General features: G+C 30.1%; 7 protein-coding genes across 11 annotated transcripts; 3 read left to right on the forward strand and 4 right to left on the reverse strand.

Annotated features, from left to right (window-relative positions):
* Positions 1-1,838: 1,838 nt before the first annotated feature.
* LOC141537968 (E3 ubiquitin-protein ligase E3D) lies at positions 1,839-3,354 on the forward strand. 2 transcript variants are annotated; one of them, XM_074259194.1, is made up of 3 exons: positions 1,855-1,902; positions 1,980-2,057; positions 2,129-3,354. In XM_074259194.1, the coding sequence occupies exon 3, from the start codon at positions 2,196-2,198 to the stop codon at positions 3,270-3,272; it is 1,077 nt and encodes a 358-aa protein (XP_074115295.1). In that variant the 5' UTR covers positions 1,855-1,902; positions 1,980-2,057; positions 2,129-2,195; the 3' UTR covers positions 3,273-3,354. The 2 variants fall into 2 exon arrangements, with proteins under 2 accessions (XP_074115294.1, XP_074115295.1); XM_074259193.1 differs by having other exon boundaries at positions 1,839-2,057.
* A 4,235-nt stretch (positions 3,355-7,589) lies between these two features.
* Positions 7,590-9,958, forward strand: LOC141538070 (uncharacterized). 2 transcript variants are annotated; one of them, XM_074259357.1, is made up of 5 exons: positions 7,590-7,835; positions 7,906-8,049; positions 8,179-8,263; positions 9,170-9,295; positions 9,373-9,958. In XM_074259357.1, exons 2-5 carry the CDS (start codon positions 7,957-7,959, stop codon positions 9,408-9,410), a joined length of 342 nt encoding a protein of 113 aa, XP_074115458.1. In that variant the 5' UTR covers positions 7,590-7,835; positions 7,906-7,956; the 3' UTR covers positions 9,411-9,958. The 2 variants fall into 2 exon arrangements, with proteins under 2 accessions (XP_074115458.1, XP_074115457.1); XM_074259356.1 differs by having other exon boundaries at positions 7,594-7,835; positions 7,932-8,049.
* A 2,591-nt stretch (positions 9,959-12,549) lies between these two features.
* On the reverse strand, positions 12,550-13,162 carry LOC141538279 (annexin B9-like). The gene is made up of 3 exons (XM_074259659.1): positions 13,011-13,162; positions 12,867-12,946; positions 12,550-12,795 (listed from the first exon to the last, which is right to left on the reverse strand). Exons 1-3 carry the CDS (start codon positions 13,105-13,107, stop codon positions 12,550-12,552), a joined length of 423 nt encoding a protein of 140 aa, XP_074115760.1. The 5' UTR covers positions 13,108-13,162.
* A 4,568-nt stretch (positions 13,163-17,730) lies between these two features.
* On the reverse strand, positions 17,731-30,732 carry LOC141538040 (uncharacterized). 3 transcript variants are annotated; one of them, XR_012480995.1, is made up of 10 exons: positions 29,940-30,732; positions 27,725-27,824; positions 25,259-25,484; positions 22,804-24,229; positions 22,607-22,720; positions 20,255-21,510; positions 20,075-20,187; positions 19,600-19,807; positions 18,796-19,508; positions 17,731-18,719 (listed from the first exon to the last, which is right to left on the reverse strand). XR_012480995.1 is itself a non-coding variant. In XM_074259302.1 (9 exons), the coding sequence occupies exons 2-9, from the start codon at positions 27,810-27,812 to the stop codon at positions 18,932-18,934; spliced, it is 4,008 nt and encodes a 1,335-aa protein (XP_074115403.1). In that variant the 5' UTR covers positions 27,813-27,824; positions 29,940-30,732; the 3' UTR covers positions 17,731-18,931. The 3 variants fall into 3 exon arrangements, 2 of the variants coding, with proteins under 2 accessions (XP_074115403.1, XP_074115404.1); XM_074259302.1 differs by having other exon boundaries at positions 17,731-19,508; XM_074259303.1 differs by lacking the exon at positions 27,725-27,824 and having other exon boundaries at positions 17,731-19,508; positions 29,940-30,731.
* Positions 30,733-30,947: 215 nt separating this feature from the next.
* LOC141538280 (uncharacterized) lies at positions 30,948-34,368 on the reverse strand. The gene is made up of 3 exons (XM_074259660.1): positions 33,316-34,368; positions 33,068-33,154; positions 30,948-31,156 (listed from the first exon to the last, which is right to left on the reverse strand). Exons 1-3 carry the CDS (start codon positions 34,366-34,368, stop codon positions 31,061-31,063), a joined length of 1,236 nt encoding a protein of 411 aa, XP_074115761.1. The 3' UTR covers positions 30,948-31,060.
* Positions 34,369-39,197: 4,829 nt separating this feature from the next.
* On the reverse strand, positions 39,198-40,578 carry LOC141538126 (uncharacterized). Its single transcript, XM_074259467.1, has 2 exons — positions 39,790-40,578; positions 39,198-39,419 (listed from the first exon to the last, which is right to left on the reverse strand). Exon 1 carries the CDS (start codon positions 40,535-40,537, stop codon positions 39,791-39,793), a length of 747 nt encoding a protein of 248 aa, XP_074115568.1. The 5' UTR covers positions 40,538-40,578; the 3' UTR covers positions 39,198-39,419; position 39,790.
* A 26,753-nt stretch (positions 40,579-67,331) lies between these two features.
* LOC141538123 (uncharacterized) lies at positions 67,332-69,659 on the forward strand. The gene is made up of 3 exons (XM_074259456.1): positions 67,332-67,696; positions 67,770-68,274; positions 68,412-69,659. Exons 1-3 carry the CDS (start codon positions 67,586-67,588, stop codon positions 68,513-68,515), a joined length of 720 nt encoding a protein of 239 aa, XP_074115557.1. The 5' UTR covers positions 67,332-67,585; the 3' UTR covers positions 68,516-69,659.
* The last annotated feature ends 2,076 nt before the right edge of the window (positions 69,660-71,735 follow it).

Here is a 71,735-nt window from a genome sequence, read left to right on the forward strand (position 1 = left end):
ATCAGGGTATATTTAATTGGAATTTTGGCGTTATAAAATTTGAAAGAGTACAGTACTTCCACTCATGAAAACGATTTTGCTAGAAAAAAAAAAAAAAAGGATAACTTACAGTATGTTGTAGTAACAAATGGAGATACTTCTACCTACAAATTCATTGGTTCTGTTTACAAAATTAGTCAAGTTGTACCCGTGTGAAAAAAAAAATCGTCTTAAAATTGTCTTTTGTTTTAGATTTTAAACGTGACACAAACCAAGACTATTTTTAAACTTTTTTAAGACGCCAAAAAAAAAAATTCCGAGAGCAGATTTTTTAAATTTGGTTCTCAAATTTGTTATGAAAATTAATTCTTAGACGGTTTTATGACTTTTTAACCTCTACATTTTTGAGTACGCTCTTTTTAAATTGAATTTGAAATTGTTGAAAACTTATTATAGGACAATCTTAAAACTTTTTTAAGACGCTCCGTTTTAATGTTCCGGGGCTCTGTCACCGTTAGCTTATCTTAAAATAGTCACGAAAAATTTTTTTAAAACTATTTTAAGATTTTTTTAAGATGATTTTTAGATTATTTAAAGACCATTTTAAAACTCTTTATAACAATTTTCCGGAGCTGTCGCTGTGACATCGTCTCATTTTCATAACAGGTCCCACTTTTTGCGAGTTTCGACTATTGACTAACTTCACAATCTCATGTATTTTTATTGCAAGGATGTATTTCAGTTTATGCTTACAGAAATCACTTTAATCAACAAATCTAGATCAGCGCTTAGTTTTAGCTATGTAGAAAGATGGCACTACTGGTTGTTTCTAATAACTATTATAAATATTTCCCTGATAGCCAGCGCTTTCTCAGTAAGTGTTGACTTCCAGCAGTTACGGTTAATTTATACATCAAGTTGGCGGTAATTCTTCTCTCAACAACAGTTGTAAGCAAATTGACGGAAATCTACGGCCGCAACTTGAATACAAGTTAATAATCAAATTTGTAGTTAAATTTCCTTTCAACCTTACTACAATTTGAAGGAAATACTTGTAGAGCAAGTTTTGACGTCTATTTGCAGAGTAAGTTATAGGTAACTAATAGGTAATCGCTCGCTTTGCCAACTCTTTCCGTCAAGTTTGCTTCAAATTGCGGACGTAGATTGACAGTAAGTTATAGGTAAGGTGGCTATCAGGGTTATTTTCTTCATTTGTCGTCGGTAATGACGACGTTATCAAAAATAAGAGACCCCATACCCTGATAGCCACCTTACCTATAACCCTGATAGCCACCTTACCTATAACTTACTGTCAATCTACGTCCGCAATTTGAAGCAAACTTGACGGAAAAAGTTGGCAAAGCGAGCGATTACCTATTAGTTACCTATAACTTACTCTGCAAATAGACGTCAAAACTTGCTATACAAGTATTTCCTTCAAATTGTAGTAAAGTTGAAAGGAAATTTAACTACAAGTTTGATTGTTAACTTGTATTCAAGTTGCGGCCGTAGATTTCCGTCAATTTGCTTACAAGTGTTGTTGAAAGAAGAATTACCGCCCACTTGATGTATAAATTAACCGTAACTGCTGGAAGTCAACATTTACTGAGAAAGCGCTGGCTATCAGGGATGAGTCACAACCGCCAAAAAAGTTTTTTTTTCTAATTGCGCCTGAGATTACACACACATTTTTTTCATCCTAAATAAAAAAGTTTATACAGACAAATTTTAATGAATCGTCTTATTTTAAGTTAAAAACTCTAAGCTCATGATAAGTATATGATAAAAATTAAAATCTAAGTATTTCCCTCTCAAAACTATCAACACTGCGCATGCGTCGCTAACATATGTTTCTCATAAGAACCCGGCAAGAGAGTATGTTTAGTTATAAAGCCAAGCAAATTTTTCTTTACGATCATTGTGGTAGTTAATCATTGTTTTTTTTTTTGTTACGTTAATTTTAATCAATTTTTCTATTATATAGTATTCTGTGACTTCAGGTATCAACGATTAAAAGAATTAGAGTTGCTTAGACTTAATTAAAAGAATTAGAGAGAACACCACAAAATATTGACTACGTAAGTAAAAAGATTTTAGTTTACATCTAACCTCTTTCCATCAAAAGTAAATTTAGCTATCTTTGTCACAGGTGTCTATTATACCATAAATAATTTTTCGTACTATTTTTCATTTTTGAATTTACAAACTTTATAACAATGGAATCTCTAACAATCGAACTACGACCACAACTCCGATCAGGTTATGTTTATATTCAATTAAAACCTAACAGACAAATTCACAGTATTAATATAAGTCAAGGTGGTGATTCAATGACTACCAAAATTGATGAAAAAGAACTGAAACTAAATCTTCTGCCCATTGAAGTAAATTCGTCAGTTACATCGTTGCAATTTTTAGATCAGTGGGTTGTTTTTCGCATTCAATTAAGCCAATCTACTTTGTACGACTTAAGTGACCTTAAAAACAACAAAAAGACAGAAGTTATAGCGACAGGCATTGATCTTCCTCCAACTCAGAGGAATCTTGAGCTAACTTGCACTGGTTGTAAAAATTCTATAACTAAAAATGAAGTCTTATTTGAAAGAGTCTTGTCACTTCCAAGTGAAGAGTGTGAACCCAGTGAATGGTTTTGCTGCTCGCACAGTGACGTCGATTACAAAAACATACTATGTCCTCGCACTAATGATTGTTTTTATGGGTCACATTACTATGTTCTGAATACGCAAATATTGAAACCGGAATTAGTGACTAATGATAACGAAGTGACTTGCAATCGATGTCTGTCGGTACTCGGAGTTGTTAATAGTGATGGCTCGTTCAAAATTTGGAGTCACAGCTTGCAATTTGCGTCCTTAGAAAATTTGGTAGCCTCTGGTGGGCAGAGAAAATCGCCTTTGGTTGATTTCAAGTTAGCGCTTAAAGAATTTTTAAAAAAAGGAAATTTGTATGAAGAAATGCATTACTTTGCCTCTGAGCATGGAAAAAAAGTGTCGTTGCTTATCAAGATAATGGACAAAAATTTGTTATTGTTAACGCAATCTTCGGTTGAGAGTTCTCTGGAGGTGAAGCTGAATGAACAACGTGTGATAAAAGTACTGTATAAGGTCTTAGATAATGGCTCGGAACCTTCAAAAGATGCCTCGAATCTCAGCGCTTACCGGATAAGTTTGTCAAGTATTAATGCGGCTGTGGATCATCTTATAGCATCGTCGCTGAAACTTCCACTGATTTATCGTAATACGGAAACTTATTGTATTGGTTATATTTTATGAATAAATTTGTATTTGTACTATAATTTTTTATTAATAAAATTTCATGGTCCAATTCTAAGATAAATATCTTGGACTATGTTCAGTTATGTACTTTAATTTTTTATAAGTTAAGAGAAAATTGTACTTTATTCTTAAGTTTACTCATGTTTTCCATAATATTCGACAGACTTTCACAAAGACATCATAAAACTTTAAATTCGAAAATTTATGACAGTCAAACTCAAGTAGTTGCCATTGTAAAATAATCCATTTAATGACTGAGACTAACCTTTGACACAAACGGACAAAATTTTACAACCCATCTGTTTATCAGATGGTAACCAAACTATTTTCCAACTTAGCAAACCTTCCCACGCTTCATTTAAACAACCCTGCGTTAAATAAATAATACCCTTTCCAGGATCTTCTCATTTAACAACAATTCCCCAACCCCAATCATTTTCCACCAACCAAAAGCCAAAATACCCTTCCCAAAATTGCACTCCCTGACTGACGATAGTTTGACGGAAAATCGAATAAGACAGTGTCTAAAAAACCTTTGACCACGCTCGCCGAGCGCCTTTATTACTGACAAACCTCTGACCAAGCTCGCCGAGCGCCTTACACCTGACCTTTACCGACTTATGTACCGATTAAGTGAATGTAAAGATATCGTCAGTAATCAATAAAATAAACCATAAAACGAAATATTTGTGATCTTTTAATTACAATCACAAACTTCTTGTCACATTAATACCATATTAATTTGTAAGAAAACAGTTTATTTATTTAATTTGTGATCATGGACCAGCTGCTCCTTATGACTTTTTTTTGAGCTCATTTCATTTTTCAACTCGGTACTTAATAATCATTTAAATGATTTGTATTTACTGTGCATGTGTCAAAAATAGAAAGAAATTATTTATACTTGTTTTGCATCAATCGACAAATCTTATAAAAAAAAATTTTTTTTTAAGCTCTTGAAAATTCAAATAAAATTATGTTAAACTTGGGAACAATACAATTATTCAATTATTAATAAAAATACTTATTTTAAGTCTTCTAAAGAAATATCCTCCCTTAATTACTTTATTGTAGAAAAAATTATTATTGATTTATTTGAAATTAAATTTAAATATGTGGTAAATTGATTCGAATGAAATTTATTTTATGAAAACAATATATGAGTTCATAATCCTTTCTAAAAATAATACATTTTGAGCTCCAATTTTTCTATGAAAATAAGTTAATCCAATTTTTCTATGAAAATAAGTTAACTGAAATTCATTTTAATTCGAAAAATGCATATATTTTTGAAACAATTAAAAACTTCAATCCAAGTAAAAAGACATGCAGCTTTGTTTTTTAAATATTAATTTTAAATATATACCTAGCTACGAAACAAAAAATTTATAATTTAGCTTTAATATCTACTGAATTAGTAAGTACAGTACAATTTATTATAAGATAACATTTATACTAAATCGTAGAATAATATTCATAATTTTTTAAATAATTGTAATAAAATTTTATAAATTTTTACACATTTCTACATGTATGTAGCTTTAATGGATATTTTTTCTCAAAATTTGAAATAAGTTTTATGAAATTACTAAAATTAAGATTTAATTAGAAAAATACTTTTCTGATTTCAAAATCCTTAACGTAAGTACCTCCATTGTATTAATACATTGTATTTATTATGTGGGTAGTCCTAGGGTTAAGAAAAATAGATTGTCCTCATGTTATTGTTTGTAGTCATCTTTGTAATATCTACCCTATATAAGTACAATATATTCTTGGTACTAATGTCTCATGATACTTTTAATAATCATTACATTCTTTTGCAAATTAAAAAACTGCTACCGACTACCTGACATCTAATGAAAGTTGATTTGGGGGTCTAGTCCGGAAAAAAGGGAAATGTTGCTCATTATCGTTTTGGATAAAGCTGTCCGTCGTTTAGTTTTTAATTTCTTCAGGGAAAGGGAAAAAATGGTCAATTCTACAAAATTCTGAGTATTAGTTATTCCAAGTTTTGGTTTTCCAGTAATCGGTTGTGTTTCAAGCTTAAAATTCTTACCTTGATTTAAATTTCAAAGTTTATTTAAAAATGAAAATAAAATGAATTTTTCAAATAACGGTGCTGACAAAATTTTTAATGGAACAGACATGGAGAGGATTAAGTGTAAGGAGCACTTAATAAAAGGTGGTAAGTAAGATTAACTCTAATAAACTCATTTTTGAATGTGATGCTGAAATGAAATAAAATTTTGTCATCTATTGATTTTTTTTCCATTAGTTTTTTGAAAAAATTTCAAAATCATCAATCAGGAATTTATAATTTGCAGGTGTATTTTTTTCCTCTACTCCAGCCATGGGTTCCTACGACTCCACTGGAGGAATCACGACCTTCATGTATTTTTTCGGTAATATTGTCCAACGTTTGGAGTTGCTCTTATGCTATTCCAAAAATGTACGGTTATTGCCCGAAGGAGTACTTGGATTGGGAAGTCCGGGGGCAGAACATCATGTCGGAAATACGCCAGTACAAAGCTGACATAATCTGCCTCTAGGAAGTGGAGATTGAGCAGTACGATATCTTCTTCCTTCCCGATTTCCAAAGCATGGGGCATGAAGGAGTCTTTGCTCCGAAGTCAAGAGCTTCGATGATGTCGGAGCCAAAGAGGAGGCTCGTTGACGGATGTGTCAGTTTTTGGAAGAATGATAAGTGAGTACTAAATTTTTGTAATTCTTATTTAACATTTGAATTAAATCAACATTTTTACTATCTAATATATTTTATCATTTTAGATTTTCCTTAGTCCGATCGAAGCTTGTCGAATACAAAACTCTGGCAATGCAGGGTCGCGTTGACTCCTCCGATATGCTGAACCGTATCTGGAGTCGTAATAATATCGGGCTGTTAGCTGCATTAAAAACTACTACAGCCGCCTAGACTCATGGACTACCAGTTGATCAAAATGACTTCGAGCAGTTAATAGTAGTAGCAAATACTCACTTATACCGGGACCCGAAATTTCCTGATGTGAAAACTATCCAATCTATGATGCTGACCAGAGGGATCGTCGCCATGGTAGAGAGCGTGAGGAGTTCGCCTGAAAGAATTCTCAAGTTTTCAGATATCAAGGTTCTGCTCTGCGGTGATTTTAATTCATTGATGGATTCTGGTAAGTTTCTGAGCTTGGCCAATTATTATTGATAGTAATTGTTGTCTTCAATTATTAACATTAAAAATTTTTACAGGGGTATTCCAGTTTCTGTCGATGGGTCAACTGTCGCTGAGTCACTCGGAGTTCCACACCGTTAAGAAGGTTCACTTGAGCCGAGACAATATTTTTTTTTTTAATTATTTTCTTGAGCGAAAACAAATTTTTTTTTTTATCCAAGATATTTCACTTATTCCAACAAATTAATTTCCTTGCTGTGAGAAATACGTATATTAATCCTAGAAAATTTTCTTGTTTTGAGAAAATTTAGTCCTTGCTCCAAAAAATTAAATACCTTGAGAGTAAATTTTCATTAATATTTTTATTGATTACCATATCAAATGGAAAGATCAAATAATATGGAATCATTTTTTTTCATTCAATATGTATAATTGGGCGTTAAAATAATCTAAAGTGGGTATCAAATATCCAAGAGAAAAATTTTCTCAGCTGAAGTAGGTGGCGCTACTTCCCTAAAGTATATAAAAATTTTCATCGGCGATTATAGAAATTTATTGTATCAAGTGTTTATAACAATTTGAATTAAGAAAAAATCACTTCCACCAAGAATAGAATTTCAAGAAAGATTTTTACTTTGGCCAACACAACTTCGGTCTTCCTTCAGGCACCTGAAAATTTGCTTGAGCCAAGAATTTTGTTTCCCAGTCAAGTAATTTTTCTTTCTGTGCAAGGTTTTGATTATATTGACGCGATCGTGGCCATAATGAGCGGAGAATATTGTTACGAGAATATTAATTTAATGTGATATGTCTAAATATTTTTGTATAAATGTTGTTATTTATAATATTAAGTAAAACAACAAAAACTAATATTTTTTAAAAATATACATTGAAAATTTGAAATAACCAGATTTAATAAAATGCTTAAATTTGTTTTATTCTTTTAATATTTAAAAATTTGGTATTTTTTAATTATTAATAAAAATTAAAAAATAATTAATACTATCATACTTTGGACTGATAATTAAAAAAAAATTTTTTTTGTACACTTCGAAAATGATTTTTTGCAATCTTATTTATTATTATTTATAATATATATATTATTATTATTATTTATAATATATATATTATTATAACGTAAAACGTTATAACAAAAATATTAATAAATTGTTGGTACAAGTGGGTGAAAACTGTTATTTTTATCGTTGCGCGCGCACATAGTCCTACTACGTATATCATTACCTTCAATCAGCTGATGAAAGTAAAAACACAGTTGATTTTTTTATATTTTTAAAATTAATCACGTGGTTATTATAAGTTGTTAACGAACGCTATTTTTTGAATGATCAAGGTTACGAATTTTGAATTCATAATATGGTCAAAAGATCAATACAGTAAGTATTGATTTATTTATTAGCTAAAATTTTTTTCTAAAAATATATTAATAATTTTTTCAAAGTAAAGTTGGTAAAAATCTAATAATTTTTTAGCTGAACATAAAAAATTATTTTTAAAATGATATCAAACATTTTGATTTTTGGACTTTTGACAATTTGTGTTGTTAATACGTCAGCTTACAATAAAAGTTGTGCAAAACTTGGAGAAATTGTAAGTATCAGTTTTTTTTTAATCTTGTTATCAAAATATTAAAACTGAAAGTCTTAAAATGGTAGAAAATTTCCCCTAGCTGAAAAAATTTTTTTTCAATCAATTTTTAATATTAAAAATTTTTTCTAGTGTGAAGATGAAGCTCACTGTTGTAATAAATTCGATGGGTGTTTTTTATCACTAAAGGAGCATGTTTCTCGATGTCAAGGCGATGGTAATATTTTTTGCACTTTTAAAACTACTTATTCAAAAATTCGCGGGCGTTAAAACGATTTTTTGCAAGTTTACGAGGACTGTGTACCGTACGTTTGGACTGCCACGCTAACTGGTGGTTAAAATGTACGTCGGGCAAAAATATTGGACTTTAAGATGTGTTTATTTTTTGTTAAAATATATTAACAGATTCTCTGCATTCTTTTGATCTATAACGTTTTGTTAGATTATTCCTGTTTAAAAATATTGATTGTAAAGAATTCAAAATAATGAAATTCGAATTCTTTTCAATAATTTCAATTTTTTGTTTGTACATATATAGATATACAGTTTGCATGGAGTGACCGCTCCTCAATTCTTTTCAATCAGTATTTTTAACCAGGGATAAAACATGTGTGAATTCATCAAATCGGAATCGTCAATTTAACTAACTCAAAAAATTCCATTATTTTTTGCTGAGTATCAATGATGCTTTATGAAAAATTCACAAACATATTTATATGTTTAAAAATAGAATTTAATGCTTGAGGTTATTTGTATATACATGGCTACTTTACTCTGAGAGTAGGGCAAGAAATTAATTTATTGGAAATTTTTAACAATTTTATTACTGTGCTGAAAAAACCGAAATTTTTCTCACAGCGATCTTTTGGTTTTAATAAAAATTTGTTTGATTTGGAAAAACAATTTCACACATAGAATTAACATCCGAGCTCATGAATTTCGTCGGAAGTCTCACTTCTTTATTTGCCACCCGGTCTATTATGTATAGTGGCATTGCGTATGCGCAGAAAGTTCGTATAATTATCAAATCGACAACACCCGCGAACTTTTGAAAATTAAAAATGTCCATAATGGAAAAAATAATTTTTAAAACTATTTTGTAATATTTTTTTTTTTTTTTCAGGCTTACTTGATAGTAGTTGTAGACATCCGATAGAATGTTCGAAAATTTTGGGAGGAACTTGTAAAAATGGAATTTGTAACTGTAAATCAGATCATAGAAGATACAATAGGCATCGATGCAAACCCCGTGAGTAACTATGGCTACTAAGTCATTAATCATAAACAAAACTTAAATTATGACATTAACCCTTTGATTTATTTCAGGTCACCTGAAACCGTGGGCTGAATGGCACGACAAATGAAGATTTTTCGCTAAGAATATATTTATAAAAATGGAAATTATTTATCCTATAAAATTGAAAACTATAAATCTAATAATTAACTATCCACTTTCAACTATTAAATAGGGTAGTGGATCTCTCGATCCTCATTCGCTCTACAAATTGTAATATTTTTCATTGTTTATGAATATTTTTAAAAAAGTTTAAAATATCTAAAAATTCACACTTGACACGCTAATTTTATCGTAATAAAAAAAAAAAGAATTATCAGCAAAAACAATAATTTTATCATGGCACTGATTGTAAGAATACTTGATAGATATATCTACTACTATAGTAAATAGTGCATAATAAAAGAATATTTATTTATAGCTATGTATTGACCATAGATAATTAGAATTTATTTATGTATTGGAGATCAATAATAATTTTTACTTATTTTTCACAGTAAATATATAGTGTAATGGCAGTGTTCCCATGATTAAATATGACAACTGACAACTAAATACTTGTAAATAAAATATAAAATTTTTTTTTATTCTTGAATAAATACTATCACTATTTGATAAAATTGTCTAAATAATAATTTTTACTGCTAAATAAATCAAAGTTGAAAGTAAAAATATTTATAGTCATTAAAGGTATATTAAAAAAATTAGGAAAACGGTTGACCCTGAAGGCCATCCCTGCAACTTCCCGCTAATTTTATACCTGGGCGCTTAAAATTGCACTTATGACTTTTTGAGCTCTTCGAGCTCAAAAATACAATTTATGTGTTGTTTTGAGCTCTCCGAACTCATGGAGATAGTTTTTCTATGCGTTTGAGCTCTTTGAACTCAAAAGTCTGATAGAAGTTTAAAGACTATTTTTTGAATTTTTTCTAACCACAATAACTTTTAAATGAATGAACCGATTTTCACGCGACTGGCAGCATTCGACGAAGTTTTTCAAGCCTTACAAAGAATTTCAAATTTTGAATTGATCGCGCGAGGAATTTCGGAGTTATTCCGAAAAAACACTTTTTTTGGTTTTCTTCCGTTCCCCTTCTCTTTTAAGAATTCTCGAAATCCATCAGTCCGAATCGGTCCAAATTGTATTTAAAATCTAAGTTCGGCCAAGCACATTCAAATGGCGTCACACAAGATGAAATTGGTCGAACCGTTCAAAAGTTATAAGAGGTTCACACACACACACACACACACACACACACACACACACACACACACACACACCGATTTTCCGTTGAATGACCAAGGCTAGCTTACCCAATTCTAGCTCAAGTATGGGTTGCCATTCAACGGCCATGGCTAGGCTCCCTAGCCTTGGCCCAGGCTCAGGTAATCATTGGGTTGGCCAAGGCTGATTACTCAGTTTTGGCCCAAGCATGGGCCAATATCGGTGCGCCAAGCTTGGTTGTCCAGTACTGGGCCAGCGAAGGACCCATCATTCAACTCTGGTAGTTCCGATATGGGAAGGCATATTTCAAGAAATTTATAAAATTTTTTTCTATCGAAAGATAAATGTATTTATAATTCACCACCAAAATTTCAGATCGATTTACCACACTGTTTTTGAGTAATGAATTTTCGAAATTGCATCATTTACACAGTTAAAATCAAAACACTAATTCGAGCCTCAAAAGCCTACTTTTTTTTTTTTTATGTTGAGCCTACCGCTGAATGTAAAATACTATTGTGACTCTCAATACACTCAAAATAGGGTATGGAGGCCAAAATTAGTGTTTTAGAATAATATTTTCAACCTTCAAAACCTAGGATCGCTTTGAACACCTTTTTATGCGATACAGCAGCCTACTAAGAGCATAAGTAGGTTTATTTTATGATTTCATGGAATATAGAATTTCATCAGTTTACAGGTGAAAAAATTAATTAAGCCCAGTTTATATATGTCGGAAAGCTCAAAAACACACATAAATTGTATTTTTAAGCTCGAAGTGTCAATTTAACATTTATTCTGTCAAATAAACACAAAAAAATGTTAAATCGCGTGCCTAAAGGTAAAAGGGCTTATAACAATTTATGCGTCCTTTTAGCTTTGCAAAGGTAAAAGGGCGCATATTTTTTTTTTTTATTGCCAATCAAGTAGTAGACACATTCTACACTTAAAATTGAAAAAAAAAGATTTTAAAGGTAAAAGGGCGTATAATTTTTTTTCGGTCAGTTTACAAAGAAACATATTCGTAGTTTAAAAATGTGAAAAAAAAAAACTTTCAGTGGTAGTAGCGGCGTAAAACCTCAGCTGTACAATTTTTTAAAGTTACAAAAGAAAATATATCCAAAAAACAATTAAGTACGCGTGATTATTTTCTCGCTTTTTATTTTAAGAAATAGTTATAAAATTTAAAAACATCAACAATCATCATGAAATTATAATGTTTCAAGAAAAATGGGAAATTTTAAAATATTTAAATGTTATAACTTTAAAATATTACCATGTTTTAAAAAAAGCGGGAAAATTTAAAATATTTGAATGTTATCTATCATTGTGATTTTTTTATTACTTAATTTGTTTTTGATTGATTTATTTTCTATTTGTTTATATTAAACTTTGTAAATGAGACTATTATTTTAGCATAACTCGTCTTGTGAAACTATTATTTAATATTTGGTATCAAAACTACAATTTTTTTATGCGCCCTTTTATCTTTAAGTAGTACTTTTCTTAAAGCTAAAAGGGCATATGTCTTGAGATCCGCTCTTTCAGCTTTAGGCTACCAACTTTTTTTTTTCACAGATTTTTACGGTTCGGTAAATTTTAAAACGAATGGTAAAAAAAAATTTTTTTATACGCCCTTTCACCACAAATCCCTACTAACCCTTAGCTATAAGCCCGTTTACCTTTAAGCACGCAAAATATTTAATATGAAAATTTTGAATGCAAAGTTTTGACGCAATGATGCAAAACTTATTCTTACTTTGTACATTATAAAAATTTTCAATTAAATACGTTTCAGCAATTATAGATTTTCGAGCTTGAAAAAGTATCACAATTATGTTTTTGAGTTGGAAGAGCTTAAAACTTCCGAGTAGATAATTTCTCGAGCGTTTTGAACTTGTATATAGCGGATGGTCTGTTATGGTCAACCTTTTTACAGATTTTTCTCTGTAAATTCGTACAATTATTAACGCGTAAATTTTTTTTATTTACCAATTTGTAAATAAGCCTCTTTCAAGTAGGAGTCCCCTAAATTTTCGTTAATAATAACATCTTCAATATCCTTGCCAGAAATCTTTTTGTACTCGACAAAACTTTTCCGTAAATCGGATAAACTTACAGTGGCTAAAACGGCATTGAATGTCATCTCATCTTGGTGTTTATAAAGAATCTGAGCTATCTCAACAGCTGCTTTATTGTCTTGATTAAAGTTACTTTCTTTCCTGTTACTCTGTTCAATAACTTATTTTTAAAGTCAAGTTTTTATAATTAGTTATTTAAGAGTCAATAAAAATAACTTACAGCAGTTAACAATACAAGTAGACTTCGGAAGTAACCAGATGTATCTCCCTCTATGTCGGTAGCTAATGATTGTCCATATTCTATCCAAATAATGTCAATTTCATAAGTGAATATTGTAATTTCTATATATCAATAATTTCTTACCTTTTTTGTAGTAATCACAAACCATGCGGACGGCTTTGTTGCTCAATGGAACTAAAATCTCGATGAGATCGTCTTCCCACGTACCCGCGCCGTTCATGGCATTATATAATTCTTTGGCAAAATATTCCCATGAAGGTGTAAATAATGCAGATGAAAACTTCTGCAATCCGATGGAGCTTAAATTGTTTATTTCATATACCAAATTTTTATTATAGATATCTTCAAATTTAGCAGCTATTTCTAATCACTGGGCAAGACTTCGAGTACAAATAAGTTTTATAATTTTATCGCTAGCTTTCAGTTGTATTGCTTTATATAATGCTTTTGCATCTTCTTCAATATTTATCGATTGAGGCGGTTGTACTGCCAGTTGACACTAAAATTAATATTAAAAAATTGATTGAAACTACAAAAAAAAATTTTAATTTTGAGCAAAAAATACCTGTGAAAAATTTTCTAATATGATCATAAATATCCAAATTTTATGTCTAGCCTGATCAATTTTCTTTACGCTACTTTAATCAATTTATCATACAAAATAAAAATTCATTTACTAATCAATCGATAATAAAAGCTCTCTTACAGAGTTAACAAAATTGTTTTTAATTGCGAATTCTACACTTCAGACTTGACTTTCTTTTAACGAAACGAATTAATTAGTCTCCATTATAGATTTTTACCATTACTTTTGGTTTAAAAATTTTATAAGGCCATATCAAACCATATCAGGACATATAGATCTATTAAATTATCTGATATGAACATATCAGTAAATTTTTTCACAGACATGAAAATTTCAAAGCATAATCACACATTTACTTAAATTAATACTCAATACTCACAACGAAATTATTTGATTCGTATATAAAATGTTTCATATCTAAAGAAGAAGTCAATATTTTTTTGTCAGTTATGAATTATGTCAAGTGATGAACGAATTTTAATTATATTTACCCTGTACATAGTATTGTTGATGTATTGATTGATTGCAACCAACGATTGAATCTCCAATTGCAATTATTATGAGTAGTAATGGAATTAAGTAATTAAATTTAACAGCCATTTGACTTTCGATGCACTTTACTTGGTACAGTATATTTTTTCAGTGAATATTTTTGTCGTGTGTAGCATTCATTTAAATAGGATGATGGGGGGAAACTATACTAATAGAAAAGGAAAAATATGGTGATAAAGAAAAGTAGTGGAAAAATACGTGGCAAAAAAAAATAATTTTTTTTTTTTTTAAATAGCTTTATACTTATTACAGAACAATTAAATTTGAAAGGTTGAATTTGTGACAGGGAAAACTGAACTTCCCATGGTCGTTATCGACCACTTTATTGACGCCACGATAAATGAGGGTTTTCCCTTACCGTTCGATTTTGACAAGTAGTTCAGACTTGTCACCGGGCGTGCAAATCGAAAGTCCCCACTGCTGTCCCCAAAAAACGAAGCGGGGTTGACAATAGGAAAGTTCGAGAACTCGGAGTCAAGGGTTATAAAAGATCCGACAAAAGAAACATCAACGCTTTTTGAGCCAGGCCCTGGAACAAGTAACACTTTTTGAGCCAGCCCCTGGAACAAGTAACACCTTTTGAGCCAGGCTTTTGAGCCAGTGACGCTTTGAGACAGTGAGGCTTTTGGCAAAACAGTGAGTCAGTGTAGTGCTGTGTAGTAAATTCTGTCATCAAGATTTGGGACCATCAAGAAGGAAGTCAATGGACGATCCGGGATTGGGAACCCTTTACTTGGAGTCAGATAGTTCATTGAAGACGAGAGAGAGAGACCAACCAGCCGCTGATTTCGCCCGTTTCCACCGGGACTTCACTTAACGTTTGGAGAGTTGTAAAAGTTAAGTCAGGTATTATTATTACAATTATTTCAGGCCAAGCTTGAATTTGAAAATTGAGAGGCCGAATTAACTGTAATAAAATTTGTCAATTAATGATCGCTATTGTCTCAGATGTCACTTTTAATTTAGTAGATTCTTTTATAAGTAAATTATTCATAAATGTCAATTAATTAGTTGTTACAAGCCTTTTAGTTATGGGAAATTATTTAGTTAAAATTATTTGATTAAGTTGAAATAGTAGAAGCATTTGTGTAATTTAGATAGTCAAGGTCACTTTGGAATATATGCAGTTTGAATATTTAATGAGGCTTGTTAAATTTGTAGAATTTGAAATTTGAAATTTTGTAAAATTAATTCTAGGCCGTTGGGCTGAATTTAATTAATTTAGTAAATCTAGTAAATTAGTTTATTGAGAAAATAGTTAATGACTTTAATTGAATAATTTTGATTGATAAAATTTGGTAATGAATTAAATTAGTGAATTTGGTAATTGGTATTAAAGAAATGTTAAGCGTAAAATTCAAGGAATTTAGATAATTAGTAATTCGAAGAAAATTGAGTAATTAGAGAAAGTGGGTATTAAGTTAGCGTCCGGTGGACGATTTTTGTATGGAATTTAGTGAGTATTTAGAAACGTTGTATAGACGCCCGAGTCGGGGGTACAACGGATTAAGTTAGGAAACCGCTGCGTAGACGCCCGAGTCGGGGGCGCAGTCGGGAATAGGTTTTAACTGATATTCCGTCAGGTTGACGAGGTAAATTATGTTAATTGGTATTCCGTCAGGTTGACGAGGTAATTAGTTGGTATTTTATGGTATTCCGTCAGGTTGACGAGGAAATTAAGATATTGAGATATTCCGTCGGAGTGACGAGGTTGAATAAATTGGTTAATTAGTTATAGGAAAAATTGGCAAGGGCCATTTAGCGTAGGTGAGAGGTTCTCATATTTAAGTTAGTTTATAAGGAAATTTGTTAAGTTTGAAATTTAAATTGAATAAATCATTTATATTTTTCTAATAATTTCTCTCAGTTTTATTCGCAGCCTTTCTCGGACTTCTCACGACCCTGTCCTTTCCTTCTCATGCTCCTCCGGTTTCTGGGACACCGTGTCTAAAATCCCAGTGGCGCCCTTTCTAAAGAGGAAAGGGGTAGCTAACTGGACCTGGGCAAAACCCCACGGTTACAAATTTTTGAGTCTTGAACGAATTTTTTGATAAAATTCAAGCATTTATCTAGAAAAATTTTTAATTGAACGATAATTTAGAAGAATATTCACACATTTATCTAGAAAATCAGCATTTTTTTTAACGGTTAGAAGTATTTGAGTCAAAACTGAGCTTGAATTCTATAGAAAACAACTAAATTTATTATTGCAATCAATTGCAGCAAATAATAAAATCAAACGTTAAAATGTTTTGTGATTGTTTAGTGGTGTTTTTTTTTTTTTTTTTTTTTTTTTTTTTTAATGAGAAAAACTGCCTCTTTTTTTATTAATATTTATCAAATGCAGTAAAAAATTGAACTATAATTTTTTTATCGGACTTTGGAAATAATTTAATGACGTTTCGTGACCACAAAATTTATGGCAAGAATAAATGTCGTCTTAAGTTATCTGACGTCACGAAAACTACATCGTACTGTTCATATTACAATTTATTCAACTTTTTTTATTTATTTATTTAGTTTTAATGCCAAGGCGTTGAGCCAAATGACAAATTTTATATACATAGATAGTGTTCAAATAAGTACAATAAATTCTGAAGTATTAATAAAATATATAATGACAAAATGATAAAAAAAATTAGGAAAACGGTTGACCCTGAAGGCCATCCCTATAACTTCTTGCTAATTTCATACCTAGGCGCTTAGAATTTTATTTATGATGTTTTTGAGCTCTTTGAGTTAGCTCTTCGAGCTTAAAAGTCTGATAGAAGTTTAATAAACCAATATTGTTTAAATTTTCAAACTGCAATTACTTTTGAATGAATAAACCGAGCTCAAAAGCATAGCACAGTTATTTTTTTAAGTTCGAAGAACACAGAAATAAGAGAAGCATATTTTTCTTTGTTATTGAAGGGCATGAAAAACTTCATCGATTGCCGCCAATCACGTAAAAATCGATTGATTCATTCTAAAATTAGGATAGTTTGAAATTTCAAAAAATAGTGTTTTATTAAACTTTCATCAGACTTTTGATCTCGAAATCACATATAAATTATATTTTTGGGCTCGAAAAGCTCAAAAACATCATAAGTACAATTTTAAGCGTTTAGATATGGAATTAGCGGGAAGTTGCAGGGATGGCTTTTAGGGTCAACCGTTTTCCAGATTTTTTTTTTATAGAAATTTATAATTTTTTATTCTACTCTTTTGCGTTTTTAATCTGCAGTGTGCTGTATTGTGCTGCATCGTGCTGGGGCGTGCTAGGCTTCAAATCAATCGTCAATAAATTTATTTCTAATGATTGTTATAAAAGAATCGATTCGTTTTTTTTATTTCCCATCGCAAACCTTGAGCTTATATCGAAATATCGTCGCTGTTAGAAAACCGCCACTTCACGGCCTTATGACATAAATATTTATTTTTCGACTCGTGTCCCGATTTTTGAAAATTTTCAATTTTCTTAGCGAGAAGTTAAGAATTACCTTTCTTACCTACGATGCATTTTTTTTGTTTGTTCAAATTTTCTCGCGAATATAAATGATAGAGTTAGAGTACTAACACAACCATGTTTATACAGAAAATTTGGCTAAATTTATTTATCAATTAATTTCTTTTATAAAATTGCATCTTAATTAACTTTAAAATAAAAAATACAGTACAGAGGGGTATTTTGAAATTAGGAATTCTCAGTAAATTAAGTACTCATTGTTTTAACAATAATCATAAATAATTTATTTATATATATCGTAAATATTCTATAAATTAATAACAAGATATAAAATTGACTAGATTGCAGAGACAGTTTATCAGTAAATGTCATGTTACGCTAAATTATGATCAAATCAAAAATTTTTCATGGAATTATATTCCATTGATCGTTTCGTTATTTTTCCCGAGCACAATTAAGGAAAAAATTTTTCTTTATTGTATTATACCATTAACAATTATTTGACCCATGACACTAAAAGTCAAATTGACTTCAAGTGCCCATAAATCACCTATTACCAAAGCGTTTCATGTTGAAAAACTTTTAAAGCTTTAGTTGAAATGTCTTACATTTATTTGAATCTCTAAGATAATTATTTGAGAGATTTTTAATCTAAGTGAAAAAATAGAAAAAAGGTTTGTTTTAAAATCGCCTCTTTCTGTCTCAAAGTAGCCTTCTGTTCAATGCTCTGATTTCATTATGAAAAAAAGAAACTTTTAGTGTAAAATAAATTCAATTGAGTAATTACATTTTATCCTTATCTGCAATAAAAGGAAACGAATGTAGTGATGAAAAATAAGCTTTAAAAATATTTACAGCTATTGCACTTTTGGCTTACATGCGATCAAAAATTTTTTCTCATCGCAATGGTTACGAAAAAATTTATTTTAAATTATATTTTTTTCTGTCAAAAGTTTTGTAAATTTATCGTCGGCATATTGACTTTTATTTCATAAACATATAATAGGATGATTTATTTTAAATGACTACTTTTTTTTTCGCTGCTATTCTAATTATCGAAAAAGAAAATTCCATCAAGATTTCAGTTTATAATTTTTTGTACAAAATTAAATCTTACGTCCATACCGTTAAAATGCGTAGATGCTGTGTTAGAAATTTATAAGATGTTTACATGTTTACATACGAAGCGACAGTCTCGTAGAAATCGTCAGAATATTTGATGAGAACTCGATTTTCCAAAATCGGGCTGGAACCAATAATTTCCCAGTTTTTGAAAAATTAATTGGATACTTGATATTAAATTGTACTAGTTATTTTTTTACCCTCATTGCTGTTAGAAGAGTATGGTTCAGATGTTTGCCTGTCAGGAGTTGATATTTTCGTGCCAGCGAAAAAAAAAATCGTTTCAAATAAAACTCTCTAAGCATCTAAACTTTCTTCATTCGAGATTCAAAATTTTTAAACTATTAAATTCGTAATATTCGGCTCATCTTGTAGCGAATTACTGCTGGTTTGTTCTTTTACTTGTATAATACCATTAGCTAATCCCCCAAGTTGAACATTAATATACTTTGGAATGTTTTCACTATTATTAATATGATTATGGCTAAAAATTGGCAGTTGATTGTTGTTAATCTTAACATTATCATTAATTTTATTGTTGTTTGCTAACAAAGGTGAATGATTATCATCTTCATCAGTATCATTATCATCATTATCAATATTTTGAGCATTATTTGAATCTAAATTAATGTCGAGTAATTGAGCATTTAGAAAATTGGGCACAGTTAGTTGTTCGGATGTCGATGCTGACGACTGTTGGCGTTGTGATGGCCAACTCAGTGACATCGACAATTTCTTGGAAGATTTTGTCAGCGAGTCTACATCACCACTGTGGTCTATTTGGACACTTGACAAAGGACCATCGAGGCATGGGCACAGTACGCGGGGGTTCATTGCCAAAAAGTCTACTATTTCCGGGGCTGATGGTCTTTTTGGATAATCGAATGCCCAGCATGCTTTTATCAGTGCTTCTCTGCAACAATTACAAAGTTGATTATCAGATTTGACTCTATTGAATTGTAACTATGCTGAAAAGAAAATTGAATAGTAAAAAATTTTCTTACAATTGCGGTTTAACTCCTTTGGGTATGTGAAGTGTTTTCCCTTCCTTGACATAACTCAAAACTTGGTTGTTGCTTAATCCTTGGAACGGAAAACTTCCGAAAGTAATTATTTCGTAGAGCAACACGCCATAAGACCAGACATCAGACGCAGGTGAAAATACTCCTAAACTTAATGATTCTGGCGCCATCCAACGGACGGGTAACATACCTAGAATAATAATGTACAAATTATTTTGATTTCGTGAACTAACAAAAGTGAAACAATAAGGAGGATTATGAAAAAGTTTGAAAAATTCAGTAGTACGCGTCTTACAACGCTCATCAATTTTTTAAGGAAAAAATAAATTGTATAATTGTACAATAAATTTAAGGGTAATAAAAATTTTCAAAACGATTTAATTTTTTAGTTTTCTACGAAACAAACTATCAAAATTACCAAACAAGTTAAAAATGTATTATTTGAAGAACAACTTACCTTTACGACTGAATTTGTAATAATCGTTTTCATACATCGGTCTCGTCATTCCAAAATCACCGAGCTTAACAACTCTCTGAGCATTAACCAGACAATTACGTGATGCGACATCTCTGAAACAACGATAAAAATACAATCAATCACCAAGCACTAAATTCCAAACCAACAAAAACAACTTACCTATGAACATACTTTAACTGCGCTAAATAACTCAGAGCGCGAGCGACATCTAGCGCCATCGCAGTAAGTTTCTTATTAGATATTTCATCAGTGTCTTCATAGTGTGAATCATTGACCAGATGTCTTCTTGCGAGTAAGTAAGTCTTCAAATCACCATAAAGCATAAACTCCATTACTGTCAACACAGGCGTTGTTTTTATGCAAACCCCCAGTAGCTTGATGATGTTTTTATGTTCAAAACGTTTCATGACTTCAACTTCGCTCAAGAAGTCCAACTTCTGCTCTGTGGTGCTGCCTGACTTGAGAGTTTTGACGGCAACAGCCAACCAACCCTTTTCTGGAAAGAAGGTCTCTCCTCCGTAAACCGTCCCAAAAGCTCCCTCACCTATCTTACGATTGATGACAACTCTTTCACGTGGTATTTCCCATTTATCTAGGTCTAAAGTTGCTTGCCGCGGGTCTAGACCAAAGGACTCAAGAACTTTCTCCTGGAGTCGAACCTTTTCATCGTATTTTTTCTTGACGATCACAAAACCAGTGATCAAAACAGCGCCCAAGAGACTCAGCCCAATGACATTAGCAATGACAATTGCGACCTCGCAACTGACGTCCAACAGTTCTGCTAGGCCAGCTAAAATGCACCTGGCAGGTGGTTCGGATCCATCATTTGGAACTTGCGAACTCAGCCACACAATTGCAGATTCATTGAGAACCAATTGGCCGCCAATAACTTCGCCTTTCGTTTCTGAAATGTTTGGGAAAAATTTCCCGACAGTTTTGAATTCGTTGTCTATATGCTGGATAATCGTGATGATTGGTGCTCTAGATGGCCCACCGTAGAATTTTATCCGGCCTGAAACGCCTTCGAAATCAATCGACGCAATAATATCTGTCATCCGATTTACGGTTTGGTCAGAATGCAAATCGGCGATATAACTTTGGTTTTCTTTAAGCAAATTATCTATCGCGTAAGCGTAAGTCCACATAGCGTCGTAAGCATATCCGGCGTAGGGTGATGGTGATAGTTTTCGACTACGACATGATGATTCATATTTATCTCGCCATTCCCGCACTTTTATGCCCTCTTGCATGATAGTATCGTCATTCGCGAAGTATAAGTATGAAACGCTGAGATGCCCGTTTATTGCTTCATTCATTTCTGATGTCGAGCATGGGATGTCTTCACCGTTTTGGTTGTGTTTATCCGTGTCGTACCAATCTTCTTGGAGCCATAATGGTAAGAACCATACATAACCCTGGAAAAAAATTTTTTTATTAGACTAAACATTATATTTTTGGAGAATAAGATTTTTTAGAGAAAAATAAAGTAGTTATTTTCATTTCGAAGGTATTGAATTAAGATTGTAACGGTGTCAAATATTATAGAATTTTTTCAAAAAATTAAGTCATATAATTGATCACACACGGAAAAAAATTTTCAATAAAATTTCAATTTTCACATCATAATCCAGGACCGGACTTTTTTTTCTTTCCAATAGAGATATTAATAGTTTGGGTAGTTTTTAAATAAAGTTGAAAATAATTAGTGCAATGACAGGATCAAATCCGAATAATTTAATGAAAAATCTGGTGGAGCAAATTTATAGATCTAACAAATTATTTAAAACTCCTTCAAAAAATTTCTTAAGAAATTGACCATCACCAAAAAATATATAAAACTTTGAAAATTCTTAAATTCTTGTGACAATTTTTTTTTTTAAATGTTCTATGAAAAATAAATAAGTATCATTAAAAACATGTTCATTAAATATGTAATCTATTTTATAATTTTTAATTACTTATTCTTTTTTATTTATCGGTATAATTTTTTAATAATAATTAATAAAAGATTGAATCGATAGAATAATAAAATTTTTTGTAAGTAAATTTTATGCATTACATCAAACTTTATTACATTCTTTCGATTTAACGAATAGTTTTACTTTAAAATTAAAAAACCTGCCCAATTTAAATTTACGGTGAATTAAACTTTGACGTAGAATAACTTTCGACCGACTTGACTTATCAAGTAATAATTCCAGACCTTTATTCTAGAGTGTTGAATTTTCTACAAAAATACTCAAAATTTTAATGTATGACATACTGTCTAATTACAAACGTTACTTCTTTCTTATTATTTCTATAAAAAAATTCAAAATTTGAATTTTTTCGACTAAAAATCAAACATACGAATCTAAAAATTTATTTTCATGTATTTCACCAATTAAACTCATATAATAACTTTGTTGGCTTAAACAACCTCTAAAAAGTATTTTATCAAGCGAACACTCCTTCAAAGTGCCGACAGTTCTAATTTATTAAACCCATTTATCAACTAATTAAAAAACTTACATCATACGCCGTCATTTTCAGCTTATAAGCCTCGCACATGACTTGTCGTGCTATTGTATCGTAAACATCAGCAATAATTATTTTCGCCCGTATTTGCTTTAAATCCTCAAGATACTGTAAAAATAATGAGTGTATTATATTCAATAAAGATAACTCTTATCATATAACAATCAAGTTTGATAACACTAAATATTAACCTCAGTCATCTCATGTCTCTCTCGTTCCCTTGGAAATTTAACATTAGCAATAAAATTAATCTCATGATCTCTTAAAGTTTCTTGCAAATGTGAAATATACTCGGTGTATTTTTGGCCATCCTCCGTCAGCGCTGCAACCCGTTTCCAGGCAAAGTGTTGAAAGAACTGCAAGTAGACATGTCGGTACTGCTTGTTTTCTCCAATCGTGCGGAAGAAATACGGATATCTACTTCGATCATTGAAAGTAGAACCTTCAGCGCTGTAGCTGATGATCATCGTTTTGTAGTGCCGTGAAATTCCAATCAGTGGTTCGATAGTTTCCGAACAAGCTGGACCCAATACGCCAATCAGCTTCTGGTAGTAGTTATGGACGATGTAATCAATAAAGGACTTCATAACCATATCTGACTTGCACTGTCCATCACTTGCTAAAAGCGTGATGTCATAATCACGCAATATGGTATTATCGAGGTTAATAGCTTGTTTGGCCATGAGTGCTGCGACTGCAATAGATTTGGTGGTGTAAGGTGTCCCAGACATGGGAAATATTCCACCAACGTACAGAATATTCTTGTCATCATTGCTTGGCATCCAGTGACGTAGTGTGTAGTTCAAATTATCTGCTAACCAATCACACGCGATGGTATCCTCAGTGACATTGGAATCAATCAAACGATTGTAACGATCAATCAAATCTTCATACATATCGACATTGAACTGCGCACGATTGATCGCTTCCCAAGCGAATTTTGCGATTGACTCCAGTTTAGACCAAGCTAGCTTAACCAGTCGATTTGACTCGTAAACGCAACCAATGTTCAAGCCTCTGCTACCACATCCAGGAAATTCTACCGCTATGAAGTCCCGCTCGTTGGGAATCACATCGCTTGGTGTCCAGTGCAAGATCGCAAATGATTGAGGATTGGTATTGTACGTTCCAAGATATTCTTTGGTTAAAAATCGAGTGAAGTTCCTTAAATGAGGACCGACCCAAGCAACTTTCACGTACAGATTCAAGATATCTATGTGGTCTTTGATGAAATAAGTGACGTCTGATTCGGATGCTAGAAGCAGAGCACAAGATGAGTTTAAGTCGTGAATATCTTGCTTTTGACAGTGAGCTGGAATGTACATTCCTTTGTTGCAAAATGCTTCTTGGCAGTAATAACGTCCGTTGGGTGCTTGAGTCAAATTTTGAATCAGTGTCAAAATAGTGTCGTTCAAGTCGAAACGAGACGCTGTTTTTGGGTAAGCAAAGGTTCGCCAGTTATCATCTGGGTCGCTGAGTTCTATCGGAATATACCAGCTGAATCTGCCTGGAGTTGTTATAGAGCCACATTCTTTGACGTCATAGCGGTTTAAGATTTGCGTGGTGTCTTCTTGAGGTGGTATCCATGCTTCAATGTTTACCATCGTTTCTGGAACACTATTAATTAAGATTGTTATTTTTCGAATCGATATTGAATATCTGTAAGAATGAAAAGAGATGACAGTTAACAGCAAAGTCATTAATATATTAATCTATTATTAATATATTAATCTATTATTTGGAAGTCGCTGAATCCAGATTTTTACTTTCCATTTAAATAAGATAAGAAATATTTGTTTTTTGAAATTTGGAAAATTCTTAACGCTCTGACGGCTTATCAGAATTTAAGAAAGACTAAAACTCATTTTCAACGGAAATTTAGTGTTCAATAATAAGTATCATAATTTTGCAATTAATTGAACTCTTCTAGAGATATTTAAGGTCAAAGTTCAACTTATACTAAATTTTTTATGTTTTTAAATTTTTTTGACGAATTTATCCGAATCATTCCAAAATTTTGCTTTGAATAATTTTTTTAGAATTTTATTGAAAGTTCTGAAATAATTTAAATCAAATCATGACAGCAGTTTTGCCAGAAAAATTATGTAATGTTTAAATTTCATTGAGATCAAAAAATGGCTTCAGTAATGAACTTTGTTGTCTTAATTTCTTTTACTTTGACGGATTAATGATAAAAACTGTATAACTGCTGAAAATTTAATTTCATAAAATGTTATGTATCTTTAAGATCCAAATCATAATTACCACTTTTAATCAATGGAGTAAAAATAATGCATCAATTTTTAAACATTGTTGCTTCATTTTTTTCAAATTTTTTGATTTTTATAATTTTTGCAATTCGGCTTGAATGAATAGTCTAAAATTTAAGTTATAATTATGTATGCTATCAAAAAAAGTAACCAAATATTAAAACAAACTGGATATCAATTGGCATTTAAGAAAACGATTTATTGACTATTTATTGACTATATTTGACTATTATTGACTATTTATGTCATAAAAAATTAAAAATTTTAGATTAAATCAGACCGAAAGCAGAATTAAAAATAATAAAACTTACTTATGTACGAGTGATTTAAACTGTTGACTCAACAGATTTTATATAAAAATCAAGTATTTACTCACACTCTTTGGTCGTTGTAAGACAATGTCTCTGACATTCTAGAAAATACAGTTACTGCATCAAACCAGTCGTCCTTCTCAATCAACTTGACACCCGGATAGCCAAGTATCTCAATCAGAAATATCTTCATAACTCTTGTAGCTAGCCGTTGAGTTGGCCGCCGAGTTAATTCGAATGAAAGTTCAAGGGATTGTCCATCCAAATGAATGAAGCGCTTTGGACTTACTTCTGTTATTAACAGAGAAACAACTTTTAGTAGAAATAGTCTTTTTAATTAACAGTTACGATCAAGCCTAGGTTATAATAAGTAATTTATATGTTATCATGGGTTTGTTATTATGACAGAATTTTTTATATAATTTAATAAAATCTTTTAGTTAAACGAGAATGTTATACCAGGATAGCAAAAATTTTTTGCTGGTCCAACATAACCAGTCGGTATGACAAATGTTGTTGAAATAGTTACAATATTTTGTCCTTATTCAAATAACTAATAATTTTGTTAGCAAAGTTTTCAAGTTGATTTTAAACTTAAGATAGTTGTCGTGGTTAAGGAATGCAGACAGAAAATTCTAAATTTTTGTATACTTGTTGTGGACATGATGATACAATTACCCTGAACATTTGAAGTTGATTGACCATCTATAACCCGAGATAAATTCACTTAAAAATTGGATATTTAAAATTGATTGCATACGCTCCCTACAATTCTGTACCAGTTTCTTAGTTGTAAAAAAAAATATTAGGAAGAAGGTTGACCTTAAAGACCATCCCTACAATTTCCCGCTAAGTCCATACCGAAACGCTTAAAATCCGACTGATTTTTTTTTTTGAGCTCTTCGAGCTCAAAAACATTATTTTTGTATTGAGGGGTTATATCCACTTGTAAGTTCGAAAAAATGTGTTTTTTTGTTCATTTTTTCTGGAGAGGATTTTTATTGAATATGTACATAAAATATATGAACATTTAGCAAATTTAACGTATTCTGAGAATTCATATTTTATTAATAAAAATATTGGATTCCGTCGTTCCTGTAGAAGATCTCCTGAAGGTCCTCCACAAAAAGATGTCTGGCGGTGAGGAAGATATCTCTTATCCAAATTTTTTGAAATAAAAAAAACCAAAAAGATTACTTTTAGGATAGATAAAGACAGGTAATGATCGAAGAAATAGTCAAAATTTTGATTTTAAACGAAATGGCGGCTTCCTAACAAAAAAATCTTTTTTTGCATGAAAATTTACACTTTAAAGTGACTTAAAAAATCGAAATTTTTATCAGAAACTTTATTCCTTCGATCATTACCTGACAAAAGTATCTAAGAAGATCCTGTGAAAATTTCAAGTCAATTGGTCAAGCCGTTTCAGAGAAATATTCCTCACCGACTTTGAAAACATCGTTTCAAGAAAAACGCATTTAAAATCTTGGTTATTATTTAAAGTTACAGTTCCGCCTACTTTCAAACGCTCGGAGACGTCTTTACAAATACGCTCATTACTCCGAAACTATTTACTGGATTACTTTGCAATTTACAGACAATATTCTCGAATATACATTCAAAATATGCAAAAAAAAAATTTCAATTTTTTCAAAATTACAAGTAGATAAAAAAATTTTTTAACCGTCTGATTATTTATAAATAACAGATTAAAGTTTAAAAATTTATGGAAAAGTTTATATCTACGGAGTCGGACAGAAACAATTAAATGGGTTGCATCTCCACGGGTACTTGCATAAAAATTATGGATCACTTAGCTAAATCCTACAAGCTCATATACTCTTGCGGCGGATATGTATTCAAATTTTTTAATAGTATCGTACCATGACAACTATCTTAAAAGCTAAAAAATTTGTAATAAAAAAGTTCTTGAGCGTTTTGAACTTGAATATAATATGAAGTTCCACAGGTAGCCGACAGAGTGAACCAAATCCAGGATTTTTCGATTGTTATAATAAAAAAAAAAAAATTATAAATTATAACTTTATTGACAATTTTGGAGAAAAGCTTCTCAGAATTTTACGACTATCTTTTGCATCAAAATTACTTTGTTACAACAAGAAAATGATTTTGGTACTACAAGAAAGTGTACAGAGTTACGGTTGCAAAATTATTTTGTTGTCCTAACAATATCATTTTGTTAATTTCTAAATTTGAAACAGTGACAACTCATTGTTTCGCAGCTATGAGTATACCAAGTGGTATATTTATAGTTGTGAAATTAGTGTACATCCACTATTTTCCAGGGAATTCCACTGTTTCAGATTTAGAGAGTAGGATAACAAATTAATTTCATTGCATAACAAACTGGTTTGTTATTACAACTTGACTAATTTCGTTAAGGAAACTATTAAATTTGTTGATATAAATGCACTTAATTATTTCTACAACACATTTTTCAGTTATCTCGTCTTCTGTTATTCTAATAATATTTTTTTTATTCGCATAGTGTAATAAAAATTTTTGAGTACCTTTTTGTGATATAAGACATTGATTCGATGCACGGGCACATGTTATTGTCACAGTCAATAACAAAATGAGTGTTACATGGCGTATCATTTTGATTGGTATCTATTTCAAAAATATTTGATCTATTAGTACTAATTTATTCTGTAAATTTGACATGTTAAGTTAAATAATAAATAACTATAACTATATTTTTTAACATTTTAAACTGCGTAGATAATAATATTTTCTATACATTGCTGTTCATATGTTTTGAATTTTGAAATCACGTTGCTGGTACCATCAGGGCGTATCACAGGAAACCAAGTCAAGTGGGAAGTTTGACACCCGATATCAGTGAAATGAATCATTTGCTGATAAGCTGATGCATTCAACAAACTTGAGCTATTTTTTCGTTTAAAAATTTAAAGAATTTAAAATACTCATCGCACATGTGTACATTTGCGATAATAATACATCGTCATTTACTCCCACCTCTCAGCGGTTCCATTAAAGTTAATATAATTACGATCGACAATAAAAAATTATTTTGCAAATATCTATTATTTATAATAAGAAATTAAACCAAAAAAAAAACAAGGAATAGATAATAAAGGAAAAACAAATGCAGAATTAAAATGAACTTGATCATAGCGATCAATAATAAACTGCGTCAACATCTCTTGGCAATGATAATAATTCTTGGATATACGCCTACTGTAAATTAACTATTAATAATAATAATAATAATAATAATAATAATAATAATAATAATAATAATAATAATAATAATAATATTCGTCATTGCTACGGTATTGACGTGACACCAGTGCTGCCTTATTTGCCAGGAGATATTCCCCAGGTTGTTGAGAATGACAGTTGCAAAATTTATTGGAACATGCCATTTGCAACAACCCGGCGGATAGATCACAACAAACCTGATATTGTGCTCTTCGACAAGGCCACTCGTGACATTTATGTCATTGAGTTCTCGGCCCCGGCTGAATACAACATCTCAGCCAAAGAAGAGCACAAAAGACAAATATATCAGGATCTCCTGTTTGAAATTGGCAAACTTTACCCAGGTTACCGTGTCAAGCTTGTCGTCCTGATTGTTGGCGTCCTAGGAGGGATGAAACAGTCTTTTGTATCCTCACTTGCCAAAGTTCCAGCTTGCTCATCAAAAGCTGAGTTCTTGGCAGTTAGGATGCAGAAGGCTGTTTTACTTGGTTCTCTCCGTCTCTTAAGGGAAATGACTTTGGCCTGCTGTGATCACTAACCGCCTTGTTGTGCGGAGTGGTCCAGCAGTAACGGATGGAGCTCAGGCTGGGCCCTCGGAGAATCGGACTCCGGGGATAACCCCCCTGAGCATTTAATAACAAAATAATAATAATAATAATAATAATAATAATAATAATAATAATAATAATAATAATAATAATAATAATAATAATAATAATAATAATAATAATAATAATAATAATAATAATAATAATAATAATAATAATAATAATAATAATAATAATAATAATAATAATAATAATAATAATAATAATAATAATAATAATAATAATAATAATAATAATAATAATAATAATAATAATAATAATAATAATAATAATAATAATAATAATAATTATTATTATTATTATTATTATTATTATTATTATTATTATTATTATTATTATTATTATTATTATTATTATTATTATTATTATTATTATTATTATTATTATTATTATTATTATTATTATTATTAGTATTATTATTATTATTATTATTATTATTATTATTATTATTATTATTATTGTTATTATTATTAATTTTTTGCAAAATTCCGTATATATAAAGTTTATCATTTATCAGCAAAGTCAATAAGCATTGTCAAGGCAAACGTTATCCATCTATTTAAATTACTTGCATTATTTACTTTCAGTAAATATTAGTGATTACAATGTACATTACCTACGAAGAAATAAAAATATATTTAATGTCAACAAAAAATTTCAGTTTTTTTACACTGAAAAAAATATACTTGATTCAAGAAAAAAATTTTTAAATCAAAAAAATTATTATGTTAAAAAATTAAAAAAAAAAAATAAATTTCACTCGATTCAAGAATTTTTTTCTTAAATGAAGTCAATTTTTTTTTTTGTAGAAAAAAAAATATTTTTCGCACTTTTAAAATAAAAAAAAAAAGTTTTATGATTATATAGAAATAAAGTGTATCAAGCAACTTACCTCACGACCTACCGATATAATTCATAATTGCAATTTGCATTTCCTCAGTCATAATTGATAATTTTGCATAAATATCCATAGCAAATTAACATAATTGATGTGTTTAAAAATATTTTTTTAAAAGTTTTCATCATGTCGTTCCACTAACACAAAATTTTTTTAATTAAAAAAATTACACCTTGGGTCAATGAAAAAAATAGTTTATTTGTAAACAATAAATCCAATAACGCAAGTGGTTCATTATGCAACATCGGACTTTAAGTCGTAAAATTTGAATTAACAGTACAAAGAGCTTATCACAACACAGTGAAACAACGAACGCGAATCAGGTTACTGCGAGACATTAAAAGTATTAAAAAGTAGGCGATGAGTTAAAATAACGGGCCACCACTGGTGACTTTGAATTGAGAATGTGACGCGAGTAAACATTCACACGCATCTAAATCCGTTGCTAACTGATTATCTTTCTGTATTACAGCTTGTGTGTGTGTGTGTGTGTGTGTGTGTGTGTGTGTGTGTGTGTGTGTGTGTGTGTGTGTGTGTGTGTGTGTGTGTGTGTGTGTGTGTGTGTGTGTGTGTGTGTGTGTGTGTGATATAAAGTTTTTAATATCGTGAGTGGAGCGTAAAAATAATAACAATAGTAATTCAACCGTCTGTGACTGGGTAATAAAACGTGCGATCACGATCGATGAATCCGCCCGTATTTTTATCTTACACTTGGGCGCGTAATGCATATGATAAACGTAATAGCAACGTAAAGTATGACGTTTTTAAAAAAAAGAACGTCAGATATTGGCTAGTGCTGAGACTAAACTGACAGCGTCATTGCGACCAAACTGTTTACATCTCTACTTGTGTTCTTTCTCTTTTATGTTTGCTGTCATTATCATAACAGTGTATTTGTAATCAACGGATAAATATAAAATCTTCTTTCAGTATTATCGACCGTTGATCATCAATTTAGATTTTTGTTTTATCTCAAGACATCATGATCAGATTTAATCACATATAATTTTATTTTATCATATTTCTTTATCCTTGACAATTCTTATATTTAAATTTTAATAGCTATACAACAATTAAAATTAAATCCTTTGTTAGAGTTTTTACTTTTCAATTATTTATTCAGTGCTCTCTTCAACTACTTCAGCGCATGATTGAGATGACATGAGGAATTGTATGAGGATAAGAAAATATGTTGTTATTCCTCCGGCAAACTGAAAAAATAAATATTTTTATTTAATAAAGACAGATCTGAAAATCGATAATCATAATTATTGTATACACTGGAAGAAAAAAATTTATTTCTAAAAAAATGAGCATTTTAAGTCTAGAAATTAATGTATTGAAAATTTTCAACAATTTTATTTCATAGTTTGAAAAATTAAAATTTTCCTTATTGTAACTTTCTTCATGAAAAAAAGGTTTTTAGATTAGGAAAAAAACAATTTGGATAAACATCTTGCGAATTTACATTTAAAATTGTTTTTTTCTAGATAAATTTTTTCAACAAGAAAATTACTTGTAAGTAAATATTAATTTCTTCAACGAAGAAGTAAAATTTTTGAAAATTTTCGCCAAATTAATTTCTTGTCTCAATAGTGCCTACTTTGTACAGAAAATACAGTAATCTAATTGCAAAAAAGTGAGTTTCTGTTCGAAAAGAGGTGATACTAAAAGATCTTTTTCTTTACATAAAATGGTTCAAATTTAAAATTTTTTGCATATAAAAGTAAGAAAACCCTTCTTTAATATCAGTTATGCATCAAAAATTTCATTTTGATATTATTTATTTACGTACGCAGTAATTGCACGGAAAAAAAATTTTTGCTATAGGAACTCTATAGTAGTTAGTTAGTTGTAAAAAGTTCCAGTAGGTTAAAGTATTTATATGGTAACAATACTGTTTGGCTCCTGCAACTCTATTGAGCTCTGAGAGCTAAACGTTGTTTACCTCTCACAACTCTACAGTATCGTTCTGAGACGATAACAAATTTTTGGCGGTCTACTTAATACGCCATCTAATTAAAAATATATTTGTATTGTAAATATTAATTAAGAAAAAATTTATGACAATAAAGTTAGCAGTCACCAGAGAATTAAAAAAATTTTTTTAACAAAAAAATTTGTTCCAAGAAATTAATTTTTAAAAATTGCATTTTTAATTTTTTAAAATTTCTACACGTCAATTTTTTTGATATTTTTTTGACATAAATTATTTGCTTAAAAAAAAATTTTAAAAACTATTAATATCTGCTAAATTTATTACCATAAAAATTTGTATATTTTCTATTGTACATATTTTTTGGTTTAAAATTTATAAATATAAAGTAAAAGACCCAGTTATTGACACTTGCAATTTATAAAAATTAATTTAGCTGATATTTAATAGTTTCAAAACTTTATGTAACAAATAAATTATAGCAAAAAAAAAAATTAGATTAAAAAAATTGACATTAAAAATTTTTTAAAAATTAAAAATGCAATTTTTTTAGAATAACTTTTTTACAAATTTTTTTTTGTTAACAAAAATTAAAAATTTTCAACTGACAGCTAACTTTAATATCGCTTGCAATTTTATTGTAATTAAAAAAATAAATTGTTCTCAAAAAAACCAACTATCTTAAAATTTATAATTCAAAAATTATATTTATTAATTTACAAGAGTCGACTTGTTTGATTTAATTAAAATAAGACTGTAAGTGTCAATAACTGGGTTTCTTACTTTCAATTAATTTTACCTAAAAACTTTTATGATTTCAACTGATCATTGAAAAAATGATATCTATTGAAACAAAAACCCAAATTCAATTTGATAAAAAAATAACTATTTCCTTAAATAAATAAATTGGAGATTTAATTATCTTCACATATTTCTAATACCATAGATGAGTAACAAAATAAATTATGTTTGTCATTTAATAGGAAAATCTATAATTCCTATGTGGATTTCCCATATGGTAATTCATAAACCCACAGATTCCCATGTGTATTCCGATAGGAATCCTTTTTTCCTATGTGGATTCCTATGGGTTTTTATACGAATCCATACTTTCCTATGTGGATTCTCATATAAGCTCATGTGGATTTTTTTAATAAGAGAGCATACAAAAATGAAATTTACTCACCGATGTGAGAAGAGTCGCATCTATTTTCAATCCTTTCACCGTAAATGTAGTGTCGTGATGCAAAAGCTGGAGTGAGAATATCTGCAACTATAAAATTAAACGACCATTTTGAATTTAAGTCAATTTAATGTTTTTATTTATCTAATTTGAGAAAATTTATCATCACAGAATAACTTAATCAGTCCAATCTCTTTGAAGCATGCAAAAGTGAACTATAATTTTCAATTAATTTTATTCCACTAATATACCTCGTCATTGATCTCTATATCTTTGGTTTCATTGAGAATCTCATGTACAATGATCCCTGTTTTCCGAGATTGCTTCCTGCTCTCCTCGCACATTATAACCATCAACAACAGCTTGATTGTATAGTAGCTCATCGAAGTAACAAAATAAGAAAACCAAATCTGAGTTTCGATGTTCAGACCACTGAGACCAAGTGCTCTCAGAATATAAAAGTACAACGAAAACGTTATTTCAATGAATGTCAAGGTAACACTAGCAATCATTTGTAATCCAAATTTTTCATTCAATTCGACAGTCAGCTTACTGACATTATTATGCTGCTTGATGATTTGTTGGATATTTATTATCAACAACGGGTTCCATTTTTTGTGATAGTTACGCCTTAATAAATGACGTTCATTAATTCGCAAATTGTTTTTCAGCTTATACAAATTTTCATTTATTGTCATGAAGCAAACGCCAATCAAACCTGCATGATTAATATAAATCTTATCGACGCAGTAAATAATGAAGGTCGTATACATTGCGACTGCACGAAACATAAAAATTTTATAATTTTCTGAATAAACACTTGGAAATTGTAAAAGTAAAAATCCAACGCCAATCAGCTCAATAATGTGAATTATTTTGGATAACTTTGCTAATTTTTTCGGCGAAATTTTTAGAGTTATTGCGCAGAATTTCCGGTAAAATATTATCTGTGAATTGCTTTGAACAAATGAAACCACAGACATGAAACAGCCTAGGCTTAGATAACAGTGAGCCTGCAAAAAGGCTGGTACACGGACGAATTTTATCGCGCCAGATACATCTATGTAGTGGATTAATAACGCTAAAAGCACTATATAAATTGCAAAGACTACTGCCGAATAAATGAATGTAATTCTTGAAATCGTGATTGCCGTTGACTGTATATTTGTCACTTTGTACGGGAATAAACCATTTATTTTGCACAGCATGAAAATCGGATACATCAAAGATGTGTAATTGGTAGCTGTGAACAGCTGCAAATTAAACTTTTTTGCTTTAGCAATATTTTTTGTAAGGATGTCCATCGCTTAGCAGTTACTGAATTAATTTCTTGATGCTTTTATGGAAAACATAATGCGATATTGATCTGAGTCGAAAATTAATTTTTTTTTTTCATTATTAAGTGGAAATGATGGAGCTATTTGCTTAACAAGCATGAATGATAACAAAATGATTGATTTGAGTATTAAATTATGTAAATGAATACTGCAAAGCTATCATTTAATAGTGACAACAGTGAAGACTTTAATGGTTACGACAAATATAATTGCAAAATGTAATAATCAATATTATTTAATCATATTTTTTGTGATCGCAATCATATTTTCAATGCACTAGGTATAATTACGGCTATTGAAATTGATATTCTAGACTCTTATCAAAAAATAGAGTAATGTACATTAATTACTGACTGTTTAAAACAATTAACGTTGATCACTTTATTTTTACTTCTTAATAGAAGTTTATTATTAACTTCCCGTTAAGAAAATTAAAAATTTTCAAAAATCGGGAAGTTATTGGTTTTACCCCGTTTTGCAAAAATCGAGTTTTCAACAGATCTCGACGTTTTAAGGTCCTCGGAAGCCATTTCGAGGGTTCCCGAGAGGGTTTCACTATTTCTGTGTGCGCGCGTGTGTGTGTGTGTGTGTGTGTGTGTGTGTGTGTGTGTGTGTGTGTGTGACCCTCTTATAACTTTTGAACGGCTCGACCGATCGAAACGCAGTTGGTGGCATTCGATTAGGTTTCACCAAACTTAGATTTCCTGAAAATTTGAACCGATTCGGACAGGTAGATTCCAAGAAATCTCAAAAAAACTGCAAAAAAAAATTTTTTTTAAAGTGGTTTTTTTGGAATAACTTTTAAACGGCTTTACCGATCGATTTCAAAAACTAATCAGCTCTCAACCTTTAAAAACGACGTCAACCACCGCCAACTGCGTCAAAATCGTTTCATTCGTTCGGGATATATCATGAACGAAAGAAATCGAAAAAATCGAAAAATGGAATTTTTTAAGAAAAACTCTAAAATTTCTCATTTGATCAATTTATGTTAACATATTATTTATAATACTTGAAAATCTGCATTGATTGTTGCAAATCGCGTGGAAATCGGTTTACTAAATTAAAAGTTATAGCAGTTTGAAAATGAAAAAAATCGTTTTTCATCAAATTTTTATTAGACTTTTGGGCTCGAAGAGCTCAAAAGTATCAAACAGCTTATTTTTAAGCTTGGAGAGCTCAAAATATGACAAAAAATTTTTGAACTCGAAGAGCTCAAAAACATCGCAAAAGCGGCAAAATTGCAAGCGCGTAATAACTGAACTTAGCGGGAAGTTGCAGGGATGATCTTTAGGGTCAACCGTTTTCTAAATTTTTATTGTTATAATTATTAATACTTTTGCAAAGTAATTTTATACTTTTACGCTCCCAGATATGGACTTAGAAACATTGTGGTAATTATAAAATAAAGGGTAAACTTCAATAAATATTCTAAATAATGTACTGCGAAATCTAGTGATCATTAGTTTTGATAAACAATAGTTCAATCATTAATAATTAATCGAAATTAATTACAGTATGACCTATCAAATAATTCAACGCTAAATACTTTGTTTCTTACTGATAAGATATAGTGATTATTGTCATAGAAGCTTCGGCAATTAATTTTATTTTTTTTTTAACGTTTCCTATAAGCTAAATTTTTTTATTGTAAAATTTTATCTACCGATAATAAAAATCATTGAAAAAAATTTTCAATAGATCCATTAAGATATCTATGATCATGAATGTACTTGAAAAAAAAAAACATGTTTTTTTTTTTTTTTAATATCTACACTCATACTTAAAAATACTCATTTACATATTCCTCCTCACAACTACATAATCTTCGTATATAAACCAATATTTTTTTCATAGAACATTCAATCATTGACCGCTGAGCTTTGAGTTGAAATCAGCAGCACTATACATGTAAGTATTACTAAATAAAATTAATGAATTATACTTTGATAAATTACATTTATAAATAAAAATTTCAGCTCATTTCATGCTTAAAAAATCACGGTAATAGTAGAATAATCGCAATAATTAAATGTATTAATTGTAATATCTTATGAAGTTATATATTATTTAATTTGTTAATTTATCATTACATTTTTAATAGTCATAACTTTGAGTTATTATTATAAAAATTTATAACTTTTTTTCTGTCTACCCGAAAAACAATCTTAAGGACCAAAAAACACTATTCTCTTCATATCTAACAAACAAAACTTCTTTACAAATTAAAATTTTCGAAATAAAAAATTAGGAAAACAGTTGACCCTGAAGGCCATCCCTGCAACTTCCCGCTATTTTCGTAATTAAGCGCTTAAAATTGCGCTTATTACGTTTTTGAACTCAAAGAGCTCAAAAATATAATTTTCATGTGGTTTTGAGCTAGAAGTTTAATAAAACACTATTTTTTGAATTTTCAAACCACAATAACTTTTGAATGAATGAACCAATTTTCACACGGTTGGCGGCATTCGACGCAGTTTTTTAAATTCTATGATACATTTTCAAACACAAATTGATAAGACCAGAAGTTTCGGTGTAATTCGAAAAAAACGCTTTTATTCGATTTCTTTCGTCAACGATAACTCACCAACGAATCAACCGATTTTGACCGGATTGGTGGTTATCGATGTGGTTTTTCGATGTTAAGAGCTGATTAGTTTTTGGAATTGATCGATCAAGCCTTTTAAAAGTTATTCATAAAAAAACTTGATTTGAAAAGATTTTCTTTCGTAGTTTTTTTTTAAGATTCCTCAAAATATACCGGTCTAAATTGTAACATTGTCTAACCGGTCTAAATTGTAAAATCTACCGGTCTAAAAACTAAATTGTATTCAAAATCTAAGTTTGGTCCTTTCAAATGATACCAACCGCGATCAAATCGGCCCAGTCGATCAAAAGTTATGAAAGGTTTACATACATACATGCTCACACACACATATACATACATACATACAGCCATACAGACGCCATCGCAGAAATAGTCAGGGAAGCTTCCTAGGACCTGAAAACGTCAAGATCTGATGAAAACTTGATTTTCGGAAAACGAAGTAGAAACTATAACTTCCCGATCTTTGAAAATTTTCAATTTTCTTAGGGAGAAGTTAAAAATGATTCTCAACTCTACATCATATTTGCCAATTTTTTTACCCAAACGAAAACTTATTGTCTATCATCGATTCTAAATTAAAATTATCTGAAAATCTTTCTGTATGTATCCGTCGCTAAAACATTTATATTTTTCAGATAAAGTCAAAATGGGTACAACAATTAGGATGCTGATACCTCTGATATTTCTTTGTCTTCCATATCTCACTACCGTGGAATGTCGCTTCAAAGCAAAGATCAGGTATACATATACACCTAACATGTGGCTGACGAATATTCCGGATTCACGTAAATTAAATACACTTGCATTTGTCGGCACTCGTGATCCACCTACATTCGAAAGTTGTGATAAAATCTTACCCAGATGATTACCTTTGTCTGATAAATTAACAGTTGGCATACGAGTCTTCGATATGGGCGTACGTCGGATTAACAACGATTTTGCTATGTACAATGGTTCCTTCAGCTATCGAGCGCAATTCAAGGATTTGGTGGAAACCATAAAGACTTTTTTGAAAAACAACCCTAAGGAGTTCGTTATAATGATCATGCACGCTGAATCTACGGCCGTCAGATCAACTTTGTCTGAGTGTGAAATCCTTAGAACAAAGTATGTTCAAAAACATCCGAATTTATTCGTAAAAAAATGGCCATTGGACGACACCGTTGGACAGCACCGAGGAAAAATTTTGTTGCTAGAAAAGAGTCCTGAGTTTACGGGATGTACCACTTACATATCATGCGTAGTGCGCGATCAGCATTTAAAAAAAGGTTTTTTTGGTAGTTTTTTGTAGATTTCTTAAAATCTACTGAGTCGAATCGGTCCAAATTATATTTAAAATCTAAGTTTAGTCAAGCCCCTTTGAATGGTACCAACCACGATAAAATCGGTCAAGCCGTTCAAAAGTTATGAGAGCTATCGAGCACAATTCAAGGATTTGGTGACTACCGTAAAGACTTTTTTAAAGGAAAATCCTAAGGAATTATTATCGCTCAAGTATGGAATTAGCGGGAAGTTGCAGTGATAGCCTTTAGGGTCAACCGTTTTCCTAATTTCTTTTTTTTTAAATTTAACGTCCGACAAAAATTGTTTTATGGTTGATAATATATTTGAAAAAAATTGTTATATTGGTGGATTTTGTATTCTAGTAATGAGCGTCAATTATACAAAGATAAGAGTTACAGTTTGCTTAAAGTTTTTAATATAAAAAATGCATCACAATTTTTTGATTTATTAAAAAACATTTTAATATGACTACCATTGCAACGACTCAAGCATGTCCTCATAAATATACTCGAAGTAATCGTTTTCATAATCCTTCTCATTTATGAGTGAAGAAATCGCTTGTATTACATTCTTTTTGTACACTGGATAATTTGCATTCAGTTCTTCATTCCGAGATTCGATGAAAAACATGAACTGTAAAACAAAAAATTTTCATGAAATACTTAATACATCATTAGAATCATTATGGATATCACCAAGTACCTCTTTCCATAGAACGGGGTTGTCGATGTTGTAAGTTAGCTTTTTGATCAACAACGGAATAGCGTCTTTTCTGCTTATTCTCAAAAACCTAAAAAACAAAAAAATAGTGGGTAGTTTCTTTTTGTTCAAAAATTATCATTATTTGAATAAAGTACCACATACTTGTTTTGCAGAGCATCGAAATTAAGGGGGATAGCCACTGTGACGCTGGAAAAAATAGGCAATTTTCGGGAATTTTTTTTACTAGGATAATAAAGGAATTTGGGGATCGGGTTTTTTTTGTTTTATAAAGTATATGTTGAGGATAATTCTCCTAAATTTTTATTCAAAAATATTTTGTTATCACAAAGTTATAAACATTTTTGTAGAGCACCAAAAAAATTTCCCCCTCCATTGCCGGTACTGTAACTCAAAAACGGATTATCTGAAACAAAAAAACCAAACGGCATTTTAATCTATAGGAATGTCGCTATCGTCGCACGTAGGGGATTTTGAAAATTTTGATTTGAGAAAAAATGGCGCCATATTGAAAATTTTTTCGTCTTTTTCCTCATTTTTTGGACTCAAACAGCCTTAAAAATCTTAAAAATTAAAATTTTCAAAATCCCCTACGTGCGACGATAGCCACTAAGTAGACGAATACGGGGAAACAAAAAATTGAGAATCGGTTCATATTTACGAAAGTTACAGTACCGGAAAGTTTGAAAAAGTCGTTTTGAGAAAAACGCGAGTAAAGTTTTAAGAAGATTCTCGCAACTTTAAAATCTAGTCTTTCACAAAATATTCATACTCACATCAAACTATCAAGTCCTGGGCCATATGAGGGTTCTTCCTCCTTATCTTTAGTATTGACCTTGACTTTTTTATTTTTTTACTGGCCGTTTCCATGCGGCTTTCAGCAGCTTTAACCCGAGTAGCGTCGCGCTCAGCGCAGTATGAGTAGAGTGTTGGTCCTACTTTAACATCGAGATTCTCTAATATCTTCAGAGTTGCTAGAGCCCCATCATTGAATGTAATTGTTGAAATATATAAAGCTATTTCAACAATAAGGGAACAAGAAGAATTTGTTTTTGGGGCGAGCTGCCACACTAATGCATTGAAGCTTTCATTATTATTTTGTGTAAACCCACCGACACATCGTTCCAATAACTCTGGATTCGATAGATCTTCATAAATCGGTATTAAAGCTTCCGCAATATCTGCAGGAAGTGGTGGTTTTTCAACTAATGAGTCCAAAGTATTTGTTGCCACAGCTTTTTGAAATTGACACCACGAATTTGCACCTTCAGGACAAAGAAAATGCTGCGGATCTTCGGGTGATGAAAACTTGTGATAAAATGTTTGCCAAATAGCATTATACATCTCATCAACATCATTAGAATGACGTCTGATTGCTAAACCATAATACTTTGTAAATTCATTAATTGCTTTGTCCGTTAATCGACCTTTCCCACCTAAACTTTTCTGTGTATTTTCTTCTTTTCCTGTTTTTGTCTTCTTGTTAGTTCGTTGCTTCTTCAAAGCCCTTAGTCGACTGCCCATTCGTTTTTGCACGTGATTAATACATTCCTTTTTTTTATCTTCACCATGTCCCCATACGGTTTAGCATCACAAATATTTTTATACGTTTTAGTGTCACCATCACCTATATAGTTTACATACTTAACGTTATGTAATAACTCTGATCGCATAAACATCTCTTTTATTCCATCTACCTCCATTTGTCCAGAAGAATTTTCATGGTTTATTGGACAGTCTAGAGCATGGTCTTGCATAAATTGATCGTATTCAGCTGTTCCTTTTTTGAGCTCATTAGCGCACACATCTTACAATAACTGGATTTCATACTTACATCTACGATTTTGCCAGTGAAGTAACCAATTAGAGAAGATATACCAAATGAAGATTTAAACCCTCTTTTCTTCCAACTACCGTCACCGGAGACAGAAATTCCAGGAATGTCATTGGATTTTAAATGCTTGCAGGTTTCTTGGATTTCTTCTTTAGCAGCTTTTTTCAACACTAAATCACAACAGTTTCTAGCTGCATTTCTGATTTGTGTGACCAGACGATCGTAAAAGCTATGGAACATTGGTCGTGGTAAATCCATGAAAGCACAAAATCTTTCAGGTCCAGATAACCCAATACCAATTATCCGCATTGCAAAGATGAAACGGCGATTAATTTCATACGCATTCTTGATGAGTGGACATGAATTTATCAAAACTGGATCACATTTTTGCAATTCACAACTAGTTTAAAACCTAATCCTCGAATACTTGTCTCAGTAAAGTTTACATCACCACCACACTTTTTACACGATACACAGCCACTTAGTAAATTAAATATCGAAAAAAATTTATAATTTTGTAGCTAATACTCGAATCAATTGTACAATCAGATTTTTGTGATAATTTCCTCTTGGAAGCACTATCACGTCGTTGAGAGCCAGTATTTTTTCAGTTTCATATCTGTTGAGCGGTCGATTAAATTTTTTCCTGTCGTTTGGCAGTTTTCTTTCGTTTTTAATAACTTTACTTTGTTTACGATCCATTATTTAACAAATTTTTTTGTTAAATAAACAAAAAAAAAAGATCAGAAGATTTAAAAAAATAAGTAAGTAAACAATAACGAGTACACTAAGAAACTCAATAAATTAAAGAACGAGTGTGTATTCATACAAAACAACTAAACTATGAGGTACAGTATCTCAACAATAAGAAAAAATATACGTTAAAAGTCAAATAATTGTAACGGTTGACAATCGTGAGGGAAAACAATCGCCAACCCGTACGAATCAAAGACGGAGCGAGCAGGCGACGTTTTCGTCGAAGCGCCGCGCGTAAAACGGTCAATCGACGCGCTCTTATAAAAATGACTATAACTCGAAAACTATTCGGAATTTTTCTATAAAATTTGAAATACATAATTTTGAATATATAAACTTCAGTTTAATGAAAAAAAAAAAAAAATTTTTTTTCCGAAATTTTACAGTGGCTATCCCCCTTAATCATAAAGTAATTCAATACAAATTCAGTGTGATTGTGTCTAGTATGATGAACAATGTTGTCGAAAACGCTGACAAGGTGAACTTGACTATTCGTACTGTTCACAATGCTGTTCAAGTACTTTTCGAGGACGTTACTTGACCTTGCACAATGTAAGTACATGAATTTGATGTCTGGGTACTTTTTTAAGATAGGAAAATCAGCTGAGAAAAATTTGTCCCATTTTGAGGGACTGAAGTCTTCAGAAACGTTGCACATTGCCCATGGGTATATGGCGTTCATATTTCTATAAAAACAATTTTATTCAACAAAATCATATTCTAAAAAGAATACTCGTGAAAAATTTTTCCAGACATGTCCGTATGTAATTTTTGATATGTCCAAGTATGGCTGGATAGAGTCATGTGAGGCAAGGGTGTACACTTGAGCATTCAAATTAGTGTTAAAATTTAACGATTAGCATAAAAAGAAAATATGTCTCCGATAGACTACTTATTTAAGTGATAATTAAATTAAGAAATAAAATCTTCCTGAATTTTCAATGCCCTAAGCAGATTGGTTTTGTTAATATTTACATAATAGGGTGTTCCAAAATGTAACTTCAATGATGGACCTCTCAAAATTAGAATTTTAGGTTCCGCTTTTGATAGAAGTTGTATTTGGGCATTTCCTGACATATTTTGAGCGTAAAGAATTTATTTGATATTCAGAGAATTTTTTAACAAGAGCTTTGTTTGGGCATTTCCGCTGAAATTTCAAAATTTGGCCGGAAGTATCCAAAAAAAGCTTTTGTAAAAAATTCTTTGAGTATCAAATAAATTCTTTACGCTCAAAATATGTCAAGAAATGCCCAAACACAACTCCTATTAAAAGCGGAACCCAAAATTCTAATTTTGAGAGGTTCATCATCGAAGTTTCATTTTGGAACACACTATTACATAACTTGATTGAGTCATAACATGACTCCAAAATTTATCCTAAATAAAAAGCTCAAACACATGATTGACAGAAAAAAATTAATTTGCTTTAGATACTATCATCCACAGAACAGTGTGACAATCTTTGCCTTAGCAGAAAATTTCATCTTTACGGTACCAAATTCTCAATATTTTCTATTTCGAGTAAACAAATAATACCGTATGGCTTTTTTTTATGAGGGTGAATGCAGCAAATAACTAATTTTTGAGAATTTTCAGATTAATTTTAACTTAATGGTTGTAAAAAAAATCTAAAAAATTGCATAGAATAAATAATAGTTTTAAAAAACCAAAAAACACACTTTTTATAGAAAACTAAACTAAAAAATAGAAAATAAATTTGAATTAAGAATAGTATTAAAAATTTCAATAAATATAAATTAATAAAAATGTGAATAAAAAAAAAAAATTATTCATTTTAAAAAAAGCGTGGGGTGCTTTTTAAGATATTATCAAAATGATAATCATTCTACTAATATCTGTCAATAAAATATTTATAACTATTGACACCATGCACACCACGTTTTTTTTTTATTGAAATAATTTTTTTTACTCACACTATGATTAATTTATATTTATTGAAATTTTTAACACTATTCTCAATTTAAATTTATTTTCTATTTTTAAGTTTGGTTTTCTATAAAAAACGTATTTTTTAATTTTTTAAAACTATTATTTATTTTTTACTTTTTAGATTGATTTATTTATAAAAGCGTTATTTTTTAGTTTTTTCAAACTATTATTTGTTTTGTTGAATTAAAATTTCTTTTTGGTGTTCGAAAATTTGTTAATATTAGATAAATCGACTAAAGATAATGGTTGGAAATTAAAATTCCTGCCTTATCATCTATAGATAAAAATTATATGAATTAACAAAAATCTTATTTTGCAAATTGAAAAATTGAATAATTTTATCAAATTAGTGTATTGTCAGCGGTCCTCGATAAATCTACAAAGTTTGAACGAAATCTGGCCGTTTAAAAGTGAGTCAAAATCGCGCTCAAAGGAGTCGATTACAAACATACAAACATACAGGTGAAGCTAATAAAAAGCGTGTCAAAAAAACTTGAGAAATACATATTTTTTTTATACTATTTCTTCTGTAACAAATAAATTGTTTATAAATTATTAAAAAATTATCAGATGTCTGCTAAGTTCACACTCATCTTTTGTTGCATAAGCTAATTTCCCATCTACAAATTTTCAATTTCCCTAAACATATCACAAACTTTGCCCTCTCCATTCGTAAATAAAGGAATTGCGCAAATCTATTCGTTGCGCACAGTTAGCCCACGTGACTCTATAAAAATGGATCATACCAGAAAATTTTTCCACGGGTACGCTTCCAATAATAATTGTTGCAATGAGCTGTAATAAATGATGATCTAACTTACGTGATCCCCATAGGCTCCAGGACTGATGAATTGTAAATTCGATATGCTATAGGCTTGCATTCATCGTAATTAAATCGACAGTATATCGATAACAAAGAGCGCCTCAATCGTAATACTAGATGAGAGAATCATTTTCACTTTCTACCGTGCCAATCTGTATAATTATGTTCTTTGTTATGGTATTGATATAACTCTTAAACAATTCATTAGATTGTATGTACGTTGATTGAATTATTTGTTTAATCAGCTCAGTACCCGACAACCACGGTAAGTAATCAGTTTCATGATGCAAGTATCCGATGATGCGAATAGCTATTTCGAAGTAATCGTTGTCGAGAGCGTATGCGTCATAAACGTCGTCAATTATTCGAGCACGGTTTATGGAATGTATATTTTTGAAGTCATTCGTTGAGAGATAATTCGTGATTAGCTTCAAATTTTTCATGTCGTAGATGACTGTAGTATGCTGATTAAATAAAAAATTTAATGATATCATACTGTTTCTGAAAAAAAAGCAATTTAATTTAAAATCATTATTTTTGATTAAAATAAATTATCTTAAAGAGAACAAATTTTCTTCGTTAAACAATTTTTTGTTTTAGCACAAATCTCGTTTGAAATAAATCACATTTATTTATCGTCAAAAAATCTGAATTGACTAAAATATATGATTTTAGAGTATGAAAGAATTGTTTGTTAACTATAAACAAATAACTAATTTTTTGAAACAAATACACTGAATAAACTATATCTTTGTCTCAAATAAGTATTAGTTGGTGATATTTAAAGAAGAAATTTATTTATAATAAACAAGTCTCATTTGATTTAAATAAACTGTTCTCTCAGTGTATCACGAAATAAATATCTTAGAGCCAAAGTGAAATTTTTAATAGAAGGGGAGGGTGGCTTAAAGCGGGTAAGCTAACGAAAAAGGCCTAAAAGTTTTAGTTTTTCTTTTATTTACTAACGAATATTATTCTATCCGACATAATAGTTATCGAACTTCAATATTAGATAGAAATATTGTCTTAGTTTGGGCCTAAGAATTTCTTATTAATAAAAAATAAAAACTGTTTAAAAACTCGCTTTGCCCTACCCCTTAGCCCCAAGCGGATAAGCACTACAAATAGGTGAATCTAATGGTGAAACTAACTTTGATAATAAAGTTGTGTACTTAGATACCATAAAAAAAGAAGATTTTTAGGCATTGCAATCATTCAAATAATGATCTGATTTTTATTGCATTAATTTTAAGCAAAATAAGCATTTTTCTGTTGAAATTAATAATAATTAATTTAATATAATTATATTATATTATATAAAATTAAAATAATAAGTTTGCAATCAAGAATGCATTTTCGCTTTTTGCTTATATTTACGTATTACTTGATAATATTGTATGACAAAGTAAATATAGAATTGGATCAGAGCAGCGTAAGTAGGTACCCACTTTGCCCTACCCGATTTGTCCCAGTACACGTTTTTTTGCTAAACAATTTTTGTAAAATTAAAAATACAAAGAGAACCGTGCGAACTTGTATCGTCCTTTAGAGTTAAATGGTATTAAAATAATATGGTTTCATCAATATTGTCATAAGTGTAATAGTATTCGAATCATCTGATGACATATTCCATTCGTAATTTTAAAAAATTTAGCAATTTCTTTATTTTGTATTTTGTTACTTCCTGTCAAAACTCGAACACCCAATCAGAACTTTCAAATAAGGGAGAAAGGTGTCAATTGAACCAAAAAAAGTTTAGCAATTTTTTACTATTTGAATTAAAACTAAATAATAATTTTTTTTCTTGGAATGATAGTTTATTATGTCTATTATCATTATCAATACATGAATTAGTTTTTATAAATTATTAATTTATACAAATGTGACGAATGGTTCAATTGGCCCCCGCTCGGGGGCAATTGAACCACTGCTTGGGGTCAATTGAACCAATACTATTTAAAACTCAAACCCGAACAATTAATAAATAATATATTAATTGTTACTTACTAATATTACTGTTGCACCGTTTTAATACACAGATATTATATTAAATAAATTAAAAATCAATTTAAAAATAATTTTCATTATAAATTCAGTTCATCAAATTATTAGGTTATTTCCCTGAGTTTTTTCACGTAGAGTCAAGATGCGCGCGCATGTCCCATGCTTCTCCGTATGGTTCAATTGTCCCCAGGACTGCTGGTTCAATTGACCCTATATAATTTTATAACAATTGACAGTAAATAATGAATAAATAAACTATTATATCACTATAAACAAAGTTGAGGATTATAAAGTATAAGTATATACAACGACTATAATTCAAACTTTATCAATTAATTCAAAAATTGAAATATTATTAAACCATTTGTAAACAGCCGAAAAAAAAAAGTTTACATACCTAAAAATACAAAAATCTCAATTTTTCAAAATTTATTGATCGCAATGATTTCAAATTTTGATCATATCTGCGTTTAACATATTAGAATTTAATTCTAAGAGGATGAAGCATTTTTTCAATTTTTCGATTTTTTAAGTCGAGTTGTTCAATTAACCCCTTTCTTCCCTATTATTCTGCTCAGCCCAAAAAAATAAAACGAGTTCCAACATCAAAAGTTTACCTCCTACCGCAGTCGCCCATGACAGTAGTTTATGCGACTTTAAACGATTTAAAAAAAAAAAAATTTTTTTATCGTGGTCGAAAATTTTGTTCTCCTCTGTTTTTTGTTTTTTCCTTAATCATTTCCTCTAAATTAGAATACATGAAAGTTTTAAAGTTAGTCATAGGTCGAAACTCGCAAAAAACGGGCCACAATTCATCATCAGTAAAAATTAAGGCGCGCGCGTAGCACGCTATTTAAATTTCTAGTATTAATAAAAAAGAAAAAGAAATTTTTTTTGCAATTTTCAAAGCTTAGAGAGGGAACTGGTACATTTGAATTCAAGTGTAAAATTGCCTCCTTAGCCGGTAAAACAGAAATAAACATCTTGACATTTGCGCTAAGCTCTCCCCAAAAATAATTGCCTGCGGCTCGTGCAAGTGAGCCGATGACTGGTGCTAAAAACATTGCCCCTTGTCACATAACTAAGTATTCTGACTATGTAATGTACTATTTTTGATCCATGTTAGGATCCGTAGGCATCTCAAAAAATCTCTTAGAAATTTTCATTTCTTTTTAACTTCAGCTCTGCAATTTATTTATAAAAATTCGACCATTTCATTAATTTAAACAATCATTTTATTTAAAATGATTGAATTGTCAATATATGACAGAAGCTATGATGGTCTAGCATTAATGTAATATAAATTCAATATAAAAATTTAATGTCTTTATTGAGAAAATAGAGTTATTACCAAAAATAAATTTATAACTTATTTCAACTACCGTTATAATGGAAGTGTACGGTAACATATACAACTGTGTCAACAAAGATCTGTTAAAAATATTTTTCATACTCTATTAATCTCAATTTCCATGCATGTGTGCTCACCTTTTGAGGATCTTTTACGTCAATTTGTCAGAAAAAATGCAAAAACAATAATTAATAGCTACAAATTACAATATCATCATATTTCTTATGTCAAGCAGCTGTAATTATACAGTAGTCATGAATTATTAATTGACAGTGAATAATAAAACTCAATGGCTACCATCAGAGTAAATAGAAACTAATATTTAAAAATAAATAATTATGATTTAGAAGCTAAATCTGGTTTATTGTGATACATTTATAATTTACTTTTTCCCTCAATTTGATTCTTATCAAATGAAAAATTTGGTTTTCAATTAATATTTTTTATTTCTTCATACTTATAAGTGCATGATTGCAGACTTAGCAAAAAAAAGTACACGTGCAAGTCTGGCAGTGATTGTAAATCGATTAGTGTGACAATTTTTACTGTTATTAAGAATTTTTTCAGCACACGGAAATGAAAAATGGAAATTTTTACTATTTTTGCACAGAAAAATAAAAAAATTTGGGGGTCAGGTTTTTTTTGTTTCATTAAATGTAAACTGACGATAAATATCCTAACACATTTCACACTTGAACCAAGGTAATTCTGTCTTACTGATAAGCCATATGAATAAACTTAAACCTGAATCAATTGTTTTTGAAAAGACATGTGGGTTATTCCTTCTTTTCTTTCATTTGAAGTTGTTAACGTTACTTATCGTCTTACAAACATAGAAATAATTTCAAATTTGAGATTGATAAACATTAACATGCAGAAATTTGTAAGTACTCACAAAAAACATATTTCTTGTGCCAAGAAAATTTTAAGGAAAAAGTTATTTTGGAGCAAGAAGAAATTTTCTTGGCTCAAGAAATTTATCTTGTCTCAAAAAACTTTGACTTCATTCAAGTAATTTTCAATCTTCCTTAATATTTTCTTGAGCTAAGAAAATTTACACTCCAGTCAAGAATTTTTTTTTCCAGTGTAAGCAAATATTCACAAGAATAAATAAAAATTTATATTCTCGTAAAATTATTTTTGTTTTTTTTATGAAAATTAATATCTGTTTGAGATATTTGGCGTTGAAAACTGTAACTAAAGTAAAGAAACGGACAAAATATATCATGCGTTAATAAAATAACAAATTATATCATGCGGTGAGGATGACTTTAAGATTATGTGAAAAAAATTAAAAAAAGTTGAAATTAATTTATTATTTAATATTTCCACGTCAGGCATATAATTGTTTAATGCTCCAAAATTACAATAGTATATATGTGCATAACTTTACTTTATATAGAAGTCGCAAAAAACTCTTTTTTAAATTAAAAAATTCATATTTTTGAAAAAAAAAAAAAAAAAAAAAAAAAAAAAAAAAAAACCCTGTTCTAAAAATTTCCGGATATTTTAAGTACAAGGGTACTATACAAAAAAATTGAGCCAAAATTTTAAATTTGCATATTTTTCGAAGAAAAATTTTTGATTTTTTTTCCTTTAAAAAAAAACTTTTCACCAAAATTTTTCCAAATCGAAAGGGGTCAATTCCAATTATTGATCGATTTGACATGAAATGATCCATGTATCTGAGTAAAGATATAACTGATTACAGTTGAACTTGAATTTAAGAGTAATGAACTTGAATGAAAATATTACTTATTTTAGATTAGAGTGAATACTACCAGATGTGAGATGTTTTGAATAGACTTGTAACCCTGCCGTCAATTTGATTTTGTAACGTCAATCTATTCAATTTAATAAAAAATTTTTCTCATTTATAATGACAACTGTTTTCCTACTATTGCTGACTTAATATATTATTTCGGCAGTAGTTTAACGTCATTTTTCTCATAGCAGTTTTTTTAACTTTTAAATAATAATTACTTGGAAAATTATAAAGATTTCTAAGTGAGAATCGAATTGTAGCTTCATAACCGATAGCACTTCATAGCTAAATAAAAAAAGTTCAATCAAAATATTTATAATTAGAGATAACCAGTTATTTGTCTCGATTAATCAAAAATGAAAAGATACCCCTTTGAAATTCAACTCCTCAACTGCTCGGTAACGCTCCACTGAATAATTTCAATGTAAGCAAAGTAACGAAAATCTACGGCTGCAAGTTGAATGCAAGTTAACAATCAAATTTGTAGCTAAATTTCATTTCAACTTTACTACTATTTGACTGGAATACTTGCACAGCAAGTCTTGACGTCTATTTGTAGAATAAATTAAAGGTAACTAGTAGGTAATCGCTTGCTTTGCCAACTCTTTCCGTCAAGTTTGCTTCAAATTGCGTCCGTAGATTGACAGCAAGTTTTAGATAAGGTGGATATCAGGGTTGTCAAAGAATGGTATACACATCTCAGAAGTGATCACGGTTACAGACTGATAGTAACTTACAGCAAGCTGGTCGTTGGTCATCTAGGTACTTTTCTAACCGACACAACCATTTATTAGTTCAATAACTTCTGTCGATCCTCAATAGATGACAGCACACTGTCAATTTCAAGTGGCAAATTTTTAAAGACTATATTCACGCGTTGTCAATTAAATCAATGTAGTATTAATTAAAAATCTCACTAATAAAAAATTCCAAATTACATTTAAAAATTTTTACCCGTTGCTTTACTATGTTATTGCTGATTTATAATTGATGAAGACGATAAAACTTTTTATCGTATAAGACATAAAAAATTTTTATTCCTTTGGCGACCTATCTTGAGAGTGTAATAGGAGGAGACTTGATACTCATTTACATACATTGTAATCAAAGACTTCACATGCATCATAGGTCGGTAGGCGATTATAATGAGACATGGTTTTATGCATCTTGTACTTTATATATACGAAGCAGTGACACCTTCCAGCCGTCTTCAAAGTGTGAATCATCGCGCTCAAGGGGATATCAGAATCAACTTTACACTTTTTTTTTTTTTTTTTTTTTTTTTAATTAGTATATTTTAAACACAATGGAAGTGCAATGCTCTACTCAGTTATTATTACTATTATATTGCAGAATAAATTATTTATCGTACTAGCTATCGAATCAATGTGATTTTATCTAATAATTATAATTCATGAGCAAAAAAATTTTGATCACAACAATTATTATTGTTTTGTTTCTTTTGAAAAATTAAATTGTGCAATAATTAAAAGTGTGAACTATCAAATTTTGTATTTTAATTCAAAGAAAATTACTTTTCATAGAAAATAATTTTTATACCATTGTACAGAGATAATTCAATGACTATCAATTTCAAAATTTTGAAAAATTTATTTATTGTCAAAAAAATGAGAAAATATTTCAAGTAAATTCAAAATTTTTTCCATCAAGCAATAAAACAATATTTTTAGTTTGAAATGACTTTTTTCTTTTTTTATATTTATTAGCAGCGCCCGCTTTATCAGGTACAATTACGAATTGTGAACAAAAAAGCTTTCGTGTGATAATTTTTTAAAATTTTCAAAATAATATTGTTATCATACGATTAATTATCAATAATTTAATTGTAAATGTCACGGAACAAACTTATAGAACTTTAAACTTTTCGAATTTTCTCCAAAAACTCAACATAAAAAAATGAAAATAACGAAAAGGTATATAATTGTTAAAAGGCACATTGATAAAAAATTTAAGTGATTCAAGAGAAAAAATCGTGAACCATGAATGCCGTTTTGAAGAAAATTTCTAGGTATAAAAATTTTTTCCATTGAATTAAGGCAACTTTTTCATCAATACACGAATTAGGTAAAGATTTTTTTGATGATATTAAATTTAACTTTAAAAATATCTTTTCAAATAAATGTATCCTCGTTGTAAAATCTCTCTTAATTATTTAGATGATGACTTAACTATAAAAACGGTTAAAAAAAACCCAAATTCAGACTACGATTTTCCCGATAGTATCAAATTTATCAAAAAACCAATTTTGTAATGAAGATAGATCTGTTAAAAATTTTTCTTAATTTCCTTGATTATGTAGATCAATATTTGATATTTAACTACATTTACTTGTAAAAAACAAAATCAAAAAATAAAATGATTTTATGTAACGCGAAATTCAAATCTATTTAATGTAACTGCTCTTAAATTAATATTAAAATTAATATTTATTATGATTAATTATCCATCGTTGTAAACCATAATGAAACCTTAAACAGGTATACATTTAAATCAAGACCTTTTAGATAATTCTAAATTTAATTTATAAAATGTAAGACTGATCGAATCTATAAATGAGCGACAAGATTTTTCTTACTTTCTAAATTACACGGATTAGTGAAAAAGAATTGAGGTATTTTATTTTTGATAAAATAAAAATTTTAGCTGAAAAAAAAATTTTTGACTGGAGGGTAAATTTTTTTCTTGCTCCAAAATAACTTTTGTCTTCCTTAAAATTTTTTTGGTAAAAAATTTTATTTGATCCAAAAGAAAAATTTTTGGATCAAGAAAAAAATTTTGACAAACTTTATTGTCTTCAATAAAAACGAAAAATTCATAAAATAATTACTTAGTTTCAGAATTATTTTACCTGTCAAGACGATGAAGCTATAAAAATAATTTTTTTGGTTTGAGAATTTTACTCTTGAATCAAGATAATTTTTTTCAGCAGATAAATTAGCCATATAACACATTCTTAATTAAATTTCAATGAGCATTTTAAGTCTCACACTTTTGGATTTTCTAACTTTTTTCTTTCAATTGCATAAGAACTGATTTGTAAAAAAAAAAAAAAAATCACTTATTTGATATGAACGTAGTCTACTCGGTCATTTGATACACGATATAGATAACCTTTCATACCCGGACACAAAGATTATCATTGACCTGTTGATCATGTGACGTTTGTCACGATTTCATTGCCACCTGTTGACATACCTTCATCACATTAATTACTCAATTATTTCTAGCGCGCCTAGTCTGAACACGACACACGTTGAGTCAATATTTATAATTTATCTATTGTACAGTCACCATGAAAATTAGTCTCGCAAAAATAACATTGCTTGGATAAAAAAGTAGTATTTTACACGTGTATCGGTGTGTGTACCAAAGTGCGTATTTCCTACAGTTGCTCAAGATGTGCGTGGGCACAAGGATCAGACATGCTCCATTCTCTTGGCGCCACATTCATTCATAGTTGGCGTATAGAACATGCAGAATCCAGCTTAGCTTAGCTAATGTATAAGCTTCCTTTAGCATACATGTATGTATATGTATAATTTTATATTATTTTTTATTATTCATCTGTAGCTGATGCTGCCCTCCTATTATATCCACCTTCGTTGTCGCTACTGCATTAACTTTTCACGCCAGTCTACTTATTGTTAGCCAACAACAACAACTATGACAATAACAACAACAGTATCTAGTCTGACAATTATTTTTGCAGACATAAATACAATTTACTTTATTCCACAATAGGCTGGAGAAAAGTTGTAAAAGTCTCAGAAAAATTTATTCCAAAACTTTTGAATCCATTTTTAAGTCCAAAGCGCTAAAGTACGAACTAATATCGTTTGAAAATTAATTTTCTGTCTTTTGCAATTATTTTTAATGTTGCTGTTTTGTTTGTTTACGAAACCATCACCATTTTGACACCTATTTTGTTTTTTAATGAGTTTCAAATAAACAAACCGATATATTCAATTGGTATAGTTTGTCATTGGCTCGGTCTGAATTATCGCCATCAAACTGTTCTAAATATTCTTAATATTAATAGTTCAAAATAGGATTTGTTTCTTTTATAATTTCTTTATTGAAAATAACTAGAAACGACAATATCATATGATTTTTCTGTTTAACTTATTTTTATAAAGACTGTTTCGGATTTATTTCTTCATAAATTCAAGCAAAGTATTTTTTGCTAGTAATTTTTTGACTTTTTTGTTTCTTCTTTTCTTGAATGTTTTAAAAGTCGTATTTAATTACAATACCAATTTTCTAACGATTAAAAAATTATTTGAGACAATTATTGTTAAAAGAAAACATAAAAGCGTATAAATTTTTTAAAATCAATATGATTATATTTTAAAAATATAATACCTGAAACAAGAATTTTCTCCAAATTTAATTTTTTTGTTGGTATTATATTTTTACTAAATAATTATATCGATTTTAAAATAAATTTTTTTAATACTTTGTAATTTTTTAAATATTTATCTATCCAAAAACTACAAAATTTATAAAAAACTAAAGGTATAACGTGATTGTTAGGATATATCTCAGTGATTACGTAACTGTCGAGTATACATAATTTTTAAATACATCACGTAGTCACTCTTACATTGTATCTACAAAACCACGTGAATAAAAATCATGATTAATATCTTCTATAATAATTTAGATGAAAAAAATGAAAATATATCATGTCAGCAAGCTATTCGTAACGTGATTGGTCAAATATAACATAAGCATGAAAATATATATAGTTCCATACCACTATTCAGACGTGCGCTTGCGCGCACAACGTATACTAGTCTTCTATATTATGTATCACATGGGTATACTTATCATAATTTTTGAGATGGTTAATTGCATCTATGTGAATATATTTATTTATCAAATATAAAATAAAATTAGTCGTTAATAATTATTATCAGTTTTGAATTATTGTTTTTAGTGTGAAAATTGCAAGAAAATAAAAAAACGTAAGGTAATTTTTAAGTTGTTAGATGTCACGTGGGCACGTTCTATAGTAAATTGAAAAGGTAGTTGCGTAGTATATCAAGTGGCAGCGCAGCGATGTATCTCTGTAGGCCTATAGCCTGTATAATATAGTCAGAACTAGCTAAACAGTCATTAAGTGAACCACGTGTCTGCTAAGTTTTTTCTTCCTAAATCTTTACGCACATCTCACATATTTTTAATTATTTTAAACGCTAATTTAACTTAACTGAATTATACTTTGTATTAAAATTGTTAATAAATTGTGAGTTTGTTGATAAAAATCTTAATTGTGTCAATTATTAATAAGAATTTATATTCAAGTATTTCATAATCTTTATTCCAATCACGTGTTGATAGATAATTAATTTATTTTCTAAGTGTAATTTAAATAATAATTATTATTTTATTAAAAATGGAAAACTTTGACGTAAAAGCCTTCAATAAAAAAATTATGGAGTCAATTGCGTACTTAGATCGTCACATTGACATAAGCAAAAAACCTCCAACTCTGGGTAAAACCATTTTAAAATACTTCCCGGAGGATTATTTGAGGTTTAACCAACCCCTAATTATTCGTCGGGAGTTATTTATCGTAGAAGAGGATGACCCGACAGAAGATATACATAGAGAGGATCAGGAAGAACAGGAGAACCCCGAAAACCGTCAAGAAGAAGAAGTCATCATGAACCAACTTCAGCGGATAGATCGGGTGTCTCAAAAATTCAATTTCAGTGTTTTACCGCGAAACACTCGTCCGATTGCGATTCCAAAATTTCGGAGTGTCAATAGAGGAGTGTTTTTCAAAAACAGTGAAATTGATAGGATCCAACCAAACAACAAAAAAAGGACAAATAGAGAAGGAAGAACAGCTCCAAATTTGGACCCGACGGAAGACAGACTCAAAGGGGTTCTAGAAAATTTAAAGAGTCGCTCAGAGAAGGACGTCAACCAAAAGAAGAGGAAAGCGAAGGTTATAGATGTAATTCAGCCAAAAAAAAAGAAGGGGCAATAGACAATAAGTTTATTAACATGATTTTTTTTTCAGGTTATTTTTTAAGCTTTCGTTTTAATTTGATATAATTTTATTTTCATTTTTAGATTATTTTTTATTCAATTATTTTTATGTTAGTTTAAGGATTTCATTATACTTAGTAAATATTATGGTGGAGGGTGTAAAAATTTGAAGTTAGTTTTAAGGAATTAAATGCCAATCAGGTGGTTGGCCTTTAGTAATATTTCTTTATTGTGATATTGCTTTGATATTATCCAATAAAGGAATGTTTCTATTGGACATCGCCATTAAGGCATTCCTGGAGTTCACATATTTATTATATAAAAATTACAATTTTTGAACTTCCTTCTGAAAATGTATGTATGTAAACCTCTTATCACCTTTGAACAGTTCGACGGATTGGATCGAGATAGCCGATGATCCAAGGAGTATCATGGCAATTATATTTCGTGAAAATTTGAATCGATTCGGTTCATTAGATTTGGAGCAATCTCAAAAATAAAAATTTTAAAAACTTTTTTTTTTTTTAATAACTTTTCAATGGCTTACTGATCGACGAAAAAAACAATTTTGGAACGTACTTGCATGCAAGTACGTTCCAAAATTGTTTTTTTTTGTCATTTTTAAATTTACAGCAAAATTTCTTTTAATTATTGAAAATCATATCCAATCATATTAGTTACATGGATTTTTTAATTTTTTTATTTATATCTTTTTGTAAAGGAAAAAAGTTTTGTCCTTATAGTAGTCTTATGAACTTGGACTTGGCGCTATTTTTTACAGTGAAACTGTTTTTGTCCGAATATTTCTTTTATAGATTTATTATGTCACAAATATAAGACCAGTACTGATTATTAATATTCATTTAGTATCGTTTAAATATAATTGGAAAAGAAAAAAAAATTTTTTTTGTCTTTTATCTATCTGTAATCAATAAAATTTTATTTGTATCCAAAACTGGATACATGTCATAAGAATAAGTAATATTCTTTCTGATTCGAATTTATTCGGTGTCTTGTTGAAAAAATACCGTGGAAAACATCATTATTATAAATCAACAGCATTGTTAATATCATTAGACACGTAACAAACTGTTTCAAAAGTGAATATTGATTGTTATATTTTCTCATAAAGCAAACAGCGTTTATCGAAATGTTAACCAGTCTGTATCAGTTCCAATGTGGTCGAACAACTTTGACGTAGAATAGAGTACGTCTAAATGTGTGATCTATAGTGTATTGTCACGCATGCACGCAGTCATTTTAACGGCTAATTATCGTTTGTAAGATTAAAGTACATATATAATGTGTGTGACATTATTTATTTTTCAAAAGTCATTCCTATTTGATCTATTAAGAGAGCACATTATTATTAGCATGATAATAATTTAAAGTAGGTTTGCTCATTTAATTACAGAAGAAAATATTGAAACATTAACTACCTAATTAATTTCTTCTTTGCTACAGAAAATGTTTGTTTTTTTTTGTTTCCATTGAATAGGCTCCGAAACTACTGAAACAATTTAAAAAATTCTTACACTATTGGGAAGCCACACTATCCTCGGGTGACATAGACTATATTATATATTCCAATTTTTGTTAAGATAGAACCCTCGCGACTTCCGTGGTCAAAAGTTTATGTTAGAGTGTACGGTACATATTCTTGAGAATCATTGGGTGTGTTTGGCCGAAGTAAGTTCTTACTAAACTTAGTAAGCCAGTAAGCATAAAAAAAATTAAAATCTTACAAGCTGACTATAGCGCTTTTCAGCCAGGACAGACTTACTGGCTTAACATAACACAAAACACCGATTTGCGTTATATCCTGTACATAACCTCATATACTGAATATAATTGACAGTCCTTAATTTAGTAATATAATTTAATTCAAGTAAATATTTGCAAATGGATAATTTCGTGAGAAATATTTTATTGGAAGAAATATTAAACGACCCAGTGGATAATATCGATAATTTAGTGAATCAAGGTCTGTTCTTGTCCATTTTGTTTACATCAACAATAAGCAATATGGCGCCGTATATTAAGCTATGCTTACTGCGTTAGCACTTATTTTGTGTCCCGGTCAAAAATTTTGTAAGTATAGTGAGTGACTTACTACATTTAGTAAATATTTACTTCGGCCAAACATGCCCATTATTGACAAGCCTACAACTTTTTGCTGTTTACGTACTTATTTTAGCCAATCACCAACGAGAAACTGATCGTTTGAAAAGTCTGGCAACACCATGAGCGTTAAGATATTTTATAGTGGTTATACTGTAGTGTTTTGGACCAGCTGTAAACTCTCTGTTTTGATACATGCATTTATTTATTTATTTCCATACATTTATTCGGAAATATAATTACAATGTCTGAAAAATTTTTGTTTGAAAAAAAATAATTGACAGTACTGTTTTGTTTTTTCAGAAAAATCAGTAATTAAATTTTTTGTGTTGATGTATTAACTAATTTTAAATTTTACTATTTTTTATTATTTCATCTTCCCTATTATTTTTATAATTTATGAAAGATTAATATATATTATTATATTAAAATTGCTGACTTTTAAAAATTTTTAATAAATATATAAAAATACTTATTTTCATAAAATAATCATTGTTATTTTTTTTTTAAATAAATAAAAATAATAACTATAATATAACACCTAACGTACATTAAACTTTTCAAATTTTTCAGCGCATGCGCGTCTCATACTTTTTTCGCGGCTCAAAATTTGCGTTGTTGCCATAGCTTTATTAACATATCCTTTCCTCGGCTAAAGTCCGGTAAATTTTTCATTACTTATTAATAAATATCTCTAAAAGTGTGTGGTAATTATCAATGAAATTATTTTTAAAAAATTGTTTAGTTGTTAGTTAACGTTACTCTCGTTTTTTAAAAAGATCCTAAGAGAAGTTTCTGAGATATAAAAATGTTTGTAGGTAAACTTTTGGATATCCCGTATACCGTAATTTATAAAAGCGTTCAAAACTCACACTTTGAAATTAAATATCTCTGAAACTAGATGGTCAAAAATTTTTAAATTGCGCCAATCGATGCAGAATTATATGAACATTAATCTGCCAAAATTTAAAAAAAATCCTAAGAAAACGACTTTGGCGAGGGTACTACCTTAAATACCCATGCGAAACCGGGGTAGACTACTAGTGTTTAATCTTTCAACTCGGGTACAGAGAAAGAATTAAAGTAAATTTACTTGTTAATTTAATAATTCTTATTTTCGTAATAGTTATGCAATGATAAGTCAGTCTGCAATTTTAATGAGATAGCAAAGTCTGTCAAGCCTGGAAGAAAATTGCGTCGCCCACGTCAAAAAGTCATACGCATACGAATATATAATCATACATATGCCCATAAGAATAATAATTATAAAAAATTCAAAACAATAATACTTAGAACGGAGACCTTGAACCTGTATATATACGAAATACGAAATCGTAAACGTTTGACGGGGTAATTTTATAGCATGACCTAAAGCATGGGCAAGTGGTAGTAACCACAAGTGGACGTAATATAAGTGAGGTTTTGTACATATAATATATAATACATATAGATACTGTTGGAGTTGGGATTATTTATGTGACGTACCATTACGAACTCTTAATTGTTTGACTAATGCGCGCCTAAAGGCGCAACTAACTCCTTACACACTAGCTCTTAAACTTTTAAATTATTAACTCACTCAAGTTATTTAATTATTTTATTCCTACTTTAATACAATTCACAGTTAATTTACTTATGGATTACCATAAAAATTTTTTAATGCAATAAAGTAATAGCAACATCCAGACTCGTACTTACTTTCCGTCTTCAGTGATTGTCCAGACGATAAACAATTAAATTAACCGATGATTACTGCTGGAGAGAAACATCACGAGTCATAGTGATATAGTTGTAATTTTACAACTCACTATATATTTTTCTTCATACGCTAACAGGTGCGGTCGTATGTAGGATTAAAACGTTGTTTATAGACAATGTTGCACAGCCTCTCCTATTTATTTATGATGCTTTAGTATTAGTTGCTATTATTATTTTGTCGGGAATAGTCAGGTTATCATAAAATCACATTTTTAGTATATTTCATTAAAATCTAACTATTGTATTTGTCCTCATGACGCAACTTATGAAAAATTTTGTTATATTCCGACCTCACTCGACAAGCTGATTCAAAAAATACATATGGTTAAAAAGTTTATGTATTTATATATCTACGATATAACGCAGCTTGTCAGCACAATAGCGGCTACAATTCTCAAAGGATCCTAATGAAACTCAATACATTTATTCTATGGACGATTACGTAAGTCGAGTTCAAATTTGAGCTGAATTGGTCAATTACTTTAGAAATTAAAGCATTTCAAAATTTTGAAAATTCGAAAATTTCATATTTTTACTGCTTCTCCTGAAAGCTCACCTTAAAGCTGAGAAAATAGGCTTCAATTTACATGTTTACATTTATTTCTAGACCAAAAAATATCTATTCTGAAATTATTTTAATGAAATTTCACTCTTGCAGTCGTTTTGTCTGGGTTGATGGTTGTAATTCAATATTAGATAGAAATATTTTTATTAATGAATTAATGTGAATTTATTGAGTAAAATTCGAGTATCAATTAGTTCACTCTATTGTTGAAACAAAAATAATAACATTTTTGATTCTAAAAAGAATAAAGCTGATATAAGACTATAGTAAAATTTATAATTTACAATATATATTTTATTTTTTTTTATATATACAGCCCTAGTAGTTTTTTTTTCTGATTATTATGAAATCTACTTCCATTTCGGCTGCCGAACTTGTGTTAGGTGTTTTACGATCACACAAAGAATTAAAATTCATTTACTCATATCAGCCTTTAAAAATAATATCGAAGCAGTATGATACAATTTTTAATTGATTAATAAAGTCATTGTCAGCGGCATGACGGCCAAGAGGACTAAGACGTTAGTTTGTTCGAACATTATATCGTGAGGCGAGGGTCCGAACCCTGACGATTGTTTGAATACTTCCAACACCAACCGGCGGGGGTCGCTCCGGTAGCCGAACTCTGTTCGAATAGGTTTTTTCTATGGTTTTCCGATTGTTCGACAATCGATAGAAATGAGTTAAGAATAGCTTAAAGGAAGTACAGTAAGTACAAGTCGATCCACAGCCGCAAGAGATACGCAGTAATTATAAAAAGTTAAAACAACATGATGTGTTATCTATGTGCGCGAAAATTGAAAGAAATTTAAAAAGAAAATTTGAACTCAGTAAAATAGAGGGAGGCAGTAATATTGTCATATGTACATCACATAATTTTGACTACTGTATATTCGCAATAATCTTCGGGTAAATTTCCAGTAATAAACGTTTTCAGAGTTTAAGATTCCACTGGCACGTGAAAAATGAAAAATACGTTACTTACACGACTACCATTTCGAAAAATTGGATAAATTATCTTCAAGAGGACTTTTCACAATCAGATAAATGCTTAACATCCGATATTGACATAATTCTTGAGCTTTTTAGACTTTTAAGTACGTGAGAGTCCGGTGTTACTTGTGTGCATTTTACTGCACTCATAAAAGTAATAATTACCGCTCTTTGTAAAATAAACTAGCTGACCTAGTTGACGTATCCCTTAAAAAGATATGACACAAGCATAAACGATAAGTGGCGGTTGTCATAGGCAACTGATTAAATACAAAGTTATACTTTGCAATCATTCAACTCAGTCGATAACTTGACTTCAAACTATTCAGTAGCTACCTCGTAAGCTAGAATTACGTTGCAATTTTAGACAAATAATGATAGATACTAAAAATTTTTTTTCATTCTTCTAGCATTATCTAAAATCAAATTAGGAATTGATCATTATCAGTTGAGCGATGCAATTTATAAAAATTATTTTATGCTGTTGTTGCATATTTAATGGTTACTTTTCGAATGTAAACAACATTCACGCTTTAGAAATCAAAAAGCGTCTGATCAATAATACGGTGAGTTGATATTTTTTTTTAATTTATGTTAATTATTGGTGATCATTTTCAAAATTTTCGTTTTTTTTTTTTCAGATGGAATTGATTAAAAAAGGTTTTACGAATAATTCAAATTTCCTGATCATAACTTCAAATTTAATTGATGACCAAGTTTTAATTGAAAATGTCGACAATAGAACTCCGCTGATTGTAGTAAATGGTGATTTTAATCGGAAACAAATCGAAGGGTATCATCCCAGCTATCCTACATACATCATCAAATTTGAATCGATAAGAAATCTGATGCAGCTAATTTTTGAGTTAATGCGCTCAACAATTTGGACCATAAAGTCACCAATTTTTATTATCGACATTTCTAAAAAATCTCATCATATAGACGCTGGGATAACTCTGAAACTTCTCGAGAGCTTTGATATTTTGGTATCATACTACATGTGTTATGATAATGACAAAGATTCTACTATGATCTACACTCTGAACCCTTATACGCAATATGCTCCATTACCTTGGAATCAAGTCAAAATTACATACAGCAGTACTAAAACTAATCTGACACTACACAGGCTACAGTTTTCTAAAGGTAATCTTTCAGTTTGATAATTATTTGCGATAAAAACAGAATATATGAGTCATTATGGCTATTCAATGATATTTTGTCAATTAGCCTCTTTGATTTCTCTGATTTTTTTATGCTATTAATTAAGTTATTGGTTTTTGAGAGAAACGGATGATTCTATTTGATTTGATATGATGTATTTATTATGCACCGGCAAATTGTCGGATGGCAAATTTTAGCAATATATTTTGCATCGGTGTGATAACGAAATAAATTAATGTTAATAAAATATTCGTAACTTTTACAATAATGAAGATATTCTAACTTTGTTGAAAGTTATTTTTTTAACTTTTGAGTTTTTTTCGAAAGGGCTATTAAAAATTAATAAAGTAAATTTTTTAGTTTTTAACATGCCAATACAGAAATCAATAATTTTGGTCATTGGTTTCACCCCGTTTTTCGAAAATGAAGTTTTCTATGCGCGCGCGCGCGCGTGTGTGTGTGTGTGTGTGTGTGTGTGTGTGTAAATCTTTCATAACTTTCAAATTGTGATACTGATTTGAAGAAACTAAGTTAAAAAATTATTTAACTACCCGTATGAAAAAAATTTGTCTTAAATTCGTCTCAAAAATGTATTTTACTTAAGATCTCAAACGTGACACAATAACGGACGTTTTTTAGACATTTTTAAGACAGAAAATAAAATATTGAAATGTTTTAGATGAAAAACTTGGAAATAGTTTGTGTTATTTTTTTACATTTTTAATTTAAACTTTTAAATCAACACCTATTTCATCATGACCGTAATTTTCTAAATAAAGTGCAATTTAGAGATTTTGGAGATAATATTAAGATTTAGTTTCTGAAACATCTCAACCCTAGACCGATAAAACTTAACAAAATTGTTTAAAAACACTGAGTTTAATGCTTTTTTTAAACGTTTATGATACTTTTTTAAGACATCAAGTCTGAAATTTTTTTTTATCGATGGTCATTGGTATTCTAATAAAAAAAAATTAGGAAAACGGTTGACCCTGAAGGCCATCCCTACAACTTCCCGCTACTTTCGTAATTAAGCGCTCGAAATTGCACTTATTATGTTTTCGAGCTCAAAAATCAAATTTTCGTGTAGTTTTGAGCTCTCCGAGCTCAAAAGTTTGATAGAAGTTTAATAAGTCATTATTTTTTTAATTTTCAAACCGCAATAACTTTTGAATGAATGAACCGATTTTCACGCGGTTAGCGGCATTCGACGCAGTATTCCAAATTCTATGATAAACTTACAAATACAAATTTATTGGACCGGAAATTTCGGTGTTATCCGAAAAAAAAAAACACTTTTTGTCGATTTTTTTCGTCAACGATAACTCACGAACGAATCAACCGATTTTGACCGGCTTGGTGGTGATCAGCGTGGTTTTTCGATGTTAAGAGCTGATTAGTTTTTGGAATCGATCGGTCAAGCCGTTTAACAGTTATTAATAAAAAACCTCATTTGAAAAAATTTTTTTTCATAGTTTTTTTCAAATTTCTGAAAATCTACTGGTCCGAATCAGTCTCAATCATATTCAAAATCTAAGTTTAGTCAAGCCCTTTCGATTGGCGTCAATTGCGATAGAATCGGTCAAGCCGTTCAAAAGTTATGAGAGGTTTACACATATCCACACACACACGCACACGCGCATATACATACATTCATGCAGTCACCATTGCGAGAGTAGTCAGGGAAGCTTCCTGAGACCTTAAAACATCGAGATCTGATAAAAACTCGATTTTGGCAAAATGGGGTGAAAACAATAACTTCCCGATTTTTGGAAATCTTCGATTTTCGTAGCGGGAAGTTAAAAAATTAGGAAAACGGTTGACCCTGAAGGCCATCTCTGCAACTTCCCGCTAATTCCGTTAACACAGGGCCGTTTTTTTTTAGCTCGAAGAGCTCAAAAATACAATCTGTGTTATTTTGAGCTCTTCGAGCTCAAAAAGATACCTTCTCTGTGCTTTTGCGCTCTTTGAGCTTAAAAGTCTGATAGAAGTTTCATAGAACACTATTTTTTGGATTTTTAAACCGCAATAACTTTTGAATTAATGAACTGATTTTTACGCGGTTGTCGGCATTCTACGCAGTTTCTCAAGCCGCATAAAGAATTTCTAAGTTTTGATTGGTCAAACTAGAAATTTCGGAGTAACTCCGAAAAAACACTTTTTCCGGTTTTCTTTCGTTCACGATGTCTCTCAAACGAATCAACCGATTTTGACCGGATTGGCGGCGATCGACGTGGTTTTTCAAAGTTGAGAGCTGATGAGTTTTTGAAATCGATCGGTTGAGCCGTTTAAAAATTATTCCAAAAAAACCACTTCTGAAAAAAATTTTTTTCCTATTTTTTTTCAGATTTCTCCAAATTTCTCAAAATCTATGGTTCTGAATCAGTTCAAATTTTCAGGAAATCTAAGTGTGGCGAAGCCTTTTCGAATGGCACCAACCGCGATGAAATCAGTTGAACCGTTCAAAAGTTATAAGAGGTTTACATACTTACACACACACGCATACATGCATACATACATGCATACATACATTCATACATACATACATACATACATACATACATACATACATACATACATACATACATACATACATACATACATACATACATACATACATACATACATACATACATACATACATACACAGACATAGTGACACCCTCGCGGGAATAGTCAGGGAAGCTTCCTATGACCTCAAAACATCGAGATCTGATGAAAACTCCATTTTTGAAAAACGGGGTAAAACCAATAACTTCTCGATTTTTGAAAATTTTCCATTTTTTTAGTGGGAGGTCAAAAATGACTTCAAGCAATTTAAAAAATGTCTTGAATGAGTCTTCAAAGCATTTTGAAAAAATTTTGGAAGAGTCTTAGATACGTCAAATAGAAAGGAAATGATCCATATTCTTGTTTTACTTACTTTGAGAAAGAAGACAAAAAATTAGGTGACATGTCTCAGGTGTATTAGCTTAATTAATTTTCTTATTTTCAGATTTAAAGAAAATCTATGAAAATATTTATTTTGATAAGACTCAGTATTTAGATCGTCATGAAATACAAATAGTGGAACTTATCGATCTACGTAATTTAACCCAACAGCATCGACAAAAGAAAATTACTGTTCGATTAGAATATTTGAAAAAGACGAAAGACCTCTCATTATATTCATTACCTGATTATATGAATGTAAAAACGACAACTTATTTTCACCAAAACTATTTCAATATCAAAATGATGAAATCTGGTTTTGATAAAAATCTTGTCAGCCGTCGTCATGATGTAAATAATCAGTTGTCACAATTAGCTGATACCAATTATAAATACACGGATTTTGTAAAGCAGTATCGAGAAATTCACTTCTCAATTTTAACCAAAAAGACTGATTATTTGACAGCAATCAAAGAAGTTAACATAAATCTCAATTTTATCTTTATCACAATGTTTGTGTTGTTACTTATCTTCCTAATGATTATAATGAATAATAAATTCCACATGAGCCAAGGAATTATGGATATTGTGAGCATGTCACTGAGTATAGGAATATTGTCTCCAATTCAACGTCTCTCAATGAAGATCACTTATTTCTTTGGGTTCTTATTTATTTTTGTAGTGATGCCCGAATTCCAAGGTCAGATCTCGGCGATTCTATCGCAACCAGCGCGACGTAATATCGAAACTTTGAAGGACTTATTTGACAACAAGTACCATGTCGTTTATGAAGGAATATTGATGAATGACATGATGAATGAAAAATTGTGGGTGACCAAAGAGGACCAGAAATACTTGCATGCATCGTCTTATTCGGACCTACACAAATGTATGATAAAAGCACAACAAGATTCAACGATTGCTTGTATTGAAAGAAGTAAAGAGCTTCTTAAGTGTGCTTTAGAGTTGAAAAATCTTTATGTATCAAAAGAAAGTATCTTCAAAAGATACTACGTGTTTTGGACTAAGAAGAATTGGGCTCTGAAAGACAAAATTGACAAAGCTTATTCAATACCAGTGGAAATAGGATTAATTAATCATTACGATGAAGAGATTAATCTACGGAAAAAGATAAAGAAGATGGAAAAAATCAAAGAAGCCGAAAACTATGAACGCATCGACTTTGAAAATTTGCTGTTTTATTTCATTATGTTCGCGGCAATTGTGATGTGGAGTTTGATTATTTTTGGCATTGAACTTATTATTTACTATAATTATACAAAATATAAGAGACAAGAAGAGGAGCGACGACAGTTCATAAAGACATTAAGATCTCAACCACGAATCATTTTATTTCCAGGCCGAATGGTTCTGTCGAATAGCCGCAAGTGATTTGAATACAGAAAAAAATTAGAAAAATAGTTAACCCTGAAGGTTATCCCTGCAACTTCGCTGCAAAATCCATGCCTAGGCGCTTAAAATTGCACTGATGATTTTTTCGAACTCTTCAAGCTAAAAAATAAAATTTATTCGTTATTTTCAGCTCTCCGAGCTCAAAAGTCTGATAGAAGTTTCATAGAACACTATTTTTTAAATTTTTAAACCGCAATAACTTTTGACTGAATCAATCGATTTTCACGTGGTTGGTAGCATTTAAGACAGTTTTTTCAGTTTCATAACAAATCTTTCAGTTTAAATTGATCAAACTATGAATTTCAGAGTAACTTCGAAAAAACAATTTTTTTGGTTTTCTTTTGTTTACGTTATCTCTCGTACAAATCGATAGCACCTACCATGCGGCAACCTCAGCTGCTGAGGCAAATAGAATAAGCACTGTATTTATAAGAAAAACTGTTGGATAAAATTGAAAAAGCTCGAAACATCGGAATAGCTTATTTCTTCAACATTTTGAATTCGTGAATAGCAGAAAATTCCAGGTATTGCCTGCAGGGTTAACCGTTTTCCAGATTTTTTGGTAGTTTTTCAACTTACGTATTTTGAAAATACATCCTTTTAGCTACATTACAATAAAAATAAATTTGTGAGTACATTCTAGTGTTCTTGAATAAGAAGTATGCGAAATTGAAGCTTCAAGTACACGTTGCTTTATATGTTTACTGATGAAAGATAAATGAAACTAAAGCTCAATACAGGATGTCCTTGACTTTTTTCTGTTGAATAGCACATTAGTATTCCCTAGAAAGGAATTTTACAGTGTCATAAAAGTCTTTACTTCTGTTCACTATAAAAAGTCAGAGCTGGTCTAGTTGACATGTCTTTTCCACAGTGCTTGTAACAAATGTTAACGATGTTTTCTTATACTGTGAGCTGCAGTTGTCATGAGCAACAACTCCAAACAAAGTCACATACTTTACAAAACATTCAATCAACAAATTGACTTCAAACTACTCAGTCGCTAGCTCATCAGACGAATTTTCGGAGCGATTTTCGAATACGTTAAAGATTTTTGACGTCTTCTACCACTTCTACTATTATACAGTATTGGGTTCTTAAATTTACCAACAAAAGTTAAAAAATGTGGTTAATGAAAATTATTTTATGCTGGTGTTGCGTATTTACGGGTCACTTTACAAATGGAAGCAACTTACACAGTTCAGAAATCAAAACACAGCTCATTAACCATACGGTAAGTCGATGATTTTATAAAATTAATTTTAATTATGTGTGATAATTTGAAAAATTGCCGATTGTTTTTACAGATGGAATTGATTAAGAAAGAATTCTCGAATAATTTGAATACAGTGATAATAACTTATGATTTAGTTGATAACCAAATTGTAAGTGGAAATGCTAACAATGAATATCCGATAATTGTAGTGAACGGTGATCTCAAACGTCAACAAATATATAGGTATTATTCCGGATATCCTACGTACGTTGTAGCGTTTGAATCTATACAGAAGCTGTTTTTACTTATTTTGAAGTTCTTGAACTCACCAATTTGGAGTATAAAGTCACCAATTTTTATTCTTGATACTTCTGAAAGATCTCAGACGGGCAATGCTAGTAATGTTCTTGAAATTCTAGGAAATTTCGATATTTTAGTATCATACTACTTGCGTTATTATAGTGACAAGGATTCAAATATGATCTACACTTTGAGCCCTTACACGCAACGAGCTCCACTACCTTGGAATCAAGTTAGATTTGCAAACAGCAATAATAAAATCAAACTGCCACTATTCAGTCTACACTATCCGAAAGGTAAATATTAAGATTTATAATTAATGACTTCTAAAAGAATTTATTTTGATATCTTTATTACGCCATAACAAAAAAACAAAATTGAAAGACTTTTCTTAGGTGTATAAGCTTAATTGAATTTCCGAATTAATTTTCAGATTCAAGGAAACAGAATGTAAAAATTTATTTTGATAAGACTCAGTACTTAGATAGCCATGTAGTAAAAATATTGGAACTTGTCAATCTACCTAATTTAACCTAACAGCATCAAAGAGAAATAATTAATAGGCGAATGAAACTTATGAAAAAGAAAAAAGATCTCTCATTACTTTCATTATCTGATTATATGAATGTAACAACGGCAACTTATTTTTTCAAAAACTATTTCAATATCGAAATGATAACATCTGGTTTTGATAAAAATCTTGTCAGCCGTCGGTATGATGTATCTAATCGAATGATACAATGATCTGATACCAATTATAAATACACGGATTTTGTAAAGCAGTATCGAGAAATTCACGTCTCAATTTTAACCAAAAAGACTGATTATTTGACAGCAATCAAAGAAGTTCACATAAATCTCAATTTTATCTTTATCACAATGTTTGTGTTGTTACTTATCTTCCTAATGATTATAATGAATAATAAATTCCACATGAGCCAAGGAATTATGAATATTGTGAGCATGTCACTGAGTATAGGAATATTGTCTCCAATTCAACGTCTCTCAATGAAGATTACTTAGTTCTTTGGATTGTTATTTATTTTTGTAGTGATGCTCGAATTCCAAGGTCAGATCTCGGCGATTATATCGCAACCAACGCGACGTAATGTCGAAACTTTAAAGGACTTATACGACAATAAATATTATGTATTTATTGATCCGTTATTGGTAAAGGATATATATTATGAAAAATTGTGGGTGAGTGAAGAGGAGCAGGAATACTTGTATATATCGTCTTCTTCGGAGCTAGACAAATGTGAGATAGATGCACAACAAGATTCAACGATTGCTTGTATTGGAAGTCGTAAAAGGCAGCTTAAGCGTGCTTTAAAGTTGAAAAATCTTTATGCATCAAAAGAAAGTGTCTTCAAAAAATACTACGTGTATTGGACTAAGAAGAACTGGGCTCTGAAAGACAAAATTGACAAAGCTTCAAAACCAGTGGAAATAGGATTAATTAATAATTACGACAAAGAGATTAATCTACGGAAAAAGATGAAGAAGATGGAGACAATCGAAGAAGCTACTAAGGGGAAGAAAAAACATTTATGCATACTTATTCTAACATAATATTTTTAACCAGTAAAATTTAACAACTTTCCTCTTTTTGAAAAATGGATTTTCTACAGCTCATATTTTAAATTTAGATATTTGTTTGCTTAGTAACTATTTTAAAATAAATATTTCCGTTTATCTAATCCAATTTAACCAATGTTAAAATAAACTTTTTTTGCCATCCGCTGTAAAATTTTCTAGACATAGATTACATTTTAAATTATGGGCATCGATATACTTAAATGTAAGAAGCAGTGTTATCATCATATTTACAAGAATGTGATCAATTGGCAAAAGGTTTCAACAATGTCCAAATCAAAGGAGTTCTTTTCTTTATTTTAGTAAGTATAGTTTAATTTATAATTCACCCACGGGTAATGAAACCTATTCGGCAATAAGGATATTTTTTCACAATAATTCGAATGACAATCATTTTTTAATAATATATTTTTATATAGTACACGGAAAAAAAAAATTGTTACTGAAGCCTTCTATTAGATAGATACCTAATTAGATACCTAATCGTAGATTCTTACTGTAGCAATGTGTATTCCTACAAGTCACAAGAGCACTACTGAAGGGATACTGGAGCGATCTGTTAGTTGGCTAGAATTGCTAAACAACATTTTTCTTACAGCGCCCTCTTATCAGACAAAACGATTTAAATATTTAATATTTTATATTTAATAATAAAAATAGTATATTACACTACTAGGGCAGAAAGTTTGAGATTTCTGCACTACGCGTCATGATGCCCGAGGCGTAGCCGAGGCCATCATGGTGCGCAGTTCAGAGCTCTCAAACTTCTGCCCGTGTGGTGTATACTATTTTTCTTTATAGCCGGTCGAAAGTACGTAAACATTATAATGTACTGGATCGAAAAAAAATTGATTCCTGCCTTTAACATTTGCGACTCAAGCGAAGCGAGTGCTGCTGGTCGGAGAGGCAGGCATCAAATAAGAAAAAAATCAATGTAGATAATTGACCAACATTTTATTTGAAACGTTTTGAGCTTAAATAAAACTGAAATTTCTGAAATTTAACAAACATAAAAATAAAAAAAGATGAGTACATTCACTCAAAATTAACAATAATTAATAATAATCAAATTTGATTTATTTTATACACGTCACTGTCAAACTTAGTACTATCAATGGTATCTTAGTACTATCAATGGTAAATAACAAGCGTAAAAAAAACATAGTTAGTAACAAATGACTGATCTCAGTCGGGTTAATGAAAGGATTTTTTGTTCCCGCTGTTACAGAGTGTGAATATGCAGCTTTACTAATGCACAAATCTTTAACTTTCTGCCTCGAAATAGGTGCAAAATATGCGTACTTTCGACTGAGGTATAAAGAAAATTTTATTATTCTTTCGATTCAATTTTTTATGAATTATTATTGAAAAATTATACGAATAAATAAAAAAAGAATAAGTAATTAAAAATTATAAAATAGATTACATCTTAAATTAACAAGTTATTAATAATACTTATTTATTTTTCATGGACTATTAAAAAAAAAATTGTCCTAAGAATTTAAGAATTTTCAAAGTTTTATATAATTTTTGGTGATTGTCAATTTTTTAAGAAATTTTTTGAAGGGGTTTTCAATAATTTGTTGGATCGATAAATTTGCTCCACCTCATTTTTCATTAAATTATGCGGATTTGATCCTGTCATTGCACTAGTTATTTTCAACTTTATTTAAAAACTATTAATATCTCTATCGGAATGAACAAAAAATTAATAAGCCAAAGTTTTTTTTAATCATATTCCATAACTCTCGACAGTCGCATATGAATTACAGGTTGCTAGTAGTAAATAATTAAATTTATTTTGGAAGTTATAAAATATGTCAACAAACAAAACTGCGCGCAGAATCTGAGACTTCAACGAGGCATTTACCCTTTATAGCAATCCCGTATGGTTCTCTCAGCGCACCGGTTTAGCTATTTTAGCCAACTACTGTGTTCCTGCCAGAGCGATCTACTAGATGGCTCTAGTCACTCTCTAACAGTTGGTTGAATGGGGATAGCTACTATAGCATGACAATAGTGCTCTGAGAGCGATATTTTTTTTTTCTGTTGATGTGATTCACGCATTGATGAAAATAAAATTCAACTATTAAGTTTATACTTCATTATAAATGAAAATTAAAAAATTGCGCCGAAATTTTAAGCCTTTGAAATCAAAACC

This window comes from Cotesia typhae, unplaced genomic scaffold (assembly GCF_013202065.1).
Source record: "Cotesia typhae breed Kobodo isofemale line unplaced genomic scaffold, CoteBio_Ctyphae contig_20, whole genome shotgun sequence".
NCBI lineage: Eukaryota > Metazoa > Arthropoda > Insecta > Hymenoptera > Braconidae > Cotesia > Cotesia typhae.

What these genes read in the sequence shown, in the direction of transcription:
- LOC141538123 (XM_074259456.1), top strand. Translation starts at nt 67,586, where the DNA reads ATGTGGTTAATGAAAATTATTTTATGCTGGTGTTGCGTATTTACGGGT. An exon ending in CACAGCTCATTAACCATACG is followed by an intron (nt 67,697 to 67,769) that starts GTAAGTCGATGA and finishes TTGTTTTTACAG; the next exon opens with ATGGAATTGATTAAGAAAGA. An exon ending in CAGTCTACACTATCCGAAAG is followed by an intron (nt 68,275 to 68,411) that starts GTAAATATTAAG and finishes ATTAATTTTCAG; the next exon opens with ATTCAAGGAAACAGAATGTA.
- LOC141538279 (XM_074259659.1), bottom strand. Translation starts at nt 13,107, where the DNA reads ATGAACGGCGCGGGTACGTGGGAAGACGATCTCATCGAGATTTTAGTT. An exon ending in TTGTGATTACTACAAAAAAG is followed by an intron (nt 12,947 to 13,010) that starts GTAAGAAATTAT and finishes TTATTTGGATAG; the next exon opens with AATATGGACAATCATTAGCT. An exon ending in TACTTGTATTGTTAACTGCT is followed by an intron (nt 12,796 to 12,866) that starts GTAAGTTATTTT and finishes GTTATTGAACAG; the next exon opens with AGTAACAGGAAAGAAAGTAA.
- LOC141538070 (XM_074259357.1), top strand. Translation starts at nt 7,957, where the DNA reads ATGATATCAAACATTTTGATTTTTGGACTTTTGACAATTTGTGTTGTT. An exon ending in GTGCAAAACTTGGAGAAATT is followed by an intron (nt 8,050 to 8,178) that starts GTAAGTATCAGT and finishes AATTTTTTCTAG; the next exon opens with TGTGAAGATGAAGCTCACTG. An exon ending in TTCTCGATGTCAAGGCGATG is followed by an intron (nt 8,264 to 9,169) that starts GTAATATTTTTT and finishes TTTTTTTTTCAG; the next exon opens with GCTTACTTGATAGTAGTTGT.
- LOC141538280 (XM_074259660.1), bottom strand. Translation starts at nt 34,368, where the DNA reads ATGGACATCCTTACAAAAAATATTGCTAAAGCAAAAAAGTTTAATTTG. An exon ending in ATATAGAGATCAATGACGAG is followed by an intron (nt 33,155 to 33,315) that starts GTATATTAGTGG and finishes TTAATTTTATAG; the next exon opens with TTGCAGATATTCTCACTCCA. An exon ending in ATGCGACTCTTCTCACATCG is followed by an intron (nt 31,157 to 33,067) that starts GTGAGTAAATTT and finishes TTATTTTTTCAG; the next exon opens with TTTGCCGGAGGAATAACAAC.
- LOC141538040 (XM_074259302.1), bottom strand. Translation starts at nt 27,812, where the DNA reads ATGATACGCCATGTAACACTCATTTTGTTATTGACTGTGACAATAACA. An exon ending in TCTTACAACGACCAAAGAGT is followed by an intron (nt 24,230 to 25,258) that starts GTGAGTAAATAC and finishes CTTAATTAATAG; the next exon opens with TGTTCCAGAAACGATGGTAA. An exon ending in CAGTTAAAGTATGTTCATAG is followed by an intron (nt 20,188 to 20,254) that starts GTAAGTTGTTTT and finishes TCGTTGTTTCAG; the next exon opens with AGATGTCGCATCACGTAATT.
- LOC141537968 (XM_074259193.1), top strand. Translation starts at nt 2,196, where the DNA reads ATGGAATCTCTAACAATCGAACTACGACCACAACTCCGATCAGGTTAT.
- LOC141538126 (XM_074259467.1), bottom strand. Translation starts at nt 40,537, where the DNA reads ATGGGCAGTCGACTAAGGGCTTTGAAGAAGCAACGAACTAACAAGAAG.